This window comes from Leucopleurus acutus (genome assembly GCF_964270905.1).
Source record: "Leucopleurus acutus genome assembly, chromosome: 13".
Lineage (NCBI taxonomy): Eukaryota > Metazoa > Chordata > Mammalia > Artiodactyla > Delphinidae > Leucopleurus > Leucopleurus acutus.
Genome location: NC_139155.1, coordinates 64,832,027 through 64,883,701, shown reverse-complemented (window position 1 = coordinate 64,883,701; position 51,675 = coordinate 64,832,027). Strand labels below are relative to the sequence as shown.

The 51,675-nt window shown below is 52.4% G+C and overlaps 3 protein-coding genes across 3 annotated transcripts in view; 1 reads left to right on the top strand and 2 right to left on the bottom strand.

Moving 5' to 3' along the window:
• Positions 1-16,562: 16,562 nt before the first annotated feature.
• LOC309970973 (uncharacterized protein) lies at positions 16,563-30,907 on the bottom strand (the record flags this gene model as incomplete). The annotated part of the gene is given in 6 exon segments (XM_082853734.1): positions 16,563-16,882; positions 17,353-17,471; positions 26,688-26,822; positions 26,906-27,093; positions 30,480-30,799; positions 30,802-30,907. Coding segments are annotated over 6 exon segments (1,188 nt in total).
• Positions 30,908-34,469: 3,562 nt separating this feature from the next.
• On the bottom strand, positions 34,470-34,994 carry VPREB1 (V-set pre-B cell surrogate light chain 1; the record flags this gene model as incomplete). Its single annotated transcript, XM_082852871.1, has 2 exons — positions 34,470-34,864; positions 34,949-34,994. 2 exons carry the CDS (start codon positions 34,992-34,994, stop codon positions 34,470-34,472), a joined length of 441 nt encoding a protein of 146 aa, XP_082708997.1.
• Positions 34,995-51,129: 16,135 nt separating this feature from the next.
• PRAME (PRAME nuclear receptor transcriptional regulator) overlaps positions 51,130-51,675 on the top strand; it is a gene marked incomplete at both ends in the record, with an annotated part of 1,107 nt that continues 561 nt past the window's right edge. Inside the window, one exon of the mRNA XM_082853733.1 lies at positions 51,130-51,419. Within this exon, the coding sequence (XP_082709859.1) occupies positions 51,130-51,419 (290 nt within the window). The remainder of the gene's footprint in view (positions 51,420-51,675) is intronic.

The window sequence follows — 51,675 nt, the reverse complement described above, 5'->3', positions numbered from 1 at the left end:
GGTACGTAGTGGTGTCAGCATTTCTAAGTATCCATAGAACTTCTCTGGGCCTGAATATATTATCAGTTTTTATAAGACATTTGTGTACTCTCAAGAAACGTGTTTTTACTCCATCAGTTCTATTTGTTAAATCAGTTTTTATGTTACTTTATTCAAATGCATACTCTCTCTAACTTTACTTCAGAGTTCTTAACCTGGGGTCCAAGGACTGCCTGGGAGTCCATGAGCATGCAGGGGTTTCAGAGGTCATGGATGCCGGGCATTGAACAAAGCTGTGTGGATATGTGCGTGCATAAATTATTCTGGGAGGGGGGTCTGTAGCACTCACTACATTTTGGAAGGGCTCTGTGACCCCAAAGTAGGTAAGAACACTCATTTACCTAGTCAAATTACAGTCTGATTTTGTGTGTTTTTTTCTTTACGTATTTCTATTTTGCTTTAATTTCTGTTTCTTTTTATGTATGTTGTTGCTTTGTGAGTTGTGCAGTTATCTTCTTAAGAAATAGGCAGGGTACAAATGATCAAGTAATTACCATGTTTGGGGCATATGTGTTTATAGTGACATATCGAAAAACTGTGCCTTTTGGTGCCCTCTTTGCCTCATTTAATGCTTCTAGCTTCAGCTTCTCTTTTCCAAATATCATAACGGAAGCCCCTTGCTTTTTTTGAATTTGCATTTGCATGAGAGTTTATTTAGCTCGGCATTTTATTTTTAAAATTTGTGTACATATTTTGCTATATATCTGTAACTTATAAACAGCAAATTGTTGGATTTTGTTTTCTGATTCTTTCTGTAATTCTTCTCATATAAGTTCTATTATTAACATTATTGTTTAGAGTAAGGCATAAATTATCTTCATCTTAATATTTTAATATATATTAACTCATTTAACCCAAAAAGGTCATGCTCATCTCCCCCCCCCACCGCCGTCTCTATGAGTTATTATCCATGTGTAGAGCATCACTTCTGGGTAGATTAGAGGTCTGCCATTGGGCACACCTGCTCCTCCTGGTCTTCATCAGTGCCAGGCTCTGTCCTGAGCCCCTCTTGCAGCCACATCCTCTCGCTTCAATGTCCTTGGCTGTGATGTGGAGGAATGATGTTACCTCACAGCCCCGTGGGGCTTGGAAGACTAAGGGGTGCAAACCTGTGTGGAAAACTGAAGGTGTAGGTGATTATTACGCTCTCAGTATTGTGAAATATTCCTTTGATTTTCTGTTCTTCTTAATCCCAAAGTTTGTTCAACATAACTTAGAACACTACATTGTGCTTTACTTTTTAGAAATAATAGGCGATGCAGCAGCAAAGAGCTAGACATCAGGCCCACCCTCCCTGAGGGAACCCACACAGTCATGTGAAAGAGAGGTGGGGACCCTGATCTTGTGCCCCTCTCCCCATCACCTGTCTGTCCCAGGATGGTCCCCTCAACTTTCCCCTTTCTCCCCTGACTCCTCCCGTGGTAGAGGCAGAGGCTCCAGAAGATGGTCACTCTGGCCACTCCTGTTGCAGGTGGGAACCCAAGGCCAGTGGTTTACCACAGGTGCAGTGGTTTAGTGTCAGATCTGCCGGCAGCCATGGGGAGGAACAGTTCAGATGTGATGCTGGAGCCCCAGCCTGCTGCTGCCGGGACTTCTTAGAGGCCACAGTGGGTTCAGTCACCACAGGCCGAGGTGGAAACCAAATGGCCTCTCTGCTCAGAGTCGCTCTGCTCTTGGGGCCAAGCGGATGCTCGCCAGCATCACACATGTCTGGATGTATTTGCCATCGACTGACACCCACCTTACAGGGGGTGGGGAAAGGCAACCCCCTTCTTTTGGGGGAACCCACTCTTCAGTATCTGATAACTGGGAAACCCAGTCAGGAGGTGGCCTGGGGAGTGTGGAGTGGGGTGTCTTGAGATGGACCATCCCTCCTGCACCACAGGCCAGACGCTCTCCCAGTGGCCAGGATGCCGGTGGAGCCGTGTGCTGGAGACCCTCCCATGTCCCACCCCCCGCCCCCATCTGCCCTGGTGGGCATCTTCCTCTGTCACTCACCTTCCTCGGCTCCTGCTCGCTGGGAGGTCTCTGCCCTCTGGGGTCCAGAGCACCATCTTGAAAGGCTCTCCCCACACCTTTCAATCCCTGCTCCCTGTGCTGCCACCCTCAGCCAGGCCAGCTCTTCTCACAGAGATGACAGGAGCACCTCTGTCCTCCCCAGCCCTCACTTGGGTCTTCCAGCTCCTGGACCCCAGAACTGAGAGGGGGTCATGAGCCACAAACGAATGCGCTCCCTACATAATCCTCACGTGGCCTCATCTGGAAGAGGGAGCAGCAGCACTGCATGGCTCTGGACTGGTCTTCTCCCGGGACCACAGGCACCCCCAGAGCGAAGAGCTGTCCTGGGCACGAGGTCGGAGGTGGTGAGGGGGCCAGTTCCCCTCCTGGAGGCTGGTGGGGCCTCATGGGGTTTTATGAACTGGAGCCTCTACCTCCTGCCGGCGGCCCATCCGCATTCCCAATGTGGGCCTCGCTCCCGCCATCCTCCCTTCTACCCGCTGTGCCCTGGAGGGGAGTGGCCTGCAGGTGTCATGGGCAGCTGCGTCCCCCGCTCCACCAGCACTGCCTCGTGAGCTGGCAGCTTCTTCCTGAGTGTCAGCCGCGCTCTTCAGCCTCTTGCTGTCGCCCGTTGTTTCCTCTGGTCTCGCTGATCACAACCAGGGTCTGGAGACCCCTCTTTCTCTACCTTCTCATCCACCTATCCCCCCAAGTCCTGCCCACAATGTCCCCAATGCCACCCCCTCCTCTCATCTCACTGCATGGCCCCCTCCCTGGCCACCCACCCCCGGCCTTTCTCTCCACCTCAGCCAGAGTGATCCTTCTGCCCTGCAGCCTGATGGGGTCAGCCTCTTCCACAAACACCCACCCTGGTTTCCATGGAAACCGGTGTCAAGATGCTTCCCGATGATCGGACACCTCCTCCCCACCAGGAGCTCCTGTGTTCCGAGCAGGCCTTCATCCTCAGGGGACCCTTTCCCATCTGTAGAAAGAGCCTGGGCCAAAGACGGTGGGGTTCTCGCCCAGGGTCAGCAATTCTGAGAGGGCCAGGCCCCCTGATCCAACCTGCCCCAGCCCTGTGCTGCGTCCTGGGTGTCAGATGCAGTAGAGCTGGGGAAGGAGGCTGAGTTTAGGGTCAGGGCCAGCACTTCAGTTAGTGGAGACTGAGAAGAGAGAAAGGGTCCAGGAGAGGGTCACCCTCTTTTTTTTTTTAATCAACATATAGTTGATTTATAATGTTGTGTTCGTTTCAGGTGTACAGCAAAGTGATTCAGATAGATAGGTATAGATAGATTCTCATTCAGATTCTTTTCCATTATAGATTATTACAAGATACTGAATTTAGTTCCCTGTGCTCTACAGTAGGTCCTTGTTGTTTATCTATTTTATATATAATAGTGTGTACCTCTTAATCCCAAATTCCCAACTTATCCCTCCCCGCCTTTCCCCTTTGGTAACTATAAGTTTGTTTTCTATGTCTGTGAGTTTATTTCTGTTTTGTAAATAAGTTCATTTGTATCATTTTCTTGATTCCGCATATAAGTGATATCATATGGTATTTGTCTTTCTCATTTTGAATTACTTCACTTAGCATGATCATCTCTAGGTCTGTCCACGTTGCTGCAAATGGCATTATTTCATTCTTTTTATGGCTAATATTCCATTATGTATATACACCACATCTTCTTTATCCATTCAGTTATCTTCAACCATTGCCTTCCAGCAGGGGGGCATCCAGTGGGGTTGATCTAATTGAAGGTTTCCTACCACTCCAGCCCTTTGCTGGGTGTCAGGCCAAATGACCTGAGTTTGTGACCAACAGTTGAGAAGCCTATTGTCCTGTGGCCACTCAGAAGCTGTGACCCACACTCCTGGGCTGCATCCTGTGCCCCACTGAGCTTAATTAGCTAAACTGGGACTCCTGTTCCTTATCTTACATGTGGAAAATCACCTCGAAAAAGCCAAATCCAACCTCCTTGGTAATAGTTTGTCTGGGAATGTTGGTTTTAACTACTGCAGGCCACACCTCCACTGCCACCTCACCTCCCATGAGATTTCTCCTATGAAAAGCCCTCAAACAGACTGAGGGGTGGTCATTTTTGAAAAACATGACATTGGGGTCACCCTTGGGAGGCCACCCCGAAGCAGTAGTTCTGCCCTTTAAGCTGTCGTGAGGCGGGTGGGGAGAGGACAGGATTTCATCCCCTCCTGACACTTGGAAGCAGGAAATGTTTGGGGGGACAGAGAGTTGAGTGTCCAGCCTCACTCTCACCAGATGTGGGCTCTGGGAGAGGTGAGGGTAAAGGAAAACTGGTTCCCTCCTTGCTGACGTGTAACACAGCCTGTACATGCCTGCGGTGTTTGCAAGAGTGTTTGTATTTAGTCCTAAGCGGTCACAGCTTCTGGGTCCTTCGGAAATTGATTTCTTTTATACATCCCTGGACAGGCTTCTCTAGCTTCACTGTCCTGGGAGCAAATCTCACTAATCCTGGGAGACCTTGCCCTGCAGGTTGCTGGTTGGAGGGGAGAACTTCTGCATCCTTCTGTGTCACCTCTCCCCAGCAGCCATCCCAAAGGAGCTGCCTGTGTTCTCACTGCTGATCCACCCCTCTGGTTTCACCCCAGTGTGGATGGGGCCGACCTGTTGGGTCCCCACCTCCTCCTGCTGTTCCCTGTGGCTGCTGGCTGTTAGCATGTGCAGGACCGGGACCTGGAGCATCACCCATCAGAGCCCAGAGGACGGGGAGTGGAGACTAGGAGTGAGCCCAGGAGTTTCGAGGGACCAGAGGCAGAATACTGGACTGTGTTCTCCAGGGAAGGCAGTTTTCTCAAAAAATCGTCAATAAGGCCACCGCAAACCATCAGCCTTATCTGTTGCGGAGGAGTGGATTTCTCCCTTTGGCTAATGGCGGTTGATTTCTACCTGGACCAGGGTGTTTATGTTTGAATTACAATCTTACCCCCCTTTGCGCCTCCAGGGATCTGGAAAACAGAGGCCTGGGCTAGACAGAAGCTTTCTAGAAGATTCACTATTGAAGGGATTCAAAGAAAAACCTTTGGTGGTCAGCGATCTGTGGGGTATTGGGGGGGGGGGGTCAAGTGCTAAGTGTAATGGCTTAGCTATTTTTACGGGACCAGATTCTTTGTGTCCATAGCGCAGCTGGCCAAAAGGCTTAAACAACCAGAGGTTTGCAGCAAAGAGAGGGTTTATCCGCAAGGCAGCCAATGAGGAGATCAGAGAACACTCTCAAATCTGCCTCCCTGAAAACAAGGGGCTGGGTGTTTACGGGATGGAGAATCAAGCTGCAGGGCGGTCTGAGGTGTGGGGAGCGCGGGGGAAAATGATTAGAAAAAGGAGCAGGGACTGTGGTTCTGCGCAGGTGTAACCAACTCCCGGCCTCTGCACGCTCACAGCACGATCTGGGGGCGGACTTTTCACGGAGCGGACCCTCGCGCACGCCCAGTGGGAGGGTCAGGGGTCCCATCCAGTCTTAGGCAGTTCAGCTCCAACTAGATGCAGCTGACGACTCTTGAGTTTCTAGAAAACAACCCGGAAGATATTTTATCATTTGGGCTACGTGCTTGGAGTACATGCAGGTCTTAAAACGGCCTTGATTAGTGACGGCAGGTGGAATGGATTTGACTAATCATGACCCACAGTTTCGCTATCTCAGGGGCTGCCCTCATCCCCCACCTATCCTACCATAGGTGGGGGCATAGGACGCTGAGATCTGGGACATATTTACGCCAAACAGTCAGTCAGGGTTGCTGAGCAGACCCGGGGCCATCCTCACGCCAATCATTGGCTCCTGTGCCCAATAAAAGGGAAAGAATGCGGGAAAACAGGGAGGCGGTTTCTGGGCCTTGAGCTTTCCTCCAGCACCCTCTTCTGGCAGAGCCAGGCATTGCACGCGCTGGCCAAACCTCGGTGTCCGGCTCGGAGGCCCCATCCTTGTCCCAGAGATCTCACCCTCTCACCAAAATGAGGGACACCTGCTCCCAAGAGTCGTATCCACAGCCAACTGTGTTAATTCCTCCTGAAATTCAGTCACAGTTCCACTGAATATTCTGCTAACCTCCAACAACTCCTACATAAAGTAACGCTGAGAAGAAAAGAGAACGTGGTTGATAAATACACAATAAGGAGCAAAGAAAAAAGACGCAAAGTCACCGCCGTTCTCCTTTTTCATCGCTTATGAATAGGGTTGCCATATAAAATACAGGATGCCCGGACAGTGAATAATTTTTTAGTATAAGTATGTCCCCAATATTACAGGGGACGTACTTAAACTACTACTTGTTGTTTTTCTGAAATTCAAACCTAATCTAACTTTTTCACAAGTTTTGTGGGGCAGTCCGCAGCCTGGATGGGATCGGGCGGTCTCTGGCGCCCTCTAGCGTTGAAAGGTCTCAGCCTGGTGTTTTGGGGTAGCTGGCATTTGAGATGATGTGACCAGGTGAATATGATCGTCCTTTATGAGGAAGCACGTTTGGAGCTTGTTAGCTGAGGGACCAGAGCAATCAGCCTGCACCCGTGCCCCCAGCCATCCATTTCTCCTTGGAAAATAGGAAGATGTCACGTAGACCTGGAGCTGGGTGGAGAGGGTGCCCTGTGTTCTTGCTGCACCTACTTGGAGTGGAGGTGCCATCAAGTTGTGCTGGGCGGGTGGGGGAAGGGAGGAAACAGGTCATTTCATGGGTGAAATGTTACAGACTCTCACTGCTCTTGCCAAGTTTTGGTAGACTTCCTTGAATAAATATTTCATTTTTTGTATGCCCTTAGGTCCATTTCCAGAGACTTTAAAGATATAGAGGTTTAAAGATATTTAAAGACTTTAAATATTTATATACAAAGATAATATTATTTCTTAAAATTTATACATAAATTTAAAATTAATATATAAAACATATGCATATATAATTATAAATACATAATTATAAATATATAACTATATTTATATATTATTATAAATTCATAATAGAAAACAAACATAAATATATAATTATAAACATAAATAAATATATTATTATAAGTATATAATTATAAACACAAACATTTGTATATTATAAATATATGATTATAAACATATATTTAAATATTATTATAAATATGTAAATTAAAAAATAATTTTCACCACTTTTGCTAGAGGCGGGTCTGTGGAACTCTTTGTGTTGCTGTTCCAGAAGTGGAACTCTCCCTCTCCAAACTGGCTTTTGAAATGACCAGGAAAGAAGTGAAATGTATAAGAATTGGGAAGATAGCAGCAAAATTGTCATTCTTCACAGATGATATGTTTAAGTATGTAGCAAGTCCCACAGAATGCAGATAAATTAACAGAATCTATAAAAAAGTGTAGCAAATTTCAAATGCAAAAACTTACTGTATATTAACAACAAATGGAGAATAACATTTAAGGATACATTTTACAATTCATTAAAAATATCAGTTTCCTAGGGATGAATCTAAAGAGATGCCCAAGTCATTTGTTTATGGGGAAAACTCTACATACAACTTTATTGAGAATATTAAAACCTATTAATGGGAGGGAGAGAGAGAAAGGATATCCATGGATTGAAAGTTCAATGTGGTAAAGATGCCAGTTTCCCCCAAATTGATTGCTAAATTCCCCCAGAACTGGTTCAAGGTGCAGAATTCCTGTACCTTTTTTAGGGAGCAGAAGCCAAAGAGCCGATTCTAATTAAGAGCCGCTCAGATCCTCTTGACAGAGAGGAGCGCTCTCCTTCCTCCTGGCCACCTGGGCAGTTTCAGGGTCATGGCCAGAAGGACTTGGTTCGCTGCGTCGCCCACTCAGATTTCTCCCTTTCTGTCTGAAGAGGCGACCTTGGTGGGGGGGGGGTCCCCCCCATGGGCACACCCGTCCCCATGTATGGGTATGGGTAAATACACTGTGTAATCCAGTCAATGGAATATTATTCAGCAATAAAAATAAATGAGCTTAAGTCATAAAAAGATATAGAGGAACATGTAATGTGTATTAATAAATGAAAGAAGCCAATCTGAAAATGCTACCAACTGTCTGATTCCAACTATATGACATTCTGAAAAAGGCAAAATTATGGAGACAATAAAAAGGTCATTGGTTGCCGGGGTTTGGGGGTAAGGAGGGAAATACTCTGTATGATACTCAAGGATAAATACATGTCATTATACATTTGTCCAAACCCATAGAATGTAAACTATGAATTCTGGATGATTATGATGTGTCAATGTAGGTCCATCAGTTGTAATAAATGCAGGAGAGATTGATAATAAAGGAGGTTATGCACGTGTGGGGGCAGGGCACGTGTGGGGGCAGTATGTGGGAAATCTCCATGTCTTCTGCTCAATTTTGCTGTGAACCTAAAACTGCTCTAAAAAATAGTGGTTTTTAAAAAATCAATTGACCATGGATGTATGTTTTTATTTCTCACTCTCAGTGCTGTTGCATTGATCCATATGTTTATCCTTATTCCAATACCACACTGTTTTGGTTACTGTTGCTCTTGGTAAATTGGGAACTGTGCTTCTTATAATTAGGATCTACCCACCCACCCAACTATTCAACCATCCATTCACCCATCCAACTACTAACCTACCCTCAAACACACCAATCCACCTACTCAAATACCCATCGATCAATCAACCACCCATCTCTCCATCCATTTACCCACCCACCCAACTATCCATCTATACATCCATCCATCCATCCATCTCTTCCTTCCTTCCTTCATTCAAACTGTTTACTGAGAACCTTGAAGTTACCACGCACTACACTGGGGATGAGATTCAGAGCCTGCAGACCCAGAAGAGGCCACATCCCTTGGGAGCAGCAGCTTTTCCTTTGTCAATGAGGGTCCTGGAAGGGGGAGGTGAGATCCCATGGGGTCGGGCCCTCCAGGATTCCAGGACCCCGGATGGAGCTTGGGGAGGATGTGGGGAGGCAGCCATGGGGCAGCATCAAGCCCAGGTGGGGCTGGGAAGGGGAGAGGGCTGGGAGGGGTGGGGGCCTCTGCTACCCGCTCCTGCGAGCTACACAAACATCCGACTACAGCCCTGAAACTGCCCTGTCCCATCGTCCTGGGCCACACCTGGCCCTGTTTGTCACCAGTCCCACGCCCCATTGACCATGGGCTAAGCTTCTCTTCCCCTTACTTCTCCCCTTTTGTCACCCTGAGTTCTGTTTAGGTCAAAGTTAGGGTTAGCTTTGCCTGGGGATTTCCAGGGTTGACCAGCAGGGCCACCAGAGCTGGGGAGGTGACCCACTCCATCCCCTTTCTACCTCGGGCCTCACTGCCCCCAGGCCTGGGGCCTCCCTGCTCAGCCCCTTCATCCAGGAATCCGACAGTTTTCTTATAGTTTCTGGCCCGCGGGGCCCCTTACCCAGCACTCCCTGAGCAGAGGGAAAGGCTGGGGCCCAGAGAGGGGAATCATCTTGCCCAAGGTCACACAGCATGTCAGAGGCAGGCCCCAGGCAAGATCCCAGGAGGTGACAGCAGTGGCTGGGGTGGGTGAGGGTCACCATGGTCCAGGCACCTCACAGGCATCGTCTCCTTTAATCCCCAGGCCCACCCTTTGGGGGAGAGACTTGTTATCACTTCTTGTACAGATGGGATGAGGAAACAGCCCACAGAAGGAAGCAAATGGCCCAAGGTCAAAGGCTGAGAAGGGCTGCAGGTGAGGGGGACCCTCCTTGTCCACCCTGGGGTCTGGGCTCCCCCAGGCCCTTTGCCACCAGCCCTCCCTCCTTCCAGCCATGGGGTGGGGGTGGCCACTGGGTCCACTCTCGGGCCTCCTTTCTGTTCCCCTGACTCGGGTCGGGGCTGGGGGGTGATGGGGGGAAGTTGCCCACGGGAGGGGTCTGGGGCCCGGCAGAGGGCAGCTCTCCATCCGGGTGCCCCTGTGTGGCCTATTTCCTGTCCCTCAGAGGGGAGGCCCAAGGTTGGGAGGGGGAACACCGGGGGCTGGCTCTGTCTCACTCTCTGGGATGTTAATCATTTTGGGCCTCGGTTTTCCTACCTGTGAGATGGGACGGTGATGTTGGCTGAGCCCCATGGAATCTGGAAGTGGCTCAGCTGGGTAACTCGTGTTGCATGTTTCGTAAATGGTTCGGGACAGTAGGCCCTCAGTAGCCTCAGGGCGCAGCTGCCTTTTGGAATCTCAGATCTGGTCAGGACTGAGGCCTTCAGGGCCTCTGCCCCCTGCCTCACCTCTTCTGAGCCCCGTCCCTATCCCTCTGCTGGGCTCCGGGGCTCGGGACACTCTGGCCAACCAGCCGGCCTCACTGTGTGCGGCACAGAGAACCGTCCCCCCTGGAGAACTCCCGGCCCACCACCCCCTGGTCCCTCCCTGGGCCTGCTCCCCGCACCCTCTGCTCGTCCCTTTCTGCCCAGCGTCCAGTCTGTGTCTGATTCTTCTTCCTCCCCAGGGCAGGGCCCTGCTGTGTGACACCGAACGCAAGGGCTTGCTGGGCGGTGAGCAGGGTGGTGGGCCAGGCGGTGCGGGAGACAGGAGTCTGGAGTCTCCGAGGTGGAGGGGTCAGGGTGCTTCACTGGGGACCTGTGTGCGCCAGCCGCGGGCTGCTGCGGCCCCCCCACTCTGTGCCTTTGCTCATGCTGACCCCCCGGGAGGCCCTTCCTCCCTCTGCCCCTCAGCGCTGGGGGTCCAGCTCCCAGACCCTGTTCTGAGGTGGCTGAAGCTGCTGCTGCTCCCCTTGGCTGAACCCCCAGGACCCCCGGATCTGCCGTCCTTGTCTCCCTGCTAATGTGTGCTGGTGGGGGAGGATCTCTCGGCGCCATGGGCTCTGGGCTGGGCAGGGGCGAGTTTCCCTGTCTTAGCTTCACCTCCAGGACGCTACCTGGGCCCACAGGGGTGGTGAGGGGCGATGGGAGTGAACACTGGCTGATGAGCTGACTGATCAGTGCTGGGGTGAGGGCCATACTCCCCCAGGCTCTCGGGTGGGGGCATTCGCCCCCCGGGTACTGCACGGCTCATGTGTCAGGTGATGCGATGTTATGGCTGTGGCCTGTGGCCTGGCTCCCAGCGTCCCTGGGCTGGGGGACCTACTGGCAGTGTCCCCTGAGAACGAGCTGGTGGAGTCAACCCTGTGGAAGTGATTTGCTGTCTTTGGGGGTGAACTCAGGAAACTGGCTGGGTGCTTGTCCCCCATCTCCCCTCCCATCAGGACCTTGGAGCCCTGGAATGTCCTGGGAAACTCTCTGATTGGAGAAGGACAGGGGAGGAGAGGAGAGAATGGGAGGGTCAGCCTGGAGGGTGGATCGGGGAGGCCTGTAACTGTGGGTGGGGGTGAGGTGGGGAGTCAGGTCACCCACAGGGCAGGAGGCAGCTGGCCTCACCACGCTGGCCCATTTGTCACACCTCTTGCCCTCTCTTTGACCTCAGCATATCGACCAAGCACAGGGCAGACTGGGCAGGGAACAGGGCACCCAGTGTCCAAAGGCCCCTCCTTCCATGGTGAAGCAGGCACGTTCCAGGTCTGACTTTGGCCTTGACTGGGCCAGTCCTGCCTTGCCTGGGACATGAGTAGCTGAGAGCCCCACACAGGCCAGGCCCCCAGGAGGCCCGAGGGAGGCTTTTTGGATGGATGGATTGATGGATGTTGGGTAGATGGATGGATGGGTGGATGGCTGGGTGGACAGACAGATGGACAGATAGATGGACAGACAGATGGATGAGTGACTGACCAATCTGAGGTCCTGTCCATTGGGGAAGGACCGCATGAGGCCTCTTGGGGGACATCTGTGCTCTGGGCTCCTCATTATTACCCCACACCCAGGGATCCCAGTGCAGTGATTGTGAGGGTCCCCATTTCTCCCCCTTCCCCGTCCTTGGCCCAGTCCCTCCCCCAGAAGAGTCCCAGGGGTGGGGACAGCAGGGAAGGTGTGACTGCAGTGCCCCATGTCCAGCCCTGGCCAGCCCTGCCCCCCGGGCTCCTCTGAGCCCCGAGTGTCTGGCTGTGTCCCACGTCAGCCGCAGCTGCACGCCCGGCGTTTAGAGAGGTCCCTGGGGACCCTGAGGAGGGGGTATGACCTGCACAGACACAGATTCTGGAACAGAAGATGCCCCTTCTGATGGTTGATTGACGTAATCTCTGCCCGGCTCAGGCCTGGGCGCAGGGGCTTGGGCAGCCTGGGTGCTGTGACGCAGGTCCCTTCTCCAAGGGAGTTGGTGGAAGCTTCCAGAACTGGAGCCACTCCTCCCCCCAGCCTGGGGAGAGGGAGGCACCTGCTTCCCCGGGCTGGGCCGGTCGGCGTTTCCTGGCTATTTCGGTGTCAGGGCCTCTTGGTTTCACCAGGCCAGCTGCACGGGGGTGAGGGTGGGGCCCATGGGGAGCCCAGGGGTGCTGGCCTGAGACCGGCTGGGCCCGAACAGGCCGATGCTAATGGCAGCAACAGTCAACCTCAGAGACCAGCAAACATCCATTTTCCATCTGACCATCCCTCCTGGACCCCAGGGAGCGAGTTTCCACTATCACCAGCCCGGCTGCATGGAGGGGACACAGGCCCCAAGCCGCCAACCCAGAGTCAGGGCTGTCCTGCCCCCTGGCCACCTCCAGGCTCGGCGGTGGCCCCTTGTGAGGCCCAGTCGGGCACCCTCAGCCCTCACCCTGGTTGGTTTCTCCAGGGCACGAGCCTGCCCTGCACGACACCACTCCCTCTCTACGGGCTGCTTCCCTGTGCCCACAGGAGGCCCAGCAGAGCTGCGTTGCCACCGCCGAGGTCCCCACACATCGTAGGTGCTCAGAAAAGGGCTGCTGAGTGGTGGCTTTGCCCCGGGCAGTGACCACAGCGGGCCTCATCCACGAAGGGCCTTGGTCCACACTAGCGCTGAGCTGGAGGCCCTGTGTGACCAGAGACCCTGCGGGTGGGCTCACCAGGCTGCTTTGGGGTCCCACCTTCCCTTGGAGAGCCGCTCTCGGCCGGCCCATAGCAGCCTTTCCGTCCTCCTTAGGGAGCCTGTTTGGGGTCTGGCTGAGGCTTCCTCCTTCCTTCCGGCACAATCTGGAGGCCCCAGCATGTCCCCAGGAGGCCGGGCCCTGGGCGGGCAGGGATTGTCCATCCTGGTGAGGACCGGGAGGGGATCCAGACTCTGGTGCCCAGCACAGCCCGGGCACAGAGAATGCTCAGTGGATGCCAGCCCTGACGTGACATGTCCCCAGGCCGGGTGTGAGGAGCAGAAGGGACCTGGGGGGTTGAGTGGCCACAGGAAGAGAGTGTCATCCTGACCTGTGTGGAAACACACGCATTGCGGTGCCCTGGTGAGTTGTGCTGACCATTAACTACTCTGTCCCCGGAGTGGACAGAGGGTGTCTGATGACCCAGCCCCTCCCCTGGCCTCTGTCCTGGTTGCCCCAGACAGTCTCCCTGATTCTTGCCTGTCACCTCCTCTCCCCTCCCCCAGGGCCCCAGCAGTCACCTTCCCTCCCCTCCCCCAGGGCTATTCCTGGCTCTGCTGTGAAGGAACCACAACCCCCCTCCCCCATCAGTCACCTCCTCCAGCCTTGGCCTCCCACAAGGAAGCCCCTGATGGAGAGCGCTGCCCAGGGTCGCACAGCAGGCAGGGCAGGGCCAGGACAAGCCCCCTCCCCTGACCTGACACTCTTTTCTATTAGACCAGGGGTCCGCCCAACATGCCCCCGTCCCCCTGCCACCCAGTGCCCTGGGGCCACCAGTCCGCAGGGGCTGTCCCAGCTCTGAGCTGAGCGGGGCAGGCCCGGTGCATCCCTCATGGTCAGTGTCGCCTCTGTGAAGTGGGCAATAGCAGCCCTGATGGGGACTTCAAGGCTCCCTGAGGGGCTCTGATGAGCCTCGAGACGTGCTCAGTGCCGGCTGCTGGGGGATCCGCCTTGTGGGGCGGGGCAGTGGATGAAATCTTATCCCAGGTGTGCGGGGAGATGCTCCCCGGGCGGGGAGCTGACCTGGGTGATTGAGGACACGGTGGGGTCAGCGGTGGGCTCTACGGGTGTCCCCCCAGTGCATGAGCTGTTCCAGGGCAGGGGGTCCTGTCTCCTTGCTCCCAGCACCAGCCCACAGCAGTGCTCACTGACGGTTTGCTGAATGAATGAGTGAGTGAATGGATGAATGACATGTCTCGCAGGGCTGAGGAGCTGTGGAAAGAGCTGGGGGTGGTGGGGGCAGGTCAGCCAGCAGCTCACCCTGTAACCCCGGGCAGGTCCCCCAACCCCCATCCCGCTGACAGAGCCTCAGTTCTCTCCTCTGTGAATTGGGCCCACAATACCCACACTGCTTTGCTGTATGGACTCAGAGGGTCCATGAACCCCCTCCTCCCTGCCCCTACCTGCACTGAGTCAGTATAGATTAAGGAGCCAGGGTTCCCCCACCCCACAGAGCCTTAGGATGCCTCTGATGTCCAGAGGCTGCGGGGTCGTGTGCTCAGCACATCTCCTGGCCGGCACAGCACAGCCTCCTTGGGAAGGGGGGGTGACCTCATGAGGGGGGGCCCGGGTGCACACCGTGTGTGTGGCCCTGAGTGCCTGCGGGACCTGGGCAGCTGCCTCAGCTCTGGGAACCTCTGTCTCCTCATCCATGAGGTGAGGGGGTGGTTAGCACCCACCTCCTGGGGAGGTCTGGGGGTCACAGGAGGTAGGCAGCACCCAGCTGGGGCTCCAGCCTCGTGGCAAAGAGATGACACCTGCAGCAGAGCTGGGGACGGTCAGTCCCACGACCGGGCAGAGTTGGGGTACGGAGGAGGGTGAAGCCGGGTCCCCATGGACACCCTATTGCCAGCAAGCCTGTTACCAGCTGCGCTGAGCAGGTCTGTGGCTGGCAGCTCTGTCCTAGGCGCCCAGGCACAGGTCTCATTCCTTACCCTGATGGGAGGTGTGAGAAGCTGCTTCCTGCTGCCCCTGGGGGTCGGGAGTGGGTGGGAGATGCCTAGCGTCAGCTCCTCTCAACCCCCACGTGCTCAGCCCAGACTGGCTGAGGTTCAAGCATTGTCCATGTGAAGGTCACGAGTGGAGAGCTGAGTGCGGGTTATCAGGGAGTGGCAGGCCTCTGTCAGGTGGATGGGGACAGGGACTGTCATGCCAGCAAAGGGAGCAGCGGGAGCAAACTGCAGAGGCGTGAAGCAGTGTGGCCTTTGGTGACAGAAGCCCTTGGGCTTAGAGTAGGTGTTGGTGGGACACAGAGGCAGCAGAAAACGAGTCTGGGAGTGTGGGAGGAGCAGATGCCAAAGGGACCTGTACTGGGGGCTTGGTGTTTGAACTTTACCCTCAAGATGCTGCTACTGGGCCAGTCTGGCCCTGGGCCAGACTGACCCTTCCGGTGGCAGGGCACAGTGAGCCCTCACCTCCAGGAACTAGGACCGAGGCGGGGCCTCCAAGGAGACAACACCCTTTTCGGCCCCTCCCCCAGTGCCCTGACCCAGATTTCTGACCCAGAGGAGGGGAAGGGCATGAGGAAGCCAGCCCCTCCAACCCAAGACCCCTGTCCCCCATGGTCCCTCTTTGGCCCTAACAACTCTGTCGCCTTAGGCCATGGGTCCCAGGGCCAGGGACCTGGGTCCAGGTGGGCTCAGAACTCTCCAGGTGGTTTGATGCCTGGCTGGTAAGGCCTGGAGAACATTTAACCGGGGCGGGAGGGAAGCAGTGCCCCAGAGCAGAAGCTAAGATCAAAGTCCCCTCCCCATGAGCCCAGGAGGAGAAGGGGCCGCAGGAGGCCAGGGAGGAAGGAGGCGGAGCCTGGGCTAGGAGGCCCCCAGGAGTGGCCCAGCCCAGGGACCAGGCAGGACACGGAGGGAGAGGAACGTGGGCGAAGGTTCCCGAGTCAGTTATGCTAACAGCCATACTGGAAAGAAAGGACAAGCCGGGGGCAGGGAGGTGTGGAGGGTCCCCACCAGGGCAGGGAGGGAGGGCTCATCTGGAGGTCACCAGCCATGGGCAGCTCCGGCCAGGAAGGTGGCAGGGGGTGGGCACGGCCTTGTGCTGGAGGAGGAGTGGGAAGAAGGAGAGGGCGGATGGGTGATGTGTCCTGGCTGGTTGCCTGGGAGATGCCCCCACCCAGGAGACTGTGAGCCTCTCCCTTCAGTTACTTTCTCACTGGCGCCTAGGATTCCCCACCCCACCCCCAGAATTCTGGAGAGGGTGCAAATTAAACACGAGACAAAAAAAGAAATGAGCAGAGGGCTTCCCTGGTGGCGCAGTGGTTGAGAGTCCGCCTGCCGATGCAGAGGACACGGGTTCGTGCCCCATTCCGGGAGGATCCCACATGCCGCGGAGCGGCTGGGCCCGTGAGCCATGGCCGCTGAGCCTGCGCATCCGGAGCCTGTGCTCCGCAACGGGAGAGGCCACAACAGTGAGAGGCCCGCGTACCGCAAAAAAAAAAAAAAAGAAAGAAAGAAATGAGCAGAGATTTCTGAATAATGATGAAAACATTCTATTGAGAGTTGATTGGGTGCAGGAGGAAGGGCTGGGGGGACCAGGATGGGAGGGGAGACCCCCCCAGGGGACCCGTGGTTCCAGGCCCCGGAGGGTGGGGGGACCAGGGACCTAAGGGCACCCTGAGGACGCCACTGTCTTCTCCAGGGTGCTCCCCTCATGCGTGACCTGGCAGCTGACCCTGTCATAAGATCTCCACTCGCTGGCCGTCAGGGCCAGGTAGCTGCTGGCCGCGTACTTGCTGTTGCTCTGTTTCGAGGGCTGGCTGGTCTCCACGCCCCTGGTGATGGTGGTGCTGCCTGCCTTCCAGGCCACCGTCACGCTGCCCGGGTAGAAGCCGTTGATGAGACACACCAGGGTGGCCTTGTTGGCCTTCAGCTCCTCAGTGGAGGGCGCGAACAGAGTGACCGAGGGTGCAGACTTGGGCTGACCTGTGTGACAGAGGAGGGGGTGTGAGATGCAGGGGCGGGTCTGGGGTTGCCCACCCCCATCATGGCCTCTGTGAGTGTCCCCATGGTGGCCCTGCTTGCCTTCTCTGTCCCCCCTCCCACTCAGCCCCTGGATAGCAGACAGCCCCCAAGAAGCTGTTCCACATCACTCTTCCGGGTGACCCGGCCAAGCTGTCCCATGTGCAGCCTCAGTGTCCCCGTGTGTAACCAAAGCAGCTCTCCTCCCTCCTTACGATCCCTGTCGGACTCTGGAGATGGCTGCTCCTGCTGTTGGGGGTCCTTCCTGCCGGTTACCCCAAGACCAATCTGCCTCCCCAGGCCCCAAGGAGAAAGGTGGGGGTCGGTCCTTAAGCTGGGAGGGCAGAGGGGAAGCAGCCCCCAGAGAGAAAAAACTGACTTTCCCAAGACAGCCGAGGGTGGGACAGGCTGGGAAAGCTGTGAGAGCCACTTACCTAGGACGGTGAGCTGGGTCCCGCCGCCAAAGACGTACCACGGTGACTGAGACTCGGACCAAAACCCGCCGGGCCAGCACCTGGGGCCTGTCCCCCGGGGGCCAGGATGGAGCAGGGAACTGCTGGGCATGACAGGAACAGGGCTGTAGCAGGCAGGGCTGTGTCCTCAGGTTGGGGGGGGTGGGCAGCCAGCCCCCCCCCCCGAGGCTGGGGCACTCCTGGGTGTCCCCATGCCCAGCCCCCTGTCTGAGGAAGGAGCCACTCTCACCTTGTCACCCAGTGTGTCCCCCTAACTCTGAGGCTGTCCTGTGACCACTGAATCCTCAGTGCTGATGGTGCTGCTGAGTGCCGAGTCCCCTCGGGTGGCCATGTGGTGTGGCAGAGTGAGTCCTGAGCTGGCTTGGACCTGCCTGACCTCTTCTGGCCTCATTTTAGGGCTTCTGGGTGTTCCTTCCCCCATAATTTCCCACAGTCCAGCCAGGCAGCTTTCTTCCTGGACCTGTGGACACCAGGTCATCTGGGGGCCCCCTGCCCTGTTGTCTCCACTCACTGAGATGCAGTTCAGTTCCTCCTCTTTCATGAAGCCTTCTTGGATCTTTCAGATCATTGTCTTTCTGTCCATCTGTTTTTCCATCCATCATCCATCCATCCATCCATCCATCATCCATCCATCCATCCATCATCTATCATCCATCCATCCGTCCATCATCCATCCATCTATCAACCATCCGTCCAACATCCATCCATCCATCATCCATCCATCATCCATCCATCCATCCATCATCCATCCATCCATTCATCCATCCATTATCCATCCATCATCCATCCATCCATCATCCATCCATCCGTCCATCATCCATCCATCCATTCATCCATCCATTCATCCATCTATCATCCATCCATCCATCCATTATCCATCCATCATCCATCCATCCATTCATCCACCCATCCATCCATCCATCCATCCATCCAACCAACAATGGCTCCCAAACACTTGCCTGACAAGCAGTGTTTTACATTCTGGGACATGCCAGGGCCCTTCTGGCTCTCACCCCATCTCTCCCTGAAATCTCTCAGGTGATGGACAACAGGGCCCTCATCTGGGTCAAGTCTAAGGTCCCTGTCCAGTTCCTGTTGTACCTAATGTCTCTGCAGGATGTAACATAGGGTTGGCCCCTCTTTCCAGTGACTTGGTTCTCCTTGATGTCTGTGACCCCCACTTTCTTCCTTCTTTGTTTTCCCTTTCCCCTGACCCATGCATGGCTACTGATCCCCAGACTGCCTCCCTGGGTCCTCCTTCTTTGCCATCTTCCCACAATGTGCCCACATGATGAGGCTCGAGTCTATTCCAGCTCCAAACCCTTTCCTCATCTCCACTTAAGTTGCCTACTGATCATCTCCAGCTGGATGCCCAACAGGAAACTCTAACTCACCACTTCCACATGAGACTGACCACTTTTCTCCTATTCCAGTTCTTTTTCTGTCTTTACCTTGTCACAGGTGACCATGAGTGCTCTCACCCCCAGGCCAGAAAACTTTGTCCTTAGATTCTGCGTCTGAATACTCCTTCTTAAATTTAAAACAAGGCCCAAAATAATTAAGAAACAACAGAACCACCCTCAGAGACTCCAAAGCCACAAGAAGTTCCAGGTTTTGCCTTTGCTGATTTAAATCCCCAACTCATACAAAGATGCAGCATTGAGTTGGGGCTCGTTGGATGCAAGAATCTCTGCCAGAGGATCAGACCAGTGTGCTTTCCACCTGCTAAGCTGGCCCTGTTAGCTGTGGTTGGTTTTGTGACGCAAATATAAGATCTTTTGCTTTACATTTTTAATTGTTTTAAAATTATAAGAATATTAGATATATAACACAAGTAAGCAATCTAGAAGTGCATTTAAAAAGTGCAGTGAGGGCTTCCCTGGTGGCACAGTGGTTGAGAGTCCGCCTGCCGATACAGGGGACACGGGTTCGTGCCCCGGTCCGGGAAGATCCCACGTGCCGCGGAGCAGCTAGGCCTGTGAGCCATGGCCGCTGAGCCTGCGCGTCCGGAGCCTGTGCTCTGCAACGGGAGAGGCCACAGCAGTGAGAGGCCCGCGTACCACAAAAAAAAAAAAAAAAAAAAAGTGCAATGAAAGGATACTGGGGACTTCCCTGGTGGTCCAGTGGGTAAGACTCCGCACTCCCAATGTAAGGGGTCCGGGTTCATTTCCTGGTCAGGGAACTAGATCCCACATGCATGCCGCAACTAAGAGCCCTCATGCTGCAACTAAGAAGTCTGTGTGCCGCTACTAAAGATCCTGCTTGCCACAACGAAGATCCCACGTGCCAAAACTAAGACCCGGTGCAGCCAAAATTAATTAATTAATTAAAAAAGAAAGGATACTAGACAGTAACTCAAAGTCTCTATTCACAGATGACATGATCTTATATACAGAGCAAATAAATTCCGCAGGTGCATGGTCAACACACTAGCAGTGAACAATTCAAAAAGCGAAATTAAGAAAACAATTCCATTTGCAATGGTATCGATTAAGAATAAATTTAACCAATGAGGTGAAAGACTGTCCACTGAAAGCTGCAAAATGTTGTTCAAAGAAGTTAGAGAAGACCTAAATAAATGAAAAGATGTCCTGCGTTCATGGATTGGAAGAGTTAATATTTGAAAGAGGACAATACTAACCAAAGTGATCCACAGATCCAATGCAGTCCCCATCAAAATCTCAGTGGGTAATCACTGTTACAGAGATGGAAAAGCTGATCCTAAAATGCACATGGAATTACAAAGGACTCCCATAGGCAAAACAGTCTTGAAAAAGAACAGGGAATTCCCTGGCGGTCCAGTGGTTAGGGTTCCATGCCTCCACTGCAGGGGATACCCTGTTCAGGGAACTAAGATCCTGCAAGCCCTGCGGTGCGGGAAAGAAAGAAAGAAAGAGAGAGAGAGAGAGAGGAAGAGAGAGGAAGGAAGGAAGGAAGGAAGGAAGGAAGGAAGGAAGGAAGGAAGGAAGGAAGGAAGGAAGGAAGGAAGAAAGGAAGAATCTCCTCAGCAAATGGGTTGGGACAACTGGACACCCACATGCAAAAGAATGAAGTTGGACCCCTACCTCATACCATACACAAAAATTCAAAATTGATTGAAGACCTAAGTGTAAAAGCTAAAACTATCTCTTAGAATAAAGCATAGGTATAGATCTTCATGACCTTGGATTAGGCAGCAGATTCTTAGATATGACACTAAAAGTACAAGCAATAAATGAAAGAATTGATAAGTTGGACTTCATCAAAATTCAAAACTTTTGTGCCTCCAGGTACATTATCAAGAAAGTGAAAAGACAACTCACAGAATGGAAGAAATAATTTGAAAATCATGTATCTGATAAGGGTCTAGTATCCAGAATATATAAAGAAATCTTATGACTCAACAAAGCAACAAAAAGACAACTGATTTAAAAGCTGGGCAAAGGACTTGAGACATTTCCCTAAAGAAGATATAAAAATGACGGACAAGCACTTGAAAAGACCCTTAACATCATTAATAATTATAGAAGTGCAAATTAAAACCACAATGAGATACCATTTCACAGCCAGTGGGATGGATATAAAAATAACAATAATAAAAAAAGGAAATAACAAGTGTTGGTGAGGATATGGAGAACTGTAACCCTTGTGCATTGCTGGTAGGATTGTAAAATGGTGCAGCCACTGTGGAAAACAGTTTGGCCAATCTCAAAAGTTAAACGTAAAGCTACCATGTGACCCAGCAATTCCACTATTAGGCATTTACCCAAAAGAATTGAAGACAGATACTCAGAAAAACACTTGACATGAATGTACATAACAGCACTATTTACAATAACCCAAAGGTGGAAATAACACATTAACTAATGAACAGATAAACAAAATGTGGTATATCCATAAAGTGGAATATTGGGGCTTCCCTGGTGGCGCAGTGGTTAAGAATCCGCCTGTCAATGCAGGGGACACGGATTCAAGCCCTGGTCCGGGAAGATCCCACAAGCCTCGGAGCAACTAAGCCCGTGCGCCACAACTACTGAGCCCGCGCTCTAGAGCCCGTGCTCTGCAACAAGAGAAGCCACCGCAATGAGAAGCCCGCACAACCCAACGAAGAGTAGCCCCCACTAGCTGCAACTAAAGAAAGCCAGCACACAGCAACAAAGACCCAACGCAGCCAAAAATAAATACATAAATAAATTAAAAAACAAAAAGAGGAATATTATTTGGCCTTAAAAAGAATGACGTACTGACTCCTGCTACAACATGGATGAACCTTGAAAACATGATGCTAGGTGAAATAAGCCAGACACTAGGGTCTTATATTGTATGATTTCATTTATATGAAATACCCAGAATAGGCAGATTCATAGAGACAGAAAGCAGGTTACTGGTTGCCAGGGGCTGGGGAATTGGGGGAATGCAGAGGGACTGCTTTGGGGTTTCCTTTGGGGTGATTAGTAGACTCAGGAAAAAGATAGTGGTGATGGTCGCAAAACATAGTGAACGCACTAAATGTCACCGAATTGTGTATTTTAAAATAGTTAAAATAGTGAATTTTGGGAATTCCCTGGTGGTCCACTCGTTAGGACTTGGTGCTTTCACTGCTGGGGGCCGGGTTTGATCCCTGGTCAGGGAACTAAGGTCCCACACGCTACTCGGCCAAAAAAAAAAAGTGAATTTTATTTTAAAAGAATTTTATCTCAATTTCTTAAAACACTGACAGTACCGAGTGCTGGGGAGAATACAGAGCAACTGTAACTCGTACACATTGCTTGTGGGAATGTAAAAAGTTTTAGCCACTCTGGAAAGCTGTTTGGTAGTTTTATATAAACATACACTTACCCTCTGATCAATCAAATCCTACTGCTAGGTATTTAACCAAGGAATGAAAACTCATGTTCAAACAAAGACTTGTATGCAAATGTATATACTGTCTTTATTTATCATTGCCAAAAGCTGGAAACAACCCAAATGTTCCTCTATTGGTGAATAGTTAATAAACTCTGATACGTTCATAGATGGAATCCTACTTAGCAATAGAAAGGAACAAACTCTAGATAAAGGGGATAATTGGATAATTGCAAAGGTGTCATACTGAACTAAAGAAGCCAGACTCATATGGTTACGTACTTGGAATATATTGAGCAATAAAAAGGAGCGAAGTGTGTACAACCAACAGTCTGGATGAACAGCCAGGAAACTATGCTGAGTAAAGAAAGGCGCTTCCAGGGCATATATGCAGAGAAAACCATAATTCGAAAAGACACATGCACCCCCATGTTCATTGCAGCACTATTTACAGTAGCCAGGACATGGAAGCAACCTAAATGTCCATCACAGAGGAATGCATAAAGAAGATGTGGCACATACATACAATGGAACATTACTCAGCCATAAAAAAGAATGAAATAATGCCATCTGCAGCAACAGGGATGGACCTAGAGATTGTCATACTGAGTGAAATAAGTCAGAGAAAGACAAATACCATATGATATCGCTTATATGTGGAATCTAAAAAAATGGTACAAATGAACCTATTTACAAAATAGAAATAGAGTCACAGATGTAGAGAACAAACATGGTTATCAGGGGGCAAAGGGGGGGAGAGATAAACTGGGAGATTGGGATTGACATATACACACTACTAAATATAAAATAAATAACTAATAATAACCTACTGTATAGCACAGGGAACTCTACTCAATACTCTGTAATGGTCTATGAGGGAAAAGAATCTAAAAAAGGGTGGACCTATGTATATCTATAACTGATTCACTTTGCTGTCCACCTGAAATTAACAACACTGTAAATCAATTATACTCCAATAAAAATTTTTTAAAAAAAGAAAAAGAAAGAAAGTCGGTCCCAAACGGGTACATGCAGTATGATTCCATTTATAGAACAATCTTGAAAGGACAAAATTAGAAAAGAAGACCAAATTAGTAGTTGCCAGAGTTAGCAGGGGCTTGGGAGGGAGAGAAGTGGGTGTGGCTAGAAAGGAATCTTTGTGGCCATGGAAATGTTCTGTACCTTAACTGTGTCCATGTCAATATCCTGGTTGTGATTTTTTATTTTACAAGACATTACCGTTGGGAGAAACTAGGTGAAGGGTAGATGGGATCCCTCTGTATTATTTCTTACAGCTGCATGTGAACCTACAATTATCCCAAAATAAAAAGTTTAATTTAAAAAAAGATTACATACTGCATGATGCCGTTTATATCTCGAAAAGGCAAAACTATAGGATCAGAAAGAGATCAGTGGTTTCCATGGTTGGGGCAGAAAAAGGGATTGACTACACAGAGGGCGCAGGGAAATTTTGGTGGGGGGTGGAAATGTTCTGTATCTTGATTGTTGTGAGGGTCACACAACTCTACAGTTTTATTAAAATTTATACAACTGCTAATACCAAAAAGGATGAATTTTACTCTGTAAATCGAAATAAAACAAAAGCAGTGTGCTAGTATGACATATTGCAACCTGTTTATAAAAATCTTTATTATGTCATTACAGTTGTCAAAAAAACCGTATCAAATGACTGTGTAATACTCCCTACCATGAATGTACCATAGTTTATTTTACCTTCCCTTATCATTGGACATTTAGGTTTCCACTTCTTCCCCAGGAACACACTTATAGTATTTAGCTGAAGTTCTGATTATATCATCAAGATAAATTTCTAGAGGTGGAATTGCTTGATTAAAAGGAATGTATGGGGCTTCCCTGGTGGCACAGTGGTTGGGAGTCCGCCTGCTGATGCGGGGGGCGTGGGTTCATGCCCTGGTCCGGGAGGATCCTGCGTGCCGCAGGGCAGCTGGACCCGTGGGCCGTGGCCGCTGGGCCTGCGCATCTGGAGCTTGTGCTCCGCGACAGGAGAGGCCGCGGCAGTGAGAGGCCCACGTACAGCAAAAATAATAATAATAATAAAAAGGAATGTATGTTTTTATGAGTCTTGGTATGTTATTCCAGAAATTGTTTGTTCCAGAAAATCAGCCTCCCGCTGACAGTCCATGACTGTGCCCGTTCCTCCCCATCAGCACTCTGATAACGTCACTTTAAATTCACTTGGCAATTTCATAGGAGATCTTGGTACCTGGTTACCGTGGACCTCCTCCCCATCCCCAAGGCACAGGCTTTGGCCAAAGCCCCTTCTCCACGTCTCTTCTCCATCCTCTAATCTGCCCTCACAGTGGTCTCTGATCTGGAGCCATTTTTCCAAAACACAAACCTGACTCTGACAGCTCCCCACTTAAATCCCTCAATGACTCCTCATGGACCCCAGTATAAAGGGCTGGGTTACAAGACCCCCATGGTCTGCACCCCGCTCTCCCTGGCTCTGGATGCTCCCTGCGGGTCTGTGCACCTCAACTCTCCTCCTCAGCACCCCTTGCTCCCTTTGCCTGGAGCCCCCACATCATGGGTCAGCGCCCTGGATCTGTAAGACCAGCTCGGGCATCCCCCCCAACATCTTACTTCTCCTAAAATGGTCCATGGGTCTGCCCTATGCCTGGACATGACCCCCTTGGTTCGGGCCCACCCTGAGGACCCTGAGTGGCCTGTCGGGTGAGTGGATGTCCTCGGGGGAGACCAACTTCTTGCAGACCATCCCTTCTCTTGGACCATTTTTTTTTTTAAATACAGGACACAGCATTCTCTTAACTGTGCAGCAAAAAAGCCAAGGGGGCATCCTGGCTCCTCCCTCTCCTGGTCCTCTCACCTCCTGTCTCTGTCCAGCTCTCTGTCCACTCTGCCCATGACAACACCCACCTCCCTGAGGCCTCTCTAGTTCTGATTTCCCGCCCCTTCCCACCCACCCAACTCCAGTCACATTTCCTTGCAAACATTCCCCAGGACCCCCCAGATGAAGTCTATCCTCCAGGGACAGGTCCTCCACGTCTGGGCCTGGCCGCCCCTCTAGCCTCTTCTCAGACCCACGTGCCGCAGCCCTGCGGACCCCCGGGCGCTTCCTGAGGGTTCTGTGCCTGTGCTGCCTTGCCCAGGTGGACCCCTTGACCTGAACTCCAACCCCCGTGGGGCCTCCTCTGTCCTGCAGGCAGCGCGCTGCATGTGGCGCTTGTCGCCGGGCCCCTCTTCCCTGGACCTTGAGCTGGGGCCTGACCTGATGGAGGTCCGTCTCTCCTCGTGTTCTCCTGGATCCTGCCCTGGCTGTGCAGTCCCTACCGGACGCTGCGGTGCCGGCCCTGACCTGACACTCACAGACACCCACCCACCTCCATGGCTGTGCTGCTGGTGCCGCAGACTCCACTCCTCCTGTCCCAGACCTTCACCACCACGGCCCCAGCATCCCTGGGGCAGGCGTCAGGCTGCAAGGCCCTCATCCAACTAGGACCCCTCACTTTGCAGAGGGGGAAACTGAGGCTCAGAGAGGCGGACTTGTCAGCCGGGTCTGTTTAGGGGATAGGGATGGGGACAGCTGGAGGCTTGGGCGTTCGAGTCAGAACCAGCTGTGTGACCTTGGGCAGTTGCCTCACCTCTCTGGGCCTCTATCCTTGTAAACTGGGGGTGACAGAGGGACCTGCCTTGTGGGGCCACTGAGAGGGAGGTTCTGCCCCTAAATGGTCAGTGCCCACGATGAATGTGCTGCTGTGTCACTGATCATCACAAATGGTCCCAGATGCTCAGCAGTTTGTCCAGGGACCTCCCACCACAAGCAGAGAGGAGGGGGCTGGGGTCACACAGCAGCAGCAGGGGCAGACTGCGGCCCCCACGGACCCTCGCCCAGGCCTCTCTCACGGAGGTGCCTGCACCCTGGTGGGCTTGGGCTCCCAGAGACCAGTCGCAGGAGGTGGTCCTTGGCTGGGGGACCCGGGGACACCAGGGAAGGTCCCCTCACCACACAGCCTCAGCCAGAGCTTGCGCCCTGGTGCTCCAGGGACCAGAGCCTGCCCAGCCAGGGGAAGGGTGAGGAGGTGGCTCACCAGCTAAGAGGAGCCCCAGGGATCCCAGGATGACAGCAGCCACTGCCCCCTCCTGCCCCTGCCTCCCTGTTCCTGCTCTACCCCGAGGACCAGAGCGAGGTGGGCGAGGCACTAGTCTTGGGTACAAAATGTAAGGGGCACCAAAAAACTCAGTAATTCAGATAAATATTTTAATACAATATAAAAAAATAAAAATTAACGCAAACAAATGCACACTGGACAAAATGTCAACCCTTCAAATAAAGCCACCGTCTGCCCAGGCCCCTCCTCTCCAGCTGATGCTCCCTTCTCGCCCCTCTCCCCTCACCCGCTCTCTGTCCCCACTCCCAGTTCTGCCTGCAGGGACCCTCATGTCCCCCCATGATTCCCTCGGCCCCTTACCTGTGCCACAGGCTCCAAGGGCTGCTTCCTGCCGGGGTTTCCTTGCGGGGGGCCGTGCTCTGCGGTGCTGGCGTCGGGGGCAGCAGGCCATGGGCGCCCACGGCCAGGCCCAGCACTATTAGAGGCCAGTTGTGCCTGGGGACACAGCTCTGACCCCTGCGGGCCTCACAGCCCAACTGGCCTGTCCTGGGCCTCATGTGCCCTCAGGTCAAAGGCACCTCTGGCCGATCTGCTGGCGTGGGCTCCCTGGAGGGGTGTCGGCAGGTGCCCCCGGCTCCCCTCTCTGGCGGTAGCCGTCCCGGTGCGTCCTGGCCCACATGGCCCTGGCCTCTGCTTGGGCCTTCTCTGTCCCTGCCCCCAGCACCCAGCCCCCTCCAGGGCCCATGGCCGTTACTCCTGGGGGCCTCTCCCAAGAGGGGCACCGGCCAACTGCTCTGCTGTGGTCGGAATCCAGGGCTCAACCGCCTCACGCTGCAGCCTGTGCCGGCCCCACCCCTGGGACCCTGGATGGGACACATCTGCTCCTGCCCTAGTTCCCAAGGGCGCCTGTGTAGCATCTCCCTGGGGCCTGGAGAGGCCGAGGAAGGCGGCCGAGTGCCAGCGGAAGAGGAGCGGCCGAGGCCTGAGTTCAGCAGGGTGAGGCTGGGGCTTCTCTTCCGACCAGCCTTGGGCGGGGGTGGTGAGAGGGGAGGAAACAGGTGCAGGTTTAGCAAGAAGCCGGTTTCAAGTCAGGGAATCGTGATTTCATTATAAAATGGTGTGTTTAATGAACTGTGTACAGCACCTCATGGTCTCACTCCCCCCGCCCCGTCGTGTCTCACACACACACACACACACACACACACACACACACACACACACACGCTCATAGATTTTATCCAGAGGTCACCACCACGAGCAGAGTGTCTGGTGCGCAGTGGGGACTTCTGCGAGGCTCCCCTTTCCCTCTCCCGTCCAGGGGAGCCTGCCTGCCTCCCCAACATCTGGATGCATCATCGCCCAGGGACCCTGTGCTTTGGGGTGGGGTGGGCAGTGGGCAGAAAAGAGGCACTGAGCCCACCTTGGGTAGCAAGGGCCTGGCTCTATGCTGGTGCTGCCAGCAGTGATGCCTCAGGAATGTTATACATAACATAAAATTTACCATTTTAGCCACTGTTAAGTGTACAATTCAGTGGCATTAAGTCCCTTCTCATGGTTGTGCAACCACCATCCACATCCAGAACTTTCACACCTTCCCAAACTGACACTCTGTCCCCATTAAACACGATCTTCCCATCCGCCTCCCCAGCCCCTGGGAATCACCCTTCTGCTTTTTTTTTTTTTTTTTTTTGCCATCCTGCACAGCCTGCGAGATCTTAGTTCCCCGACTGGGGATCGAACCTGAACTCCCTGCAGTGCAAGCAGACTCTTAACCACTGGACCACCAGGGAATTCCCCACCACCATTCTGCTTTCTGTCTCTATGATTTTGACCCCTCTAGGGACTAAGTGGAATCAGACGGGATTTGTACTTTCAAAGTGCTTTATAAACTGGGAAGTGCTCCACGCACAACACAGATGGAGGATGACTATAATTATATTTCTTATTATCATCATGGGGAGCTGGCCCATCTGGTGTGGCTTGGGAAAACCATCAGCCGTCAAAAAACAAACGAATCCCTGATGCTATCCAACTGCCACTTTTCAAATTTTGTGTTGCAACTCCCAGAGGTTGTGGAACCAATTCAGTCAGGTGCAGCCAGAGTCCTGCAACAGTGAGGTCATCCAGAGCAGACGGAGAACAGAGGGCATCCGCGTGAGGGGAGGGCAGCTGGTTAGTGGGGTCCTGCCTCAGTTATCCGAAAACATAGATACACACTGGATAGTGATGGGAAATGCATTTCTTACTGGGGCTTTTGATAGAAAAACCTTTGGAAAACGCAGTCCTGGTCCAGTTGTGTGTAGGAGATGGAGCTCCTTGTCAAATCTGCCCTTGCACATCAAGTTTGTGTTTGAACTTGAGTTCAAGTTCAAACTGGATGGAGTTCATGTTTGAAACCACTCTTTGCTTCAGGTCCTGATGGTTTGTCCATCTCTGTGAGGTTCTCCCCAGGGGCCCCCAGAGTGAATTTCATGGATGCCACATGCCCTAGTGGAGTTGGGCCATTCCAGACATCCTGTTGGCATCTCTCCTACAGTGGTCATGGGATGTGTAGCAGACAGACTGATTTCCCCATATCACAGGGAGTTCAAGAAGGCCACCATGAGGTCAGACTCCGTGGACCGATGTGACTTTGCTTAGATCCTCATGTCCCACACACACTGACCGGGCATCCCCGAGGCCAGGTACTGCATCCCAAGACCTCACGGTCCTTGGGAAGATGGGCCAGCACTGAACGGTAACTGGGTGCGGGTGCCCTGACACGTGACATGGGGTATAGGGAGCCCCTGGGAGGCCCTGATCCAGTCCAGCTTCTCCCCATTGTGGTGCTTGGCCCACTCCAGCCTCATACCTGGGTTCCGTGTACCTTGGGGCCTGGGGTGGGGTTCCTGCCAGGGTCCAGGCTGAAGCTGCTCCCTCCCCGCACCCCTGTGTGGGTGTGACACTCACCCACTGCCCGGGGCCCAGAAGCTGCGGTTCCCCCGAGGACAGCCCCAGGTCTCGGGGAGAAGAAGGGGCTGTCCCTGAATTCAGTGACCCCAGCTACTCCCCATAACCTGCCCTGCACCTGCTGTTGCTACAAACCACATCCTCCTGTGGTGGCCATGGTTGGAAATCTGGGTCTGGCTGGTCCCTGGAGACCCTAGGGGGATGGGCAGGGCCTTCCCAGCTGGTGCAGCTGCAGCTCTGGTCTCCTGGGCCTGTCCCCACCCCGTCCCTGGACCGAGAATGGCCGAGGGCTGGATTCAGGCCGAGCCAGAGAGGTCTGGGTCCAGCTGTCCTGCTCAGCAGATCCCCTGCTCAGGGTCCCTGGCTCCTCTGTGCCCTGACCCCACCCATCTCCCCTGGAGCAGAGGAGTGTGTCATGTCCAGTCACTTCTGCCCTGCTCCCGTGTCAGGGGCGCCCCCTGCCTCCTCCTGGTCAGCCCCCTGCCCATTCTCCATCCCACAGGCCCCAGAGACTCCTCCTGTGGCCACCAGGACTCCTCTCTCCCAAGTCGTCTCCAGAGCAGACACGCGGGTCCATCTTCTCCAAGTCCCAGGTGTGAACGTTCTAGAAAATTCCAGGTTCTTGGGATCACTAGATCTGCTGTATGACTCCCAAGCCCTTCTCTGGGGGTGGTCTCCGCTACTGTGGAAGGTTGAAAGCATTCTCCAAAGCCCAGAGGCCTGGAGGTTTCATGCGACGCGAGAGCGACGCTGTAGTCGCCCTTGCTTATTTAAGGCCAGTGTGAGAGTTAATTTTATGTGTCAACTTGGCTGGGCCACAGCGCCCAGATATTTGGTCAAGCATTATTCTGGATGTTTCTGTGAGGGTTTATTTGGATGAGATTGACACTGAAATCAGCGGATTAACATGAAATTGATGCTTTGAGTAAAGCAGATTACCTCCCTAATATGGGTGGGCCTCACCCAATCATCTGAAGGCCTGAGGAGAACAAAGACTGACCTCCCCAGAGCTAGAAGGAATTTTGCAGCAGATGGATTCACTGCCCCTTTTCCCTGGGTCTCCAGCCTGCCGGTCCATCCTGCAGATTTTGGACTCACATCTCCACAACCATGTAAGCAATTCCTTAAAATAAATCTCTATTTATAGACACACACATCCTGCTGGTTCTGTTTCTCTAGAGAACCCTGGCTCACACAGCTCACCCCATGGATGGTCATTATGATTCCTGTTTCCCAGACGAGGACACTGAAAGTTAGGGCCTCATTTAGGTGCAGTGACGTGACTTTGGGTGGAGAAGGAGTAGAACCTTCTTGGTCCAGGGTGGAGGTGGCAGGGGAGGAGTGGGCGTGGACTGTGAGCACGAAGCTGGGGTGGCTGGGGGGGGCAGTTTCGTGCCTTGAGTCCCCGTCTGTCACGTCACCATGAGTCACGGCTCCCACTGCCATGGTAGCTGGCACTGTAATAGCCTCGGCCTCGGCCCAGTCCCCACTGATGATCAGGATGGCTGTGTTCCCTGAATGGAGCCAGAGAATTGGTCAGGGATCCCTGAGGGCCGGTTGCTATTGTCATAGACGAACAACACAGGGGCCTGGGCCGGCTTCTGCTGGTACCAAGATGCATGTTTATGCATGATGTTACCTCCTGAGCAGGTGATCCTGACCTTGTTCCGGGGGCTATTGACACTGAGGGCGGCTGGGTCAGTTCATAGGAGGCCGTGGAGCCTGTAAGAGAGGAGGAGAGGGGACTTCCCTGGTGGTCTAGTGGCTAAGACTCTGCGCTCCCCATGCAGGGGGCCAGAGTTTGATCCCTGGTCAGGGAACTAGATTTCACATGCCGCAACTAAGGAGCCCACATGCTGCAACTAAGACCCAGTGCATCTTAGTTAAATAAATAAATATTTTTTAAAATGAGAGAGAGAGAGGAGGGGAGAGGGGACTTGAAGATGAAGGCCCATTCCCAGGGGCTCCCACCCTCAGGCTGATCCTGTAGCAGCTGCGGGGGGGGGGGGGGGCGGTGCACAGCACCTGTGCAGAGAGTGAGGAGGGGAGCAGGAGAGGGGTCCAGTCCATGGTGGAGATGCCCCGAGCTCTGTCTTCTGCACCTGGAGCTGGGCAGGACCTCCCAGACCCTCTCATTGTGGCTCATGCAAACCTGACCCCTCCTGTCTTTGCTGTGGCTCCCTGTGCATCTGAGGCGCTGGTCCCAGTTAGGGGCGCGGCCATCTCGCTGGGCTCCCCACACCCCGCAGGGGTTCTCCCTCTGCCCTCCTGCCTCAGGGAAGGCTGGCTCTGCCTTTGGGTCTGAGATGTGGTAAGGGCCCCAGACCTGGCCCCATACGTGCCTCCCGCCGTGGGCGCCCCCTTCAGGCGGCTCAGAGCAGAAACAGGAGCAGAGCCCCCTCCTTCCTGTTGCTCTCCGATGCCTGCAGCACTGCCGCCTGGCCCTGGTCACACCTCCCAGGGAACATTCATCCCTTTTATGGAGGGTCGTTTGCATTTCAGGCATCTCTCAGGCCTGGGTCTACACAGATTCACAAGAAACAAATCAGTAGTCCCACTCGTCCAGTAGTCCTTGCGGCAGGCGGTTTTGACGGAGAGAGAGGTGCTGCTGGCAGCGCCATATCCCTGTCTGTTTCCCTGGGCGGCAAAGCTCAGAGTGAGGGGTGGTCCGTGGGACTGAGGAAACCAAGGCCGCAGCAATAGCCCTTCCAGGGAGAGGGCTCCAGTTTCCGTCGGGAGAGGGCTGAGAAAGTGGAGCGTGAGGGGTGTGGTGCAGAGGCTCATCCCAGGAGGGGAAAGTGGACGCGGGGGGTGGGGCGCGGGACTGCCAGGAGGGCAGCTGCAATCCGGGAGTCAGGGCTGCGAAGCGACAGCTGGAGGGTGGTCGAAATGCCCAAACATCCGGGTCTGAGTGGGAGGGAAGGACCTGCGCTTCTGAGCCAGAAGGAGCCAGAGGTCAACCGTGGGAGGTGAGCGTGCTCTGTGCGTACAGGCACACCTGTTACGTTGCTTCTGGTTTCCAGGTGCTCCTGAGAAGCATCTCCAGAGCATCACCTGCTTGCCCACATGGGTGGTTTGAGTGAGAGTGCCTTAGTGAGGTTGAACCAGATGACAAGGGCGCAGGAAGTGCTCTGAGACTTTCACGTGCGTGGAACCACCAGGGATCTTGTGAAAATGCGAGTTCAGACTCAGCAGGTCTGGGGTGACCAGGACACATGGCATTTTTTACAAGCTCCCAGGTGATGCTGCCGCTGCCAGCCTGTGGACCCACATGGCGTAACGGGGTGTAAAGGGCACTCTGCACTGCCCCCTGGCGGCCTTGGTCGCGGTGTCTGCACTTGTACAGTGGGTGATGGAGGCCGTCGGTGGTCACCGCGGCCGGAGGAGCGATTCCCAGGGACAGCTCTGACGTCCGCTGAACTGAAGCTGAGGTTGAACTGGATTGTCGGAGGGTAGAACCCCGGGAAGCCGCGTTTCTGGGTCAAGGACGTACTGATGAGATGCAGGAAATGAGAGAAGGGTTCGGGTTTGAGGGACTTTTGCAGACTCCCCAGGTGGACGGCAGTCACTGGAAGTGGAGGGAGGGAAAGGAGCGGTCGTGGTCGGCCTGTGAGGACGACCACCCTCCCAGCACCACCTCCCTCAGCTGCAGTCCAAATAGTCCTGCGGAGGAGAACCCTGCTCCCAACTCCCGGCCTCCGGCACCATTATGCCTTGAGGGCATGAAACAGAGCTTTAACTTTATTTATTTTTTATTTTTATTTCTTTAATTTTGAGAGAGTGGTGTAAGGTGGGTACTGTTATCCTGAACTTATCCTTAATTTTTCTTCTTTTGGGTGAGTAAACTATTTGGGATCCTGGCTTAGTAACTACCAGTATCACATGGAGGATTTCAAAATTTTCACATTCTTGTGCTCTTTCTCCATTTAGGGTGTAATAATAATTGTCCTTTTAAGGAAGATGTGATGTGTGTGTGTATATATATACATATACACACAAGAGAATATTACTCAGCCATAAAAAGGAATGAAATAATGCCATTTACAGCAACATGGATGGACCTAGAGAATATCATACTAAGTGAAGTCAGACAGAGAAAGATAAATATCATATGGTATCACTTACATGTGGAATCTAAAAAAAACCAACACAGGTGGGCTTGTATACAAAACAGAAACAGACTCAGGAGCAGAAACATCGAGAGCAGACTTAACGTTTATCAAGGGAGAAACGTTGGGGGGAGTGATAAATTGAGAGTTTGGTATTGACGTATACACACTGCTGTTTGTAGAATAGATGATCCATGTGGACCTACTGTATAGCACAGGGAAATCTACTCAGTATTCTGCAATAACCTAAATGGGAAAAGAATCTGAAAAAGAATGGATATATGTATATGTATAACTGAATCATTTGGCTGTACACCTGAAGCTGACACAACACTGTGAATCAATTATACTCCAATATAAAATAAAAATTAAATTAATAAAAAATGAATGGGAAAAATTTTTTAAAAGAAAACAACAACAATAATAAAGATCCACACGCCAAAAAAAAAAAATCATCATCCTTTAGAGAATTAGCTGGAGTGAAGGTACCTTGGCACAAATTTTTTAAAGACAAATGTAAATGGACTGTTTTTGACACATTGTCATGTTCCTGGTTAGACATCAATTTGAATGGGCTTGTGCTGCCCAAAGACAGAACAACTTACCATAATTGCAATGGATTTAAACACCTCAAATATCTTGTGCCCACGAACCTGGAAGATGCTGGCACACTGACTTGTGATTTCTATGACTGGTAAATAAAGGGAAAAAAGACCAAACATTTATCCTGCCTTTACTATGTGAACAGTCCCTTGGGTGCCTAAATCATTGAGGAGGGGACGTTTTCTTCATAGTTTTGCTAGAATGAAAATATCCTCGTTTTACAGCCCGTCGTGAATGAATGGATTTGGTCATTGGGCGTGTATCACAAAATTTTTGTGGGGCCTCCCTGGAACAAATTCAGACCACCAGCAAAACAAATTCCCAAGACACAAGCAGATTTAATTCCCAAATCCAGCCTCCAAAGGGGTTTCCAGGAGCTTCTCCTCACCTGGGGCAGCCCAAGACCCCACCCTCCTCACCAAGACCCCACCTCTCCTCGGGGAGGCGTGCCCTTCTGCCTTTGGTTCAAGGTAAGCGTGTCCTATGGTGCCTGGGAGGCTGGAGCAGCAGGCTCCCTTTCCTCCCTCCTCTCTCTCTGCATCTCCGGCCCCTGCTCCATGTCCCCGGCCCCCACGGCGCAGAAATACACAGCCTCATCCTCCGGCTGAAGATCAGAGATGCTCAGATACCCTGTGTTCTTAGCCAGGTCTTTGGAGCCAGAGAAGCGAGGGGGGACCTTGGGGCCCTGGTTCTTGTCCGAGTGGGAGAAATATCTCAGCAGGAACCTTGGGGGGTGGCCGGCCCTCTGCTGGTACCAGTAGATGCTGTGAACACCGACATCATGGTCACTGCTCAGCGTGCAGGCCAGGCGGATCGTGGTTCCAAGGGACGAGGACACAGATGGCGGCTGATTCAGCACCGGCTGAGGGCCACAAGCTGGGGACACAGAAGCATGTGGGCATCCAGGGCAAAGCAGGGCAAGGGAAGGGGCCAGGGGCCTTGAGCTCTGGGGGTTCTCACCTGTGCAGTGGGCCAGGAGCGCCAGCAGGACAGGGGTCCAGGACATGGTGCAGCCGAGCAGAGCTCTGTCTCCAGTGTGCACTGGGGCTCCGGGCCCTCGCAGGGCTGCTACAGCACCCTCCTCCGCCCTCCCAGGGGTGGGGCCGTTGCACGCCCAGTTCCCAGTGGCCGTCCCAGACTTCTTGGGTTTGCATTGTTGGTTAGGGGGACGGCCCCGTGGTGGCCTTTGCAGCTCCTGCCTTGGCCCCATGGAAGCGTTTAGGGAGGAAGCACCTGCTTGGAGCTCGCGGACCAGTGCCCAGGAGGCCAGGCTTGAGTCCCTGAGGGGGTAACTTCAACATCCCCCTGAAGAAGATGAGCCCCACAGAATAAGATTCTTGTGCACATTTATGTGCCTGGTGAACCGGGAAGAGAGGAGAGGTACTCAGGGTGGAAAATACCTGCTTAGTGCTGCAGAAAGTGTAAGGGGCCCTGGGGGTGAGGGGGCCACTCTGTCCACTCCCATGTCCCTAGCACGCCCTCCACCCAAACCCAGCCCCTTTCCTCCTGGAGTAAAGCTGGAGTGACTAACAGCTTCCTAGAAGGGAGCATCTTGGCGGGGGGGCCCAGGGCAGGTGGAAATGGAGGTAGAGTACCCTTACCCACTTCAGCCCTGCCCTGGCCCTCTGCCCCCTCCTCCTCATGATGATCTCCCCAGGGATCGGGGGAGGAGGCGTAAGTGAGCTCAGTGGTCCTGGGGGCCCACTCCTTGGCCAGACCTGCACCTGCATCCTCAGGTCCATAAATAAGACACTGTGTGGGGAACGAGGGGTTGTACAGAAAAGAACTGGCTGCTCTTTGTCCCTGGCACTTGGAAGGGAGTCTCTCTAAATCCTTGGAATTTCCCGAGTGATAGGAGTGTCTTAGTTATTCATGGGGGACCCTGAGTTTATGCTAATGGGTGATTCAGGATGGGGGCTGGCCATGAAGAAAGCCCCACCGTGTGATTCAAAGCTTAGGGCTTTAGGCCATGAGATACCAGCACAATCCCCAGGGCGGGGAGGGGGGCCCGAGGCTGAGTCCAAGCACAGAGCCAGTGGTCCCAGCAATTGTCCTGAGTAATGAAACCCCAGTGGAAACTGTGGACACAGAGGTTCTGAGGAACCTCCCAGGCTGGTGCACTGTGGGCGTGCAGGAGGGCAATGCATGCTGAGGACACAGCAGCCCCGCATCTGGGACCCCGTTGCCCCTCATGCATCTCTTCATTTGACTGCTTCTGGTTTGTAGCCTTTGCAACAAAACTGGAATCGTAAGGATGGAACTTTCTTGAGTTCTGTATTTCTGCTAAGTCATGCAGCCTGAGGGGGCTTGGGGACCCCCCAAATCTTTGGCCAATTGGTCAGAAATACAGGTGGCCTGGGACTATCTGAGCTTGCAATCTGAAATGAGCAGTGTTATTTTTGGGGGGGAGGGGGCTGTGCCCTTAACTTGTGACAGTTTACCTAACTCCATGTAGCTGATGTCAGAATTGCATTGCAAAGGGCACTCAGCACTGTCTGCTCCCCATTCTCCAGCTCACTAAGCAGGCACTTTGGCTCAGTTATGGACTGGATTGTGTTCCCCCAAATCCATATGTTGAAGCCCTAACCCCCAATGTGACTCTATTTGAAGGTAGAGCCTTTAAGGGAGTAATTAAGATTAAATGAAGTCATAAGGGTTGGGCCCTAATCCTATATGACTGGTGTCCTTATAAGAAGAGAAAGAGACACCAGAGCTCACTTTGTCTGTCTGTCTGTCTGTTTACCTATTATCTAGCTACCTAACTATCCATCTATCATCTATTAATCTATCTGTATCTCTTATCTAATTTTTATTTTTTAATTTTACTTTATTTTTTAAAATATTTATTTGGCTGCCCCGGTCTTAGTTGCTGCATGTGGGATCTAGTTCCCTGATCAGGGATCAAACCAGGGCCCCCTTCATTGGGAACGTGGAGTCCTAACCACTAGACCACCAGGGACTTCCCATATCTATCTATCTATCTATCTCTGCACATACATGAAAAGGCCATGTATGTGAGGACACAGCAAGAAAGCAGTCATCTACAAGCCAGGAAGAGTGGGCTCACCAGAAACCCACCCTAAAGACACCTTGATCTTGGACCTCTCGCCTCCAGACTGTGAGAAATGAATTTCTGTTGTGTTAAGCCCCCCAGTCGGTGCGACTTCGTTACGGAAGCCCCAACAGGCTAACACAGGCCCAACATTCTTTCCTATAACTCCACTCCTATATTTCTCCAGAGGCACTTAGGAGGCATCCATACGGACCCGGAAACAGAGGAAGCGCACAAACAGAAACCAAGCCACTGAGGGAAACAAAGTTTTCTCCGCATAAAGGGGCGTGAGCCCAAAATCCTGGGGGAAATCATTGTTTCCCCATCTGTTCAACACATAACCACCCTGCTCCTGCTCTGCCAGGCACTGCAGATGCCACGGCAGATGTGAGGGCAAGATCCTTGTCCTCACAGGGCCTATACTCTCTTGGAGAGTCAGGCTGGTGGACCTGTTGGAGAGGCAACGGCCCTGAAAGTGGCACTGTACTGCAGTCCCCGAGCCTGGGCCCGCGATGTCCCCCGTCATCCTGTCCTTCTCCGGCCGCCATCTTGGCAGACTGCTGACAGATGCTCCACGTCCCCCAGAATCCTAACCATTGAGGGAAAAGGAGTTGATTTCTAGTGTTCCCCAGAGATAAGGATTGAAAGGAAATGTTAGCTGGGCTCAAGGAAGAGGTGAGACTGCATCTTACTTCTCATCAGCCAGCGGATCAGTCAGCATCTTGCAGGAAACAGGACACAGCCATTGGAGGGTGTTAAGGGTTGAATTGTGTTCCCCCAAAATTCATGTAGAAGTTCTAACCCTCCCCCCAGTACCCCAGAGTGTGACCTTCCTGTGAGATAGGATCTTCACTGAGGTAATTAAGTTAAAGTGAAGTCGTTAGGGTGGGCCCTAATGCAAAAAGACTGGAGTCCTTACAAGAAGGGGAAATTTATGACTTCCCCGGCAGTCCAGTGGTTGGGACTCCACTCTTTCACTGCTTAGGGTATGGGGGTTTTTTTGTTTTGTTTGGTTTGGTTTTGGTTTTTATTTCACTTATTTATTTTTGGCTGCGTTGGGTCCTCGCCACTGTGCCTGGGCTCTCTCTAGTTGTGGCGAGCAGGGGCCACTCTTAGTTGCGGTGCGTGGGCTACTCATTGTGGTGTCTTCTCTTGTTGTGGAGCACAGGGTCTAGTCATGCGGGCTTCAGTAGCTGTGGCACGTGGGCTCAGTAGTTGTGGCACACGGGCCTAGTTGCTCCGAGGCACATGGGATCTTTCTGGACCAGGGCTCGAACCTGTGTCCCCTGCATTGGCAGGCGGATTCTTAACCACTGTGCAATCAGGGAAGGCCAAGGGCCTGGGTTTGATCCCTGGTCGGGCAACTGAGATCCCACAAGTCATACGGCTCGGCCAAAAACATAAATAAATAAAAAGAAGGGGAAATGTGGGCAGAGACAGACACTCAGAGAGGGAGACCGTCTGAAGTGACAGAGAGAGAAGACAGAGATCCCTTGAATAGATCCGTCCCTCACAGCTCTCAGAAGGAACCAACCCTGCCCACACCTTGATCCTGGACTTCCAGCCTCCAGAGCTTTGAGGCAATAAATTTCTGTTGTTTAAGCCACCCCGTCTGTGACAACTTGTTGCTGCAGCCCTAGCAAACGAATCCAGAGACCGTTCCAAGATGGCCCCACAAGGCCCCTTGTCATACGGGCTTGTCCTCTCACCAGAAGCTGGAGTCTATGTTTCCTCCCCTTGGCTCTGCACAGGTCTGTGACTATGGCTGAAGTGACCCGTGCGAACTGGTTGGCCCTGAGCAGCTGGGTGCGCACTGGGGCTCTTGTCTCACAAACACAGAATGGAGCAAACATGCCTCTGGCTCCCATGAACCCCTGCGTGGCCTCAAGCTGCTCTACGTCCAATCTCCTGGTCCTCTCAGAACTAGCCTCCTTCCTTTGGTGCTAATTTCAATGTCACCTCCTCTGTAGTCTTACCTGACTGCCCCAGGTAAGCAGGCTCACCCCATCTTGCTCTACTACTTTCATTTTTGACATGAAAGTATACACTACTTTCATTTTTGTCAAAGCGTTTATCCAGGTTTATCCGTGTGCATCTGTGCGAGGACCACAATCTGTGCGAGGACAAGGACCGTTTCTCTGTATTCATCACTGAATGTACAACCCTTAGGTAATACAGTTCCCCTATAGAGTCACTATTGTGTAACAACGTGAATGAATGAATGAATGAATGGTGCTTCTCTCATGGGGGTGACGGCCCGCACAGCAGCTGGTGGGCACACAGGGTGTGGGCAGCAAGTGGCACCCATGAGCAGCTCATGCTCTTCAGCCTCTCGCTCTGGGTGACCAGCTGGAAATTCTAACACAGCCAATTGTGTTCCTGAGCCCCACTGAATGCATGTCACCCACATTGAGGCCCCAGTCCATTGAGAGGGGACCAGACTCATGACAGCTGCCCTGTCTCTAACTAGAACCACTAAAAATCTACCTTCTGCCCCTGCTGAAATCACACAGGGCTATACTATCAACCAAACATCATCAAACATCTTCCTAAGAGTAGAAGTGACCCACAGCTGAGCCCCAAGAGTCTCAGGGTGGAGGAAGTGGGGTTAGAAGGGCAGAGGGGTCCCCCCTCCCGTCTGACATGTGGGGGCAGGGAAGGGACGGGAGGAATGTTCTCTTAGTGTAAAATCATGGTGGGGGCATGCTTTGTTTCACTTTTTTTTTGGAAAAAGTACCAACTACCGTGCAAAGACCAGGTCGAGAGGAAAGAGCAGGGGAAGGATTTTACAATAAATGGATCGACATTTGTAAGCAGTCATTTTCCATCATAAAATAAGTAAAATGAGGTAGTTTCTCATTTCAAATCAGTGAACAATGAATTATCAAAGTAAAAATAGGTCAGTGCTTCCTTTTTAAGATTTTTCCACTTTGCCTTTTAAACAAGCATCATCAGAGATATTTTTGTTTGTTGTATGTCCACACTGTAGATGAATAAACAAATTTCAGTAAGTTTCTGGTGGTTAGTTTAGTTTTGGGACTTTTTTGGTGTTTTGTTTCTGCATTGAGCCATATTTGGTCATTTACAGCTTCCCCTAACCTGTGTGGGCATTTGGGTGTGTGACTCTCAGCACAGGGTGACCTTATTTGCTTTTTAACATGGTCATTCCGATATTTTGATGGTACCAAGAAGAAACACTTTTGAGTGTTTATCTTTTTTAAAACAATTACTTTTCTTCTTGAATGAATGAAATAATCAATCCCTCAAACATTTGAACTAAGCCCCCAAATCCAATCAAGCTTAGCTCTGTGCAAAGAATATGAAAGTGCTGAAACTTTCTCTTCTTTTTAACAATTTACTTAATCAGATTAATCTAATTAGGGCATTTAACAGAGCTCTGGAAGGGAGAGATTCTCTCACTCCCTTGGGAGGGATGGAGGTCCAGACACACCAGAACTCCAAGCTTGTGTGATGCCTGACCAGCTGAAGGTGGGATACCCCAAGTTTACTTAACGTTCTGTTTTCCGTAAGGAATTGAGTTGGCCAAATTCCTGTGCCCAAGATGCCATTTTCCCAGTGTTTAGTTACCAACGGGGATTCCCTTGGAATCTCCCTCTCTCTGAAGTCATTACTAAGAGTCAGATCAACTCTTTCTGTCTACTGACAATTGAGGGAGCAGAATTCTGAGCTGAGGACCAAATCTCAGAGGCTGGAGACTGAAGGAGACTGTGGCCATCCTGAGGCCCTGGCTCGACCCCCACCCCCACCCCCATTCATCCAGATATTTGCCAAGCATCGGGTCCTGGAAGCTGAGGGATGGGTGAGGGAGATTGGTAGAGACTGGGGGATTTCTCTAACTCCTTTATAACATAGGATTTACAAACTCAGATGACACTTAGAGCATTCAGGTGAGTCTGGGGCAGAAATTCTGCTCTGCACACTGATGTGGTTGGACCCCTGGGGCTCCACAGCCTGGGGAAGGATCCATATTGTTGGCCCCCCTATCCTGGGAAGCCCAGGGCACAGTTACAGGGTGCAATGCCCCAGGGGCCAGAGGAGCGGGAGATAACAGGATCACTTGGTTGTACAGAGCGAGTGGGGAGCAGGTTTCTGCCCCACTTGCCCGTGGCCCTGGAGCTCTGGTGGTGCGCTGAGGCTGTGGTCACGTGTGCCACAGTAATAAGTAGCTTCGTCCTCGGGCTGGAGACTGGAGATGGTCAAGGAGGCCACGCTATTGGACCTAGAGACTTAGAAGCGGGGAGGGACCCCCTGCGGGCCAACTGCTATCTGCAAAGACCACCAGCGTGGGGTCCCCGCCCAGCACCCGCTGGAGCCACCTGGCATAGCTCCTGCCAAGGTTGTTGTTGCCCCCAGAGCACTGGATGATGACTGTCTGTCGCAGAGTCCCCGAAACCGAGGCCGGCTGGGTCAGCACTGACTGCGACCAGGACCATGGAAGGAGAGAGACAGAAAGCAGTCACCCTGAGCTGAGAGCCGGCACTGAACCCAGGAGGAAGGCAGGAGAGGAGCCCACGCGCCCTGCCTGGCTGTGTCCTGAGACCGCATCAGCCGGTCACCTGGGAAAAGGGTGAGGAGGGTGAGGGGGAGCAGAGTGGTCCAGGCCATGGTGGAGGGGCCCACAGAGCTCCAGTCCTGAGACCACAGCGGAGGCTGGGTTCCCGGGTCCCTCTAATACCTGCTGACACCTTCGTGGGGGCAGAGATGCAGGAGGATGCTGCTTCCTGATTGGCCCCTGCCGGCCCAGGGCCCTGCTTTGGGCATTGACTGCATGGGGTTGGGGAGTGCTGGCCTCCTGCAGCCGCCTCTCTGGGGCGGAGGGGCGCCTGGTCCCATCGGGACCCCGCGGGTCCTGGCAGAGCACGGCTGCAGTCAGTCACACCCGGGTGAAGGCCCTGTTGGCGCAACTACCTTAGAGTCCCCTTGGGGGTTCCCCGTTGGGAGGTCGCCACCAGCTGTCCCTTTCGGACAGCTCCACGGCGCCCCCTGCCGGCTGCAGATGCGCGAGCCCCAGCACAGGGATGAACTTGGGGGTGATAAAATATATATCGTTATTACAGCTGACCTCTACAATTCATCATTTCCTTCATTTGTGCATACAGGCAAAAAACCTCCACAGTACTGGCCATACCTGTTTGTCACCAACAGAAATAGCAGCTCTTTTCAGATCACCAACCTCCAAATACAGTTTACACTTATCACTGCATCCAAATTCTGGTAGCTATTAGATCACACCTGCTGCTACATTATCACAGATTTGTTAATTCTACCATCGTGATAAGTGTGCTTCAGGACAACTGGATTTGTTTGTAATCCTGTGCATTTGTCAGTGTTCTCCAGACAAAGACATCCAGGACACACCTGCAGGCAAGCGAAGCTGGGTTTCTGGATTCACTGCACTGTGGGAGCCGTGGGGTGTCTCTGTAGGAGGGTGTTAGGAAAGAATTATTAGGGGATTTGGACTTGTGTTAGGGAATTTCGGGGAAGGTACAAGGAAGCGAGGCTTTGCTGGTGGTTGGATGCTGTCAGGCAGCCGGGTGATCCTATCACTGGGTACTGTCCTCATTCTAACCCCAGAGGAGGGAGCCCAGAGGAGGAAGCCCAGAGGGGGGCCGAAGCTGTAGCTGGGAGAAAAGTAGCACTCACTCACAGAGCCAGCATGGGGGGATGTTTGGTCATTTTGTGGTTTGAAGAATGCTCACGTTTTCCTGTGTTCATATATGACTGTGGAGTGGTCTTATTTTGTCTTGATCCAGCAGGGTCCCAGACTGGCCTTGTCTGAGGCTGGCTTTCTGTGAAATTATGCATGTTCAGAGGAGCTGTAGGCACCAGGCCAGCTCCCGGCAACCCAAGACCTGGCTGCTCGGACCAGCAGGCTCCCAGCTGTCAAATGCCATCTTCCCTCTCTCACATACATATCTTAAGAAAATGATAGTGGTTTTATGAGTATTTTTTTTTAACATGCGTCAGTCTAATTGTTCTGCAGTGCCCAAACGATTCCTCACTTTCTTTTGCTTTATAACATGTGTGGAGATCTCTGTGTTTACAGCTGCATATTACTCCATCACCTGCATGGCACATTTTGCTTATTAATTCCTGACTGTATTGGTTTCCAAACTTGGTTGCACATTAGAATCACCTGGATGCCTGGGTCTCACCCATACCTATGAAACCATAACATCGGGGGCAGGGCGTCAGAGCCAGGAATCAGTGCTTTTTTAAAGATTCCAGGTGGTTCCAATATGCTGCCAAGTTTGGAACCCCTGCTCTTTGCAATAGTTCTGGAAATCTTGCTGCTCGTTAGAATCACCTGTGGGGTTCTTTCTGTTGTCCAAGAAGTGGAACATTGTTTTGTGTTCTATTTCTTTATCTGGGTGTTAGTCACTCAAGAGTGTCTGCCTTGTGAAAACTCATCAAGCTGTATGCTTGTGGTTTGTGCACTTCTCTGTACAGTAAACCTTCTCTGTCCCCTCTGAAGATGTCAGCACAACACATGTTACACCTGAAGACTTTTTTTTTGAATTCTATTTTATTTATTTTTTTATACAGCAGGTTCTTATTAGTTACCCATTTTATACGTATTAGCGTATATATGTCAATCCATATCTCCCAACTCATCACACCACCACCACCACCCCACCACTTTCCCCCCTTGGTGTCCATACATTTGTTCTCTACATCTGTGTCTCTATTTCTGCCCTGCAAACCCCTTCATCTGCACCATTTTTCTTGGTTCCACATATATACACCTAAAGACTTCTGACACTGGATTTTCTTCAGTGTAGGGGACGGGATTGGAGTTCTGGGCAAGAGCCATGGTCAGAGGAGGGTGCAGTTAGCCTCATGCTACAAATTCGGAGGTCACCACAGGCTGCTTCCTGCAGTCCATGGAAGTTTCATCTCTTCTGCAGAGAGTAGGAGGATGGTACTCAGAAAAGGTCCCTCTGTATCTTCACCCAAGATGTTTCTTGCACCTTAAAGTCTAAACATTTACTATTTCTGTGGCCTGACATGCTACAGTTGGCGCTCTGTTGAGCTCAGTGGGAAAAGGGATGTTAACTCTGAAACAGAGTGATTCAGGATCTCTGAGGCCAGCAAGAAACCAAAATGAAACCCAGAGTTGCCTGGGCACATATCTGCAGAAGATAAAAACTCTAATTTCAAGAGCTACATGCAACCCAATGTTCATAGTAGCAGTACTTACAATATCCAAGACATGGAAGCAACCTAAATGTTCATCGACAGATGAAGGGATAAATAAGATGTGATACACACACACACACAAATATTACTCAGTCATAAAAAAGAATGAAATAGAGGCACAAGAGAGAGGGGTCCCTGCCACAGCTGCCAGTGCAGGAGTGGGGGCCCTGGTCCTGAGACCCAGATCCGATGAGTAGCCTGATCCTAGACCCTGAGAGGAGGGAGGAACATTCCTGAGACCTCACAGATGTGTGAATGGGGTGGCGGTACCCCACTGCCTTTCCACCCTTGCTCAGGATAGGGGAGGGGTTTTCATGTCAATTGGTTCCCTGATCCTTGACTGCAGTCCTGCCTCAGGCCCAGGCCTTGGAACCCTGGAACCCAAGGCCCACAGCCACCTTCGTGCCTGCGCTGCGAAGGCCACCTCGGGTGGAGAGTGGATAAAGGGAAAACACCCGCCCACGTTCCCGTGGCGAGGCGCGCCCCGCCCTGCCGCCCACGTGATCTCCCCTGAGAGCAGCAGGCCCCGCCCATCTGCCGCGTGGGAGGCGAGAGGCTTCTCTCATCCACGTCAATCGCTGAGCTCTTCGCGCCCGGCCTGGTACGCGAAGCACGGGGAGTCGTGCAGTCGCGCGGGCCTCGGGAGGCCTTGGGCTGCTCAGGTCAGGGCCTCTCCTCCTTCCCCGAGGTTTCTTCCCTCAGCTGCCCCGCGGGGTTTGGGGACGTTCAGGCCTAAGGGCTGGCGCGGCCGAGGCCTCAGAGCGTGGCCCCGGCTTCCCGTGCTCCCGGTCGGCCCTGACTGGGGCCCAGAGAGGTTCTGAAAGGAAAGGGCGTGGGGGAGTGAGGACTCCGGGGGGCGAGACCTCGTTGAGCTCAGGCACGGGCCGTCGTTAGGCCCTCAGGCCGCGGACGGTCCTGGGGACGCCGTCTGCTGGGCTGAAGCGAAGGCTCGAGGAGACGCAGGCAGGCTCTCCGGGGCAGCCGGGGAGCGCGGGCCGGGGCCGGACCCCCGAGCAGTAGGTCCGAAGGCGGTGGACTCCCCCCGCCCGGGCCCCAAATAATCTGAAATCCGCGTTCTCCGTTGGGCTCTGAGGCCCCACTCAGAGCTGGACGCCCTTCCTTGAACGACCTGCCGAGGCTGCTCGCCTTCCTCGCGCTCCCGCAGTTGCCCTCCAGGCCTCTGAGTGGCTCATCCCGGCAGCGCTGGCAGCGCGCGGTGGCTGTGCTCAGGCTGGGGGGGGGGGGGGAGGCACCGCGCCCCGAAGGTGCTGCCGGGCCTGGCCAGGGGGTGCCCGTCGGGGGATGTGGGGGGCTGCGGTATGAGGGTGCTCCGTGAAGGGGCCCAGACATTGAGATTGGGGGGTGGATTTGCTGATTCGTGGGCATCCTTCAGAGGTAGAACGTTTAGCATCCTGTCAGGGACCTAAACAAGTATAAATGAACTTGCTACAAGGATGGCTTCTGGGAGTGTGCAAAGAGCAACAGCCAGTGCTAAGTGAGGTGGAAACTCTAGGATTGTTGGGACAGGTGGCAGCGGAAGGGGAAGGGGCTCAGGGAAGGTGGCAGGCTGGCATAGACGCACTTTCTGCGTAGCATCAGAAAAACCAACCAAATGGTTACGCTGCACGGGAAGCCCCAGCAAACGCACCAGTTACCAAGGCCCTCGGAATATGCCGATGACAGGGCCAGCAGCCTCACTTGACAGCTCGGTGGCGGTGCTCCTCTGTAGGCCAGGGCTGACAGACGCAAAGAGCGGCTGTTACAGGTTTAGACTCACTAATAAAAATGGGGATGATAGGACCCTGAAGCAGTTGGGGTCAGGTGACGGCATTTCACATCAGAAGCTGGGTGGACTCAATTACTGTAATGAGCCGTATGGTTGGAGTGGCAGCCAAGGCACCTGACCCACAAAGAGTTATGGACGTGGTTTAAAGAACACAGCGTCCTGTGCATCAGAAAGAAGAGTAGGCCCTGCTCACAGCAACTAGCGAAAGCCCACGCGCAGCAACAAAGACCCAACGCAGCCGAAAAAAAAAAAAAGAACAGTGTCCTTAAGTGCAAGATATCAATAGAAGGGCCACCGCCAAGGGTAATACTCTTACTATCAAAAGAAATCAAGGATGAATGATCGGGAGGCTGAGGGCAGTCAGCCCCACAAAAAGGCATACTCCCCTACCAAGTTTCTAGATCTGAGTCAGTTTTCAGGCCTGAAACCCTTTGGTTGAAGAAAGGGACTGTCATAATTTCCTCAGAGGGATCTACATACATTTATTCAGCATATTAGTTACCTGTTTCTGTACAACAAATTACCCCAAAACTCGGCAGTGTAATTTGCTATTATCTCGTACGGTTTCCAAAAGTCAAGAACTTGTTTGCAGCTTAGCTCGATGGTGCTGGCTCACAGTCTCTCATAAGGATGAAGTCAAGATGTCGTCTGGGGCTGGAGTGTACGCTTCCAAGGTAGCTACCCTCATGCCTGGCAAGTTTTTGACAGGAAGCCTCAGTTGTTTGCCACATGGACCTTTCCATAGGGCCGCTTGAGTGTCTCCATGACACCAAAGGAAATGATCCAAGAGAGAACAAAGTGGAAGTCACAGTATCTTTTATGACCTAACTTTGGAAGTCATACCCTGTAACTTCCACCATATCCTATTGGTTAGTACAGACCTGGCTTATTCAGTGTGGCAGGGGACTTCACAAGAGCATGAATACCAGGAGGAAGAATCATTGCAGCCATTCTGGAGGCTGGCTACTACACTCGGGTAAGTGTAAATAAGGGGAATTGGAATATACAAGCAATTTGAGGATTGGACCAGGGAAAGGGGAATATACAAACAATTTGAATATTGCTGGACGTAGTGTCAGAGTTGACGTTGATATCTGGAGATCCAAAACATCATTGTGGCCCACTGTTAGAATGGAGGGCCAAGTAATAAATAGAATCCTGGCCGAGATCAGCTCACAATGGGTATACTGTGTCGTTTCCCAGTTTGCAAATGTGTAATTGGAATAGAACATTTGGAAGTTGATGCTATACTCACATTGGGTCTTTCTTCTGTGGGATAAGAACTATTGTGATGGGGAAGGCCAAGTGGAGGCCTCTGTAATTGTTCCCACTCCTGGTCAAGATAGTAAATAAAAAGCAGTACCACATCCTAAGAGGAATGATGGAAAAAAATTGTAAAGGACTCATGGGTGGTGGTCCTTGTCATAGTTCCATATAATTCACCAATCTGTCCCTGCAGAAACCAGATTCATCCTGAAGGTTGGCTGAGACTTCTATAAACTTACCCAACTAGAAGCCCCAGTTGGGCTGCTGTGCCAGATGTGCTCCCTTTCCTTGAGCCGATTAGTGGCGCCTTAGGTATATGGGATACAAACATTCATTGGTGATGTGTTCTGTTCTATCCCTATCAGATACCATTTGCATTCACATGGAACAGACGACAGTATGCATTTAATTTTGCCCCAGGATTATACCCGTCCACCCTCTGTCATAGTCCAAAGACAGCTGGACCATCTGTCATCTGGGCATCCACAGAATGTGGCACTGATTCACTTTGATGACATGCTAATCGAGTTAGATTAGCAAGAAATGGCTGGCGTGTTGGACGTCTTGGTAAGAAACATGCACTGCAGCGTAGGAGCTGATCCACATGAGGAGTCAAGCACCTGCCATATGAGAACAATTTTGAATGCCCCCAGGTGTCGAGGGCATGCTAGGTCATATCATCCAAAATGAAAGATGAATGATCACATCTTGCACCTCCTGCGGCAAAGAAGGAAGCATGATGCCTGATAGAACACTACAGGCTTTGGAGACTGCATGTTCCACGTCTGAGAACACTTCTCTGGCCAATATATGGGGTGACACAAAAGACCACCACCTTTGAGTGCAACCCGGAGTAGGAAAGTTCTCTGCAGAGTAGCAGAGTCCAGACTGCCGTGAATGCAGCCCTGTGCTTGAGCCATGAGACTCAGCAGAACATAGGAGATTGGAGGTATCAGTGGTAGGAAAATGTGCCATGTAGAATTTGTGGCAAGCTCCAGCAGGAGAGTCACAGTGCCGGCTTCCAGGGGTCTGGGGCAAGGCTTTGCGGTCTGCAGTGGTGAATTATATGTGTTTTGTAAAACAACTCCTGCAGCGCTGCTGGGCCCTGGCGGAGGACCATGGGACATGGGGTGACCGCATGTCCAGAACTGCCTGTCATGAGGTAAGCTTTGTCAAACCCACCAAGTCATAAAGTTGGTTAGACCCAGCAACAGAAGAGTGCCAGCTGAGTGCTTTATCCTCTTTGTGTCAGGCACCCGTTGACAAGGAAAGGAGCCCCGCATCATGAGGAGATAGGGCTGCTTTTAAACAAGGGGGTGGAAAGGAATATGTTTGACTCCCAAGTGATCCTTTTGGTCCCTCTATCAAGGTACCAGTATTCCCTTGCCCAGTTGTGACAGTCAAAAGACAAGTGCAGCCAGAGAAGGCATAGTGAAGAGGGGCTCAGACCCCTCAGACCACCTGGCAAGCTACCAAGGACAACAGAGGTGGCAGCCCATTGTGAGGAGAAACAAGACCAGCTGCAGTGGCCAAGACTTTGGTTGATCTCACTAGCTTTCCTCCTCTGTCTCCTCCAGGATTAGAGGCCACTGGAATCCCAGGAGAACCCCTTTCCAAACAGATGACGTGCATTCAGCCGTGTACCTGGTGGGAGTAGGCCAGCTGTAAATCCTGGTTTTCATGGACAAGAAAAGGAGCATCTGAGGTCATTGGCTGCTCACAGGAACCAGAGGCCTCAGCTCCTTACATCCTGCTGGATGGAGATTCACGGTCCTTGGGCTGAAAATCCCAGTGGGGAGGAGAAGCTGCCTTGGAATCTAGCAGGAGGCCCTGAGGAAATCTGGGTGACAGGTGAAACATGGGCTACTTACAACACCCACCTCAACTAGAGAGGGATAGTGAGGATGCCTCAGGTGCTGAGCAGGGAGATGCTTCAGGCTTCAGTCGGAGAAGCTGGAGGTGTGAATGGCTCCTCATAAGAAAGGCATCTGGGGGGAAGGAGCCTGTCCAGGCCAAAAGGCTTCGGGAGGGGAGGGGGAAGGAGGTTGTCTCACGGGGAGTGTGCTGAGCGCTTACTGTACTGTGTCCTGGGAACCTCTTCTCTGGTCCCTATGATACTTCATGGAGAGTTTGGTAGTTGAGTGATGGAGGCATGGAGCTCTGCCCTCAGAGGAGGGGCAAGGGCAGAGATGCCCCTGAGGGTCCCAGGCATGTGGCTTCCTGTGGGCTATTCCTTCAGAGAAATGGGACGTTTCAGAAGAAGCGCAGAGAGGAGGATTCAAACTTGTCATAGCCACCTCTTTGGCAAGGCCTCTAGCTGCTTCAGAGGATCTCTGCCTTCAGAACAATTGGTGGATTGTGACAGGGGCCTGGTGCTTCCCTCTCCTGCCCTGCTTGCTGCACAGGCTGCCCCTAGGCCTGAGCCTCCCTCAGCAGGTGCCCCTTCTCAGGCATACAGACGTGGGAAATGCTCCAACAGAGAAGGTTCCATCAGCTCAGAACCTAGTGTTTTGGTTGTTAAAATGATCATTTGCCAAGCCTGCCCTAGTGCACCCCCTGTGTCCCCCACGGAAGAGCAGCCTGCTATGGGGTGAGAGCTGAGGGCTGCTCCAGGGAGCAGCAGAGCAGAGTCAAGGTAGGAAGTGGAGGAAGGTTGGGCCCACGGTGTGACTTGCTGGCCGGGCTGGTGGCAGAAGTAAATGCATGCACTGTAGAGACTCCCCGAGTGCCCCATTGCTGGCCAGGTCTCTGGTTCCTGCCCAGGGCTGTACTTAGGTGTCTCACACTTGAGGCCTTTGCAGGTCCTGACTTCGCCACTCCCCTGGGCTTAGGTTTTGGCTTCTGTGGTCTGCGTACTAGTTCCTTTAATTCACCTTTTTCCAGAATCCAAAACTGCTTTTTCTGGAGGAGTGGGGATATCTAATTCATCCTCTGTTGGCTTCCTGGTTTTAGATCTTCCTTTACTTTGTTTGGGTTTCCAGGTGGCAGCTCAGAGTACGGATGCTCACTTGTCCAGTGTAATCAGAAGTTCCCTGACAGGTGCTCTAACATGCACTCTCCTTTCATTCCTGGAAGAAACCCTTTGTGATCCTGCTTCTTTAAAAAACACTGTTCCACTTGGTAATATTTTACTCGAGACTTTTAAGAATCTATACTTATGTATGGGATTGTACTATAATTTTCCTTTTTCTTTTTCTGACATTTTGTGTCAAAATTTTAATAGCTCCGTAAGAAGAGTTTTATATCTTGTTGATGTTTTTGAAAGTTTTCTCATCTCTGAACTGCACTGAAGCCTGGTGGAATGTGAGTTAGCAATTCACTCCATAGAATGGGACAGAGGAGAGGTGAGAACATGTGGAAAGCTGTGGTCACTATTTTAGAAGCCCTGCTTGCCAGAGAAGGCAGACAAAACTTCAGGATCTGACCTCTTACCACTGGCCTATGGTAAGAGACTGGGTGTTCAGTCGTGTTCCTTAAAATCACCTTGGAGGTGGTGGTGATCCTGGGGAAAGCTCAAGAAATTAAGTTTGGCAACTTATACTCTCTGAAGCCCAATGAGGGACAGAGATAAAACCCTGATTATTCTCATTTCAGCCAGCTGCTGTCAGGGCCAGGGAACCCTGGGCTGACACCAGCAGAGAAAGGGCTGGAGGTTTATGACTGGAAATTGCAGGATGGAAGGAGGGGTCTGGGACAACCTGGGGTTCCTGCTGTTGTGGGTGATTGAGGCCTGGGTTGTTCTGGCCCGAAAGAAGGAGGCTCAGTGCTGTGAAAACCCATTCAGGGCCTTCCCTTCCCTGCTTCAGGTCCGTGGAGATGAGCAGACAGGACCCTCTCAGCCTCTTGGCTCTTGCAGCACAGAGCCTGCTGAGTGACAAAGACTCAGCCATATGCGCCCTGGAGGAGCTTCCTGTGGGCCTCTTCCCAATACTATCCACTGCAGCCTTTGATGGGGGCCACACGAAGACTGTGACAGCAATGGTGCAGGCCTGGCCCTTCCCCTGCCTCCGTCTGGGATCGCTAAGGGATCAGTCAGTAACTCGGGACCTGTTGGAAGCTGTCCTAGATGGACTGGAACTGGGTCCTGCCAACATTGCTTGCCCCAGGTGACTGCACAGGTCGGTTTGCTGGTAAGGGCACCATGAGTTGAGGAAGGGGGAGCTGGGTCCAGTGATGTGGGGTCCAAGGATGTGCCAGAATCTCCTGCTGGTGCAGCATCAGTCACTGGGAGTCCTTGAGGCCATCATTCAGAGTACCTGGCGTGTTTCAGAGCTGATCATGCTGTGAGGTGGTTGAGAGTGTGGTTAGGTTCCTGGGTGTCTAAGAGGCGGGGACTGAGCAGGATCTGAGGGTGGATGAGGA